The sequence below is a fragment of the Clarias gariepinus genome, chromosome 1 (assembly GCF_024256425.1).
Source record: "Clarias gariepinus isolate MV-2021 ecotype Netherlands chromosome 1, CGAR_prim_01v2, whole genome shotgun sequence".
In the NCBI taxonomy this organism is placed as follows: Eukaryota; Metazoa; Chordata; class Actinopteri; order Siluriformes; family Clariidae; genus Clarias; species Clarias gariepinus.
In genome coordinates this window covers 38,690,280-38,762,368 of record NC_071100.1, presented here as the reverse complement: position 1 = coordinate 38,762,368, position 72,089 = coordinate 38,690,280, and the positions used below count along the sequence as shown (strand labels likewise).

General features: G+C 38.3%; 2 protein-coding genes across 2 annotated transcripts; both read left to right on the top strand.

The window, feature by feature from the left end:
- Positions 1-112: 112 nt before the first annotated feature.
- Positions 113-20,688, top strand: LOC128522361 (macrophage mannose receptor 1-like). The gene is made up of 31 exons (XM_053495602.1): positions 113-359; positions 638-1,024; positions 1,776-1,955; positions 2,044-2,196; positions 2,291-2,404; positions 2,553-2,690; positions 2,789-2,968; positions 4,482-4,639; positions 4,779-4,895; positions 5,095-5,210; positions 5,337-5,485; positions 5,605-5,804; positions 6,400-6,524; positions 8,083-8,155; positions 8,260-8,413; positions 8,848-8,883; positions 8,986-9,152; positions 9,238-9,296; positions 9,390-9,490; positions 10,475-10,617; positions 11,706-11,808; positions 13,439-13,584; positions 16,384-16,401; positions 16,492-16,597; positions 16,690-16,919; positions 17,035-17,200; positions 17,331-17,489; positions 18,822-18,938; positions 19,229-19,399; positions 19,973-20,011; positions 20,204-20,688. The coding sequence occupies exons 1-31, from the start codon at positions 239-241 to the stop codon at positions 20,422-20,424; spliced, it is 4,347 nt and encodes a 1,448-aa protein (XP_053351577.1). The 5' UTR covers positions 113-238; the 3' UTR covers positions 20,425-20,688.
- Positions 20,689-30,945: 10,257 nt separating this feature from the next.
- Positions 30,946-69,203, top strand: LOC128526145 (macrophage mannose receptor 1-like). The gene is made up of 31 exons (XM_053497738.1): positions 30,946-31,101; positions 31,394-31,780; positions 37,081-37,260; positions 37,347-37,499; positions 37,684-37,797; positions 37,950-38,087; positions 38,193-38,372; positions 39,414-39,571; positions 39,715-39,831; positions 40,004-40,119; positions 40,249-40,397; positions 40,517-40,716; positions 45,545-45,669; positions 47,553-47,625; positions 47,738-47,891; positions 49,403-49,438; positions 49,551-49,717; positions 49,866-49,924; positions 50,020-50,120; positions 50,941-51,083; positions 62,308-62,410; positions 63,081-63,226; positions 64,829-64,846; positions 64,944-65,049; positions 65,142-65,371; positions 65,480-65,645; positions 65,759-65,917; positions 66,151-66,267; positions 66,543-66,719; positions 68,027-68,062; positions 68,251-69,203. Exons 1-31 carry the CDS (start codon positions 30,978-30,980, stop codon positions 68,469-68,471), a joined length of 4,353 nt encoding a protein of 1,450 aa, XP_053353713.1. The 5' UTR covers positions 30,946-30,977; the 3' UTR covers positions 68,472-69,203.
- The last annotated feature ends 2,886 nt before the right edge of the window (positions 69,204-72,089 follow it).

The following is a 72,089-nucleotide window of genomic DNA, read 5'->3' as shown; positions in this document are numbered from 1 at the left end:
GTAGAAAATGAATCACAAAAAAAAAAAAAACATTAAATAGGTGTGTCCAAACGTTTTACTGGTACTCTACATCATCAGCAAAATCACAAACCTTAAGCAACATCCAAGAATTCATCCTTATTTTTTCTTCATCTTCCCTGAATTGTAATGGTTTTTATGATGAAATCAGTCACGAGTTGATGTGTGTCTGCTAGATAAACAGTCACCAGTGCCAAAGTGACATAGTGAGAGTTAGACAATGGCAGCTTTGACACAGGAACTGGCTTGCGTAAAGCTGAAAAATATGGTGCACAGAAAGAGAATAAGATTATCTGTTTTTGTGCTCCTGCTTAATCTATCACACTGCTTTGCTCAACCAGGTAAGTTGCCTCGTTTACTTTGGTCTTAAAACAAGCATTTTAATCCTAGTTAGCAAGGTAATACCAAAAAGAGAAATTGCAAAAAAAAAAAAAAAAAAAAAAAAAACTATAATTTTTGAAGAGAATAAAAAGTAGCCTAACAATTCCCTATTTTAAATAAGGCATTCAATTCAATTTACAGTAATGACACAACAGCACAAAGATAATACATATGCAGTGGAAGATGTGATAAAATGTTGTGCTTCTGTTTGTAATTCAGTGCTAAATTATATTCATAGATGGATTTTTTTTGATCTACAATGCACAAAAGAACAAATGCTTGACGGACAACTTGCAGTCTTTAACAGCATGTGACCCTCTCAGCCTAAAACAGCAGTTTCGTTGGACTTCAGGGAATCGAATTTTTAATGTTGCCCAGAAGAAATGCCTTGGTGTAGGGAGCAAGAAAGAGGGCAATAAACTGCAGTGGTACATCTGTAATGCCCCAAACGACCTCCAAAAGTGGGAATGCACGAATGATACACAGTTTAGCCTGAAGAATGAGTCACTATACTTGTCCCTTCAGGGAGAATCTATTTCTCTAACACTGTCGAGAAAGCAAGAAGTCAAGAGCCAGTGGACAATACATGGAACAACAGACAACATTTGTTCTCAACCATATCAAGGTATTACACTAAAAACAAATTTCACAAAATTTCTTTAAAATAGTTTATTTTTACTATTCTGCTTTAAAAGTTTTGTACTAAATAATCTAAACCCAATGTGTATAATTCATTTACTTTACTGTCTAAAGCAAGCACTCACATACATTTGCTTTAACCTGTTTTGATTGTGTGCATTAAGAATAGGATGTTTTCATCATTCCTTGTTGTGTGTCAACTTTTAGGACCAAGGCCTAAGTGCCCATTAAACTGCTACCATGTTTAGATTATATATTTGTACTTTTGTATGTACATTTTAAAGCACTTGGATTTTTAAAAGCCATTTAACTCCAAATGCAATAAAATTGTATTACTTATAAAACAAAACCAGTTAGGTGTACTTATTTTAGGAGGAATTATCTTCGGTACCAGGTAGAACTTGCTTAAGGGTCCCATATTTTGTCTTGTATTTGCATTTTTGTTTGCCACTGCTCCAGCTGAAATAGCCGTCAGATTATGCATTATTAATATTGCAAGCTCCATTTCTTTTTTTTCTCCACCATTTCAATGCCCACAAAACTATTTATCAGAGGATTCATTTTTCAGTCTACTCTTCCTGGCTTAGGGCCTGTAAAATGTCTAAATATATCTCAACTGTGTTAAGATTGTATTGTCAATGATATATAAATGTCTCATTATAAAGTTGTTGGAAAACTTGCAAGAGTAAACATGGAGAAAAACTGAGTAACAGGTACTCTTTTTTCTATGTTTATAGAATTGTATACACTTGGACAAGATGGCTTTGGGCGTCCATGTCAATTTCCATTTAGGTATAAAAATAAATGGTATGCCGACTGCACAATTGATGACTCCCCTAACAAACGTCCGTGGTGTGCAATCGCAAGTATATATGAAGATAATGAGCTCTGGGGTTATTGCCCGACACGTCAAACAGGTACACAATTTTTTTATTTGTTTAAAAAAAGTGTGTGTGTTTGTTTGTGCATTAAAAGTCCCTATTCGCAGCTTTATTTTATTTACAGATGATTTCTGGACCAAGAACCCTCTTACAGGCATGTATTACCAAATAAACAAAGAGTCAGCACTTACCTGGTATCAGGCCAGAAAAAGCTGTCAGCAGCAGGGGGGAGACCTGGCGAGCATCACTGAACCCCACGAGCAAACACTCATATTAGGTATTATCTGTATAGATAAAATACTGTGTTGATAGATATATAGTGTTCAGATCCATGATAATGTAATAGAAACCTCCTGGTCTTATTCACACAGGTTTGACTCAGGGAAATGGTCCAGTGCTGTGGACAGGGCTAAACAGTTTAGATCCTTCAAGTGGATGGCACTGGATCAATGGGCAACCTTTACGCTATTTACACTGGCTAAGTGGTGAGTCACTTAACTGCACTATACAGTCTTTTCTGAGGTAAACTTCTGAGAAACTCAATATGCAGTGTCATGTTTGCCGTAATACAGGAACATTTATTTAATCTGTGGATCCATTCATTCATTTCTTCAATCTTTTGCTTTGGAAAAGGACAACCATCTTCTCAACCAGGCCGTAACTGTGGGGCAGTAAATCAACAATATGATTCCAAATGGTCCACTGATGATTGTTCTGCAAGACATGGATATATCTGCCAGAAAGTCCTCCAAACTCCTACCATTCCACCAAGTAATCAGTCTCTTCATTGTGAAGTTTTTTTTATTTATTTGAATTTACAAAAGCATGGCTCTGTCTTAATTGTTGTATTTTGTCACTTTCTTTTCCAGTGGTGCACACAGGTTCTTGCCCCAGACCATGGATACCTTACTTAGGTCACTGCTATTATCTTAATCGAGCCAAAAAAACATGGTCAGAGGCAAAAGATTCCTGTCGGCGTGATGGTGGGGATCTGCTGAGCATTCTCAGTGTAGAGGAACAAAGCTTTGCCATCTCACAACTTGGATACTGTGAGTTCCTATGAGCATCCTTCTAATTATTACATGAAATTAAACAGTTTATTTGGTGTGGTTTTTCAGTAAGATATAAAAACTAAGAACTAAAAAAAAAGAGAGCAAAAATATATATATATATTTCCTTTAGCTAATTGTGCTTTATCTCATTTATTGTCTTTAAAATTAACTATGCTAATTTTTAACTGAATAATAATTACAACATCCTTCAAAAAAAAAGGATTTTTTAAAAATAATTAAGTTAGCGCAGGTTGAATGCGAATTAAGATAATTTGCCTGAAAGAATTACTGACTAACAAGCAGTAAATAAATCTTGTTATGTTATGTTATGTAAATAAATGTGAGTATATCGTCTATCCACCCATTTATTATCAATACAGCTTATCCCTTTGAAGGGTTGCAATAATCATACAGAATATCACAGGGAACACTCTGAAGGGCCACTCTGAATTGACACTGGGACAGGCACTGATACATTTAATTTTGTGATATGTAACAGGTTTAACCCTTGTGCACAGGTGGCACCACAGACACACGGACACAAAGCGAGGTCTTAGTGGGAAAAGGGTAATTTTATTTAGGAAAATGGGGTAGGAAAGGGTTTAAAGTGGGAGAAAGGATAAAAGGGGGAGGAAAAGAGTTGAGGTGTGCATGTGCAGGTACAGGCAGGAGTCTCTCCTGAACGTCCCTTGGCTGGGCGGCTTTCCTGGCTGGCATCAGGGGCCTTAATGCAGTCCTCCTAGTGGCCTTTTCCTCTTCAGCGTGGAGGCGGGCTCTGCACGGGAGTGAAGGTGCCGCGGGAGCTCGAACAGCTCTTTCCCACGCTGTCCTCTCAAAGTGGTTTCTTCTTTAAAGTCTCTGGGGCGGGTAACATTACCCCGCTCGCAAGCCTCTCTCTGTAGCTCCACCTTGCGACTCTTTGCTATGTTTCTGGACACTGGACTAGACTCTGCACTTCACTTTTATAATGCAGAGAAAGCCCGAGCTCCATCAGTATGAAATAAAACCACTGTCAAAAATAATTTGGCGTAGAAAAAAGATTTCTATGTTTTGTCAGAGTTGGATTCCAAAATCTACGGCCACGACAGCTTAGAGATATGAGATTTTGTGTGTGTTTTGTACAACTCCAAATTATATATGACTCTGACCGTTTACAGACACCAAATTTAGCAAAAATTGCAAAATGATTGGAAAATGTTAGCAAAAATTGCAAAATTATGACCACGAACGTAGTGTGTTACACCACTGTCAAAAATACATCATCAAGACCACATGCACAGGCATTACCATCCGAGGGAAGAGGAATCGTTCCAGCGCATGCTCCTGTACCAAAAAAAAAAAAAAAAAACCTGTACCAAATCTTGTGAAACGAAAGATCCAATGTGGCGATCACAGGACAATATGCAGCTCAATATTATATAATTTGACTAACTAAAATAATGAATTTCAAACACAAATAGTGCTGATATGTCTGTAACTCTTTGTCATTTGTTTTAATCAAATTAAACAGTAAAGACAGACGAGTTGTGGATTGGTTTAAACGACCTCAAGACTGCGATGTATTTTGAGTGGAGTGATCATTCCAGTGTCCCATTTGTCTCATGGGAGATCAATGAACCAAGCCACAATGCTGACAATAAAGAGGACTGTGTTATAATGAGAGGAGAGGTACATTTTCTGCTTTACAAACTCATTTCATATTGTGAGCAGGACTTATCCAGAACCATCAGTAGCCCTGTGGAGATAATAGATTAGCATGTGTAACATTTGGAGGTACAATTGCTATTTCAAATGCATCTTTTTTTAGGAAGGCAAGTGGGCTGATGAAATCTGTAAAAACAAGTATGGATTCATCTGTAAGAAAGATGCAAATTCAGCACCATCTACTAATGATACAGTTATCACAAGTCCTGGCTGCAAGTCTGTAAGTGTTTTTTTTTTTTTTTTTTTTTTTTGCATTTTAACGTGTTAAATGGTTATGAGATATTGTTTTAATTTCTATTTATCTGTGCAGTATGACTTCAGTATATTCGTGCAGTAGGAAACAGTACTGTTAATTTCACAATATAAATTAATGTATCATTATAATTCTAATTTTAATAACAATAACTTTAATAATTAAGGGATGGACCAGATATGGATACTACTGCTACTTCATAGGAACAGAAACCAAAACCTTTGATGAGGCCAAACAGATGTGTGTGAAATCTGATTCTTATTTGGTTGACATCACAAACAGGTCAGAGCATTATTGTCATGAAAATGCCAATTTTGGCCATGGATTCTAAACAGAATGCAATTCATGTGATTTTAAAACATCAAGTTCAGCATGTTTTTCAAGTGGCTCTATGTCTATTCCTATCAGAGTTGAAAATGCTTTCCTGATCAGCTTGGTAGGAATGCGACCAGAGAAGCACTTCTGGATTGGGCTCTCTAATACCAAGGATCGACACACTTTTGAGTGGACGAACAGCCAAAAGGTTTTGTACACTCATTTCAATGCAGGAATGCCAGGTAAATGTTAATTCAAGGTATCTAGTCTATAACATTGTTCTAGTACACATTACAAACACATTAATGCTTGTGTAATCAAAAATACCATGCCGAACAGACTTGTAATCTTCAAACCACAGGGAGGAAACAGGGCTGTGTCGCCATAACCACAGGAACACTTGCTGGATTATGGGATGTGCTCAGTTGCACAAATAAAGAAAAATATATCTGTAAGCAGATGGCCGTGGATGTTATCACTACTCCAGCTCCCACCACCATCCCAGCTCCCAACTGCAGCAACGAATGGTTCCCACTTATGAACAGAGACTTCTGTGTAAAGGTATATTGGAGATAACCATGATTATGTAGCAGTTGTGTGGGTGATGGTTATGTGGCGTGTACACTACCAGTCAAAACACACATTCTTTTAAGGTTTTCTTTATTTTTATTATTTTCAACATTGTATATTAATAAAGCTAATTAAATTGTGACAAAACAAATATTAGTCAACAAAAGGTGTTAAATACTCCAGAATATGTTTTATATTTTAAATTCTTTAAAGTACATAGCCACCTTTTGGTGACCACCTTTTTCTTGGCCCAAGCAAGTCTCTTCTGCTTGTTGTTCTTCTGAAGTACTTTGTTACTTTGCCGCATTTTGACCATGAAGACCTGACTCATGTAGTGTCCTCTCAACAGTGGGTGTTGAAATATATGTGTGTGTGTGTGTGTGTGTGTGTGTGTGTGTGTGTGTGTGTGTGTGTGTGTGTGTGTGTGTGTGTGTGTGTGTGTGTGTGTGTGTAAGTAAAAAAAATCAGAGAAATGGAGATTGATAATAGTCTAGGTCTGTATGTTCTATTTTCTTGTATAGTAGGTTCACATTTTATTATTTTTATGCCCCTATTTAACCAATTGTTGGCAAATGTTTTCTTCAAGATATTTGACGTGGAAGATGAACAAAAGAAGACCTGGTCCGAAGCTCTCGATTTCTGCAGAAAACTTGGGGGTGATCTACTTAGCATCCATAGTCTTTCTGATTTTCATTTGGCAGGTGACCTCAGGTAAAATTGCAAATCTAAATAAATAAAATAAAGATTTTAGTCAGAACTCGCTCATTTAATGATGTCTTTGTTACATACATTGGAGGACGAAACCTCAGAAGAAAAGTTTTAGAAATAGAATTTCTTTTCTATATGTATGTCTGTATGTCTGTCTTTCCAACCAGATTTGCAAAACTGGCTTGGCTGAATTTATTTACCTAAATTTAAACCTGTGCCATAAATTAACTCAAAATGTTGTGTAGAAGGGGCATTAGGAGCAGTTTTGTGCCAGATTACCTCACAGCAGCCATTGCTTTTTGGGCAACACTTTTTGCCCTCAAAAGCTACGTTTACACTGTCAGTTAAATGTAACCCAATTCAGATTTTTTTGCTCATACAGTATTTCCATGTAAACAAGAAAAAAAAAAACGCATTAATTCCGATATTTCGAGATCGGTTTCAGGCCCCCTACATATGTTGATATAAATCAGATATGTGCTAATGTGATTGTCGTGTAAACAGACAGATCGGATTTCCTGAGTACCAGTGTTCTGTACGTCATTAAAAATGCGACTTTTTTGCAAGTTTAATGATGCGATGTTATTCTCTGGTGGAAGCGCGTGTGGAAGGATGACAAACTTTCTTTCTCTATATAACCCCATGCTACCCTAATGCACTTATCCCAGCATTATATCTTGGATACCAATGCAGAAAGTTTAGACAGTATGCCATTGGCGTGATCAGTCTGCTTCATGTCTGGTCTCCCAGGAACTCATTCCAAACCTGTAAAATTAGCTTGAGCAAGGTCAGGCTTGTACAGAGGATATACTCCCTGCTGAGCTCATGAAATGTGCAAGTGGTACGTATTAATGTTTGTGTGGACAGTGCCCACAGACAGATCTGTCTCTGCTGCAAGTTGGTGACCAGTTGTCTGTCGATTTTGACTGATCAAATGTTTGACTTGCTGACTGTTCAAAAAAGAATGACTGCAGCGAGATCTGAGCCACCTCAGCAAAGATCGACATTCAAAATGTTCCCCTTTAAAATGCACTATTAAAATGTTTTAATGCGGCTAGGTCACTGTACTGGGCTTATATTCTTCATTAAATGTCATTCAATTTTACACTATCATTCATGAGTCCCGGTTTGAGTTGAACACCCCTCATATACTGTATCTGGAATGGATTGGTACCCTATTCAAGCTATACACCGCCTAAGTCTCCTATGATAACCCATGAATTTGAGACCAACACTTTGATGCTGTAGCACCTATTTCTCTTGTAACCACATCTGAGTTAAAAAAAGAAACACATGAATTGATGCACACATCATGCATAGTGCCCACTGTACAAGCCACTGGAGACAATGTTCTTATCTGGGATTGCTTTAGTTGGTCAGGTCTAGGCTCAACATCAATATGGCAGCTTCATTTTAATATGTTAGCTTCAAATATGCTCCTAAAATGTAGTATGGGGCAAGTGTTAAAAAAAAACTATGGGCTAGCTCATTTGTTTCACCCTAATCCACTATAGTGTTGAGAAGGTGCAAGCATTATGGAAATATGTATTTATATCTGCAGGAACCAAGGGGCATGGATTGGTTACAGCATTCAGGATCCCTCTGTTGGTTGGGTATGGAGTGATGGATCCCCTGTAAATATTGCTTGCTTTTTTAATCTGCAACACATTCCTGATTTATTCGGTTATTCCAAAAATATACAGTACGTTTGTATAAACCAATCTTTTCTTTTATTCAGACATCTTTTGAAAACTGGCAAGATGATGAACCAAACAATTACAACAATGTGGAAAACTGTGCTGAAATTACTTTTTGGTGGTGGCGACAAAGAGCTGAATGGAATGACCTTCACTGTAAAGCCAAAAAGAACTGGTGTTGTGAAATTCGAAAAGGTAAGGAGACCCTTAAATGTCACAAAAGCATGTTTTTTGAAACCAAAGCATATTTTCAAATGATTTTGAGTCATAACTTAACAAGCTTCACCACGGTAATTTTTTTGCTTTTACAGCAAAACGCGTGGCGCAATCTTTGTGTTTTGTTATGCACTAACACGAACTAACTGTTACCAATTTATTGGAGTTATTGACATTAACTTGGAACTAGGAACTACACAGTATGTTCCTGTATATTTAGAAACTGAATGCACATTAAATGGCATTCAGATAATTTTTTTCTTTGATCGCCTGCGATTTTTTTTTAAGGTTTATAGTTTTACATTTCATACATGCATTATTTAATAAAAAAAATTGTGGTGCTTTAGGTTTTGTCAGCCATTCTATGTATGTATGTTCAGTAGAGACATGTGCTCTGTTTTGTGTTTTTATAGGAGTTACACCAGATGATGTGGAAATTGAAACAAAAAGTACATCTTCTATAAAATCTGCAATATACTTTTTATCTTTTATCATCACTGATTACTGAAAAGATCTTTATAAACAATTCTGTTTTCTCCCTACATTTGTAGCATATAATAAAACAGACGATGGCTGGATTATATTCAATGACAATCAGTATTATATCTCTAAACATAGTTATGTCTCTATGGAAGAAGCCAGAATGTTCTGTAAGCAAAAACATGGTGATCTTGTGACCATCAATGATGAGAACGAAAGAACATTTCTATGGCATCAGGTAATATGGCTTATATAGAGCTGTAATACTGTATGTCTTTGCCATTTTCATATTTATTAAATATTATTTAATTTCCTTTTTTTAGACCATATCACATATGGATTTTTATATTGGCATGATAGTTGATCTCGATAAGTCTTTTACGTGAGTATTAAATTTACTGACACAAAAGGACATTACTGTAAATATGTTCTTGAAACCAAAAATAAATTACTCACTATATGCATGAACTACAAGGTGGTTGGATGGATCTCCAGTGGTATTTGAGGCATGGCAAAAAAATCAGCCTGCTTTTTTGAATGAGGAGGAGCGTTGTGTAAAGATGGCTTCTAATCAAGGTAAGACAGTCATCAAAAATGATAAAATGTTAATATATGTGGACACCTGACCATCACATGGGATATAAAAATATACTTTTACTGAAACTAAAGTTATGTTATTTTCACCATGCAGGCAAAAATGGATTCAATATTTTTGTTAAAAAAAATAAAAAAATATATATATATATATATATATATATATATATATATATATATATATATATATATATATATATAGTCTAAAATTTAATTATGTCAAGCCATCTCAACATTCATAAGAATGAATGAGAATTTGAAAAGGAGGATTGTGAGGTAGTGGATTTCATATAAAAGCCAAAATTATAAAAAGACGAAAACAGAAACCAACATTACAGATAGCTTGAATTGGTCATATAAGCATGTGAGACCGTTAAGAAGTGTATATTAATCTGTTTAGATTCATGTCAAATGAAGGTTAGCCCAAAAACATGTGAACAATCTATAGATCACAAAACAGTTAAAACAGTCCTATTTACCGACCAAATATGATTTTTTGCTATAGCAAAAAATCATATTTGGTCGGTAAATAGGACTGTTTTAACTGTTTTGTGAACATAGCCTAAGGGTCCTACTGTAAATATGTTATTATTATACTCCAGTGTAATAAAATCTCTGTGCACAGTGAGGCTTATGGTATGGTTGTGAACTAAGATCTCGCACATAGTCTCGACCTCAACCCCACTTTTGAGATAAATTGGAATGATCACAACCCATGCCTTTTCGCATGCCCTCCATAATGCTCTTAGAGATGAATGAGCAAATCCCCAAAGCATTGCTCAAAAATCAAGTAGAAAGCCTACCCAGAAGAGTGGAGGATCTCATAAGCAAGGTGGACTAAATCTGGAAATGTCCATGTTTGGTCATATTTGTTGTATTGATCAGATTTGTGTTATATCTAGTGTTATATTATATTTTTCATTGGTAATTTGTACAACCAGCCTAACAGACAGGTGTCTTCTCAAGGGTTCTGGGAGAGTATAAACTGTGGTGAACGAATTAATTTTATCTGCAAACGAAGTGGCGATGTCGAAGTCAATTCCACTGCTGCCCCCATTGAGCCGCCCAAAGGAGGCTGCGCTCCTGACTGGGTGAAGTTTGAGTCAAAGGTAAATAAGCATTTACATTAAATTTAGTAAAATACACTATATTATGGTAATAATAACTGGACTACAAACATTGTGCAAACTCAGATCAGTAAAATGGCTATAAAGTCAGAGTAAAGTTATGTACCCACATTTATACTTCACACACAACTACTTACATACAACAACATATATATTTTCACTGTGCCCTTATATATTTAATATTATATGCAATGCTCTGGGGAAGAAAAAAAAAAGCTTTCAGACCCTATAGGCCACACTGAGCATGTTAAGTGTTATTGTCATGAAAGCTCAACTAAAAGTACACTTTTAGTTGAACTTTCATGGAAATTGGAAATTTGCTTTTGTATACTTGAGTATTCTTGAGGCAATTGTGAGGCCAACTGTCTGGAAGGTAAAGCTTGGTCAAAATTGGCTCATGCAATAGAATAATGTGCAATATGCAAATTTTACATCGGAATGCCTAAAAAATTAAGGAATCAAGGTTTTGGAATGGAATAGGTAAAGTCCATACCTCGACCTAATTGAAATGCTGTGGCAAAACCTTAAGAGAGCTGTGCATAAGCAAATTCCTAAAAACCTAGATAAACTGAAGCATATATACTGTATATATACTATAGGTAGGTATATGTATTCCACAGCACTGACATCGTATCACTATTGATGTGGAGTAATTGCTTATTTAAATATTGCTCCAACTTTTGAAAACTAGCTGTGAATAATGAAAATATAATTTTGTCATATACAGTATTGTGCAAAAATCAGAGAATCACCTTTTATTTTCTCAAATGGTCATTCACTATATATTAGTGTAGAGTAAATAGATTTTATCTTTGATGAAACAGACATACTGTACTTATATATGCAGGTCAGTATTAAACTTACAAATAAGATATTCCAAATATCTTACTGACAGTTGAAGATCTGTCTGTAATTTCTCCCCTATTGAAAGGTATTAAATCTGTATGCATATCGATAAAAACAAATAATAAACAATAATGGATACTGAATGTCCATTTGTTTAAAAAAAAAAAGTGTTGTCTCCACACTGTACAGTAGGTATGTGCATAACAATGCTTCTGTCCTTACAGTGTTATAAAATAGAACTGGAGCTGAAAACGTGGCTTGAAGCCAGATCACACTGTAGACGTCTTGGAGGAAATCTAGCTTCTATTACTAGCAGACTTCAGCAAGGTAAGGCCTAATTTATGTCATAAAACTATCAGCCACGCTGAGTTTGTTCTGCCTCAATTTATTTAAATAGTTTACAGTCAACTGGTAACAACTGATCAGACAAAGCAGGACACTGCACAGCTATCTGGAGAAATTAATCAACATTTGCTTTCCCTAAATGGCAGGTAGTTAAAAAAATTGATTTATAGATTTATATTTAATGCCATACCAGTAGATATACTATTATATAAATAAAGCATACCTTATTTGCTAATTAACTAGCAGGTGTCAGAGAAAGCATATGCTGAATTTTTCTCCTTCTTTAAGTATTTTTATGTACTTGTCAGTACTCATCCCTCAAACAAGAGTGAGTTCCTTAACATGTGTGACATTAAAGGACATTTTAGCAATTGGCATTCAAATGTAACTTAAAAGACAAACACACAATGTACAGTACTTTACATTGTCTCCCATTAATGGCAAACAGGTGAAAACACTCATGCATTCATGACCCATTTATTCTTTGACTCCCCTTTACACACATCACTTTAAGCAACTGTAAACTATTTTGGCTAAAAACAAACAAAATAAAAACTATTATGATCCATCCTTTGTAATGAGAACAATTGGCATTAAATACGAACACACCAGAGGTTTACATTTACATTATTGATCATTTAAAAATGATGGATGGCAGACCCCAAGCAGTAAAGAACTATAACTCAGTTCAGTGCTATAACTCTGAGAATTATTCCGAATATTTTTTCCAATGATAGTGAAGTCTTATACAGTAGGTAGGTACCCTCTCTACAGTGCTAACTGAAATGAAGATAAATGCAATACATATATAAAGTATTATACAACAATTGGTTATGGTCAAGCAATTGAAATGGGATGTGTAACTATGTATCACACTTATATCATGTTTCAGGCGTTGTTATAATTGTTTATTCCACAAACTGACGTTTGCAGTATGGGTGAAAGTAGGTTGGTACAATTTCGCCATACCGTGGAGAGAGCAACGGACTGCCAAACACCATATTAAAAATCAGGCACAGAAGCAGTTTCAGCAAGAAAACACACCTGATAACATTGTCATCTTAAAAAAAAAAAACACGTTGACTACATAATTAATCTATGCTGTTCTAAATCACATCTGAGCCATCCATGCACTTTTATTCATGGCTACAGATGTAACTAGCTTCTAACACAAGACTGAATTTCACATCATTTTCCAACACCTGATCAAGGGCCCTACTTAATGTGTGTGACAATGGACTTTAGACCCTACAGTACATAGTGCCCTAGCTTTTTTCATCTATTTGAAAACCAAGTTAACTGAGCTGATATTATAAAGCAGAATAAGTATTAGTAAAATTAGTTATTACCTCCAGTTGAGGAAGGATACAGTATGTGTTATCAGAACAAACTATCTGATTAGATAAACAAACTAATCAGAATTTGTCGATATTAAATTGTATTTATGAAACTGTTGTATATCACATAACATAGCATGTTTTCTTATCTTTCTGAGCTTTAAAAAATTGCAGAATCAGAACAACCTGCCAAAACTTATTCATAACAAAGTAAATCATAATTTAATTTCAACATTTGAATAGAGTGGTTTTTTTTTTTTTTTGTGCATGTAAAGTCTTTTTAACCTTACGGCTGAATGGAGATAACAATGAAGATTTATGGATTGGCTTCAGTAACTTGGCAAACAAAGGATTTAAATGGACAGATGGGTCTGGTGTCAGATATACAGGTTGGGCCAAAGGACAACCGTCAAGATCTGAGGTAAGATGAAAGTTTCCTTTTTTTAAAGAGTAAAATCCTTACACTTTGGTTCTGAACAAATTTGCATCTATGTATTTTTGTCATTGTATAGGTAACTAAAAAGTCATCAAAGTTGCAAAGTTGATGCAGGTTTACTTAAATATAATAACATTTTGCAGTACTGTACAAAAGAGTAATTTCTTCCTATATTGTTTCCAAAGAACATGTTCCCATTTTGTTAATTTAATCAACATAATTCAATTTAACTTAATATAGGGAAATGATACGCATCTTAAGACTTTGCATAGTACTGTATGTTGTACTGTGGACCAATAGGCCGTGCCATGTTTTGCTCCTTAAAGTAACCTTCCTGGGGGTTATTTTTAAACAGGACATTAGCCCAGATGTACACAGATAGCCCAGACATTAGCGCAAACCCTTGGAAAAAGCAGGCTGTTATTGTTTTTGTAGTTGCATAAAGGACAAAATTGTTCAACAATCAGACAAAGGAAATAAATTCTTCTTGCTACTGAAAAATCTTGACGCAGTTTGTTCTGAATTACACTGCCTGCTACACCAAATACAATGACTCATGATCTGGCTGATTAAAAGTACACCATTCTGTGTTAACATTTTGTATCAGTCCATCTGCTGCCTACTTTTGCAGGTCACTGGTGGTACTAAAACAATTAAATATACATTCGAACCTTGAATTACGAGCATAACTTGTTCCAAAATCGGGCTTGTATTTAAAAAAAACTCATAAACCAAAGTTAATTTTCCCATAAGAATTAATGGAAACTCAAATTATTCATTCCACAGCCCAAAAAAAATAAATACATAAAAATAATTAACACAAAGTATAAAGTAAAAATAAAACAGATTAACCTGCACTTTACCTTTTAAAAAAAAACTAAAAATAATTCCCAACAGAGGGAGAGAGTGCATGTGTGTTTGTATTTCTAAAAGGCAGGGGAGGAGAGAAGAAGGGGTGTGTGCGTGGAGGCAGGAGGAGGTGTGTGTTTGAAGGGGCACAGTGTCCAATGACAAAGTGTCCAGGCTGATACAGAGAGGAAATGGATCTTTAACCTCTCTAACAAAACTTATTTTGCTTTATATGCACGCACACACGTGTATTATAATAAACAGTACGTGCGCGCTGTACACACATGCATAGAGACAAAAAATAAAATATGTTTTTCTACGCGCACACAGTGTTATAGTAAACAGTAGACATGCACACAGATGTTGATTATACCAGAGAGATACGCACTAAGACCCAGCAGGGGAGATAATTGCCCACAATTCCGCAGCGCAAGTGAAAGAAAAACCATTGGCTCAGTTGTGATCACGTGACGCTCGGCGTAAAAACAGGAGTCACATGCGTGATACATGATACTTAGTACTCGTAAACCAAGACTTGTTCGTTTTCCAAGTCAAATTTATTAAAAATCTTCGCTCGTCTTGCGGAATGATTGCAAACTGCGTTACTCACAATCCGAGGATTCACTGTATTAAATTACAGCTCAAGCAACCAATCGTGATAGCATAATGTAATATTTTGTGTAGCAGTTTTGTCATATCTATTGGCATCAATGACATAACGCGGTTCACTTTACACCTCTCTGACCAAACTCAGTTTTTTAATTTAAAAAATGAGTTCTTCTGCAACATTCTCAAACTTAACAACAATAAAATGGATGATCTCCTCATTTAACAGTTTTTTACTGATGGTTCCACAGTTTCTCCCTCTCCTACATTTCCATTTCCATTTATGCATTTGGTAGATGCTTTTATCCAGACTGACTTACAAAAGTTCTTTGAAGTTTCCCACATTGGATTGATTTTTTTTTTTTGGGAGGTGAGGGGGACTATTCTAAATATTGAAGAACAGATAGGTCTTTAGTCATTGTTTAAATATCGAGCAGCACTAAAGTAGTGTCTCAGCTGTATGGGCATCTTCATTCCACCACCTAGGTGGAAGAACAGAAATGAGTCTAGATGCATGTGCAGATCTCTGAGAGGTCGTGCGAACATCATCACCTCAGGTCAAAAAGATGGGGGTCAAACTTTAACTTATCTGAAACGCTCCTGTCCGTATCATAACCAGAATACCTATAATCCATGACATCAAACCCACCCTTTAACAACTACACTGGTTCCTCATCAAATGCCACAAACAGTTTAAAATTCGATGTACAGAAACTCGCACAGTTCTACACCCCCTCTCTACACACATTCTTTGCTCTTGCTCATCAAGGCTTAAGACCCCCTGCCCACCTGAACACTATGGGCTCTACAGCGCCTAGCCGCACTGCTCCTCTGAAAATTAGAAATGCAGAATTGCTGTTTTCAGAAATGCTTGTTCCACATAATCTAGGGCTGCAATGAAATCTTGAAATGGATGGTGACCTTGGGTGACTAGAAAGCTATATTTACCTATATAAATAAAATGCATTATTATTATTATTATTATTATTATTATTATTATTATTATTATTTGTTCGTGTGTTTATTTACTAACTTTAAATAATTGGGCTAATTTAAATTAGGCTGCAAAATCTAAATAAATAAGAAGTAGTAGGATCTCAAATTTATGCGAGAAAAGTTCACCAAAAAAATTTATAAAATGAAGTTTGTCAAACTGTTTATTTATTATGTGACTGCATGAACACACCAATATAAAAATAAAATGTTACAAAATATACTGCATATTAGATTTTTATGCTTTATAAAACTACTCAAAACTTACTAATGCTTATTTATGCATTTTGTGAAGCCATTGACTTAACAGCAATGTTGTTTCTGTTTTTATTACAGTGGATTTGGGGAAGTGAGGTATTTACTTGCTTGCTTACTTTTGTATTTGTTTTTGACTAACTTATTAACTTACTTACTTATCTACACATTTTTTAAAATGTATTTTAGGAAAAATCTTGCATAGCAATGGGTAACACGCAGAGACCTGAGCAGGGCAAGTGGATAACAAAAGACTGTAATGATACAAGTGGATTTATTTGCAGTCGTGATGTTGGTAAATTGCAATATTGGCACATTTTACAATAAGGATTTTTTTAGTAGTGGACATACATTTTAAAATTCAACCTCCTTTTTGTTTCTATTCAGATCACTTTATTGAACCAATTTCAACAAAAATACCTACAACTTTCATCAAGCTTGGAAATGATTCCTACATGATCTTGCAAAAGAACTTGACCTGGAGTGAAGCAAAGCAGCAGTGTGAGTTAGAGGGTGCACATCTGGCAAGTATTCGGGATGTCCTTGCTCAATCTTACATTGAACTGCAGGCTGCAAAACTTGGACAACCTTTATGGATTGGCCTTAACAGTGCAGAGGTATGGCACAAAACATTTAAATACTAAAGAGAAGGATATATGACCTTTATAATGTGTTTTATCTCATAGTACAATTATCAAGAAGGAAAAATATATAATATTTCTCTGCATGCAGACAAATGAGTACTTTCTCTGGATTGATAACTGGCACCTGAATATGGAGAATTGGGGTGAAAATGAACCAAAGAGCAACCAACCCTGCGTATATGTGGATGTGGAGGGAAAATGGAAAACTGCCTACTGTAATGAAACTTCCTACAGTGTGTGTAAAAAATCAACAGGTGAGCTAAATTAAAGAGAAATCGAACGTAATATGAGTGAATGATATTAAGTTAGAAATACAGTCCATACAGTATTCTGTATTTGTCACTTTTCATGATTTAAATGCATTCTTTTTTATTATCTTGACAGAAATTGCTCCAACTCCACCAATCCAATACCCTGGTGTGTGTCCTGGCATAATTGATGTTGAACCAAAGATGATATGGATCCCTTATAGAGGACACTGCTATGCATTTGTGAAAGAATCTGTATCATGGAGCAGAGCCTCCCAGCTCTGTTTGTCAAGAGGTGAGAAAACATTTATTACATTGATGATTATTATGTTCATTGTTATTATTGTCATGATGATAATTATGATATTTGCTACTACAACTACTATTATTATTATTAGTAGTAGTAATAGTAGTTGTAGTACTCACATATATTTAGAAATATACATCAGTGACAGGTAAATTGTTTGTAGATATAGTTAAAAGCTGATCAGCTTTAATGTAATCAGTGATATCATTATTTCAGGTTGAAGAAAACATACATTTCTGCCTGTCTTTCTGTATGGTAGAACTCCCTGCCTAACTTATTAATACAAAGAAATAACATTTTGTAAGGTTGTGTATCTTGCCCCTTTTTTATGCTAAGTTGTACTTCTTTTTCCGTCAGCCAAAACCACTCGCTGTTCAGCAATTGTGTGAATCACAGATGAGCAATAGAAGTTCAAGTTTTATCTTTAAACAGCTAGCAACCCCAATGCATTAAAATTTACTTATACCGTTATTTCAGCAGTAAAAATATTAAGTATTCCCAGTAAAAATATTTTAGTGATGCAGTTATTTGTTTACTTTGAGCAAGTGGCTTATTAAAAGCATATATTAAAGTAAATTATTAAATCCGGCACATAAATGTTCATCGTTTTTACTCAACATTTTGATTTTACCCGGATTGAGAGCACATGCCAATACAGTATGTCACTTTAGACAGCTGCAGATATGTTTGCTCTAATGACCTGTGTTTTATCTCATAGTAGCGTTACTGTTTGTTATTAACACCACAGGTTCGAAGCATATGTGGCAAACTAGTTTTGAACTTCTTTTTTTTTTTTTATCAGCCATGCATGGGCATTTGTTTGTGTTTCATGAGGATTTGAGAGCTTTGTAGGGGCATTAGGGTTGTTTCTGTGTATTCCACATACTCTATGTACAGTATATATGGTAAACTGTTGCATTGATTGGCTGTGTTGAGTGATGCGTATTTATATATATTTTAAGAAATAAATAAATAAACACTATATTTTTTCCAAAAAAAAAAACAAAAAAAAAACTAGATGCTGTGACGTAATGTGGCACATAACTGCTCATGGCTTCAATTTTTTGATACTATAACTTAACATTTTAATTTTATTTATGGCAAAGTCTGGCCAGTTTTGCATGATTCTGTGTTGGCTGGGCAGACATACATACAGACAGATTTTTTTTGGTGTCTGGTTTCAAGTCCTCCAATGTATGAAATGTAAAGATATTATTGAAGGAGCAAGTTCTGCCCAATGTACAGACAAAATATTAATTTTATTTATATAGATTACAGTGCATACAGTTGTGTCCACACTAAGATTTTTTTTCTCATTAGGTGCCAATCTTGTCAGTATTGGAAACACAGAAGAGGCAAAGTTTATAGAAAATTACATCAGTTTTCTTGGAAATGATCGGGAAAAGTTTTCAATAGGCCTTTTTAAGACATATGCAGGTAATGCTACTTGGTTACTACTACCGCTGAACATACACGCACATATTCATATTTATTTATTATTTTTATTTATTATTTATTTATTTTAGTGTGTGAAAGATTTTTAGTGAATCATTCATATAACATGCATAGCTTTATATATTACAGAATTTTTACCATTATTTCTTCTACCATGATTATTCATTATGTGGCTAATTGTATTCTACTAACTGGATTATACATTTCATTCACACTGTTTGTTTAAGTTATTGACACTGTACTGGTTTTGTATTTGTGTTTGAATCACACAGAGCACTGGTTGTGGCTGGACAGAAGTGTAGTGGATTATACCAACTGGGAAGATTCTACAGAGCATGATGGCTATAGCCAAGACTGTGCATTTATCTCCACCAAAACTAAACAATGGGGAAAACAAAACTGTATATATGGTTACTCATCATTCATTTGCAAAACAGCCAAGGGTAATTTAAGTCAGTCAGAACTAACAACAACAACAACAACAATAATAATAATAATAATAATAATAATAATAATAGGCAGCACAATAGCTAAGTGTTTAACACAATTGCTTCACACTTCCAGAGTAGGGGGGTTAAATCTCACCTCGGGTCATGTTGAATGAAGTTTGCATGTTCTCCCCAGGTTCTTTCTTTGAATACTTCTGTATCCACCCACATCAAAGTCACTATGTCTTCCCCAAAGACAATGCTTTCTATGTCCTACACAAAATCATATGGTGTAGGTTGATTGGATTTTCCAAATTGTCTGTAGTGTATGAATGGGTGTGTGAGTACTTGTACTTAATTGTGTGTTCTGTAATTGGTTGGCACTCCATCCAGGTTGTACCCTGCCTTATTATTATTATTATTATTATTATTATTATTATTATTATTATTATTATTATACTTTTATACTTTTAGTACTGATCTTTATTAAACTTTGTTAATGACACAAACCCACAAAGAACATACAGTATAGGTAAACTTCTCTGTTAAACAGTCTAAATAAAAATATTTCCCTTTCTTTTATTGCAGTTGCAAAGCCAACCACTTCTGCAGAAATTGGTCCTACAGGTAATAACTGAGCTAATTAAATACCTCTCCTAAATACTTTCACTGTGTGATAGAAACAAATCATACACAGGAAAAGGAAATATGTTTTTAATGAAGAGACCTAATTTGTGCTGGTATAAAGTGTATGAATAATGTCAAATATTATGTCACAATCCAGCTATCTCAATGTTGCATTCTCTGATTTCTCATTAGACAAGCCTGCAACACATAGGAGTCTTGCTGGTGTGGCTGTGGTAGTGGTGATTGCAGTGTTGTTTGCGCTGGCTGCATTGGTTTATATCTACCAAAGAAGGACCCATGGCCGGCTTGCCCAAATGTCATATGAGAACCCAATGTGTTACACCACAGAAATCCCCTCACCAGAGGACAAAGATTCCAAAACATTAATTGACCACATGGAAAATAATGAATAAGTTTGGTAAATGTTTTGTATATTTTCTTATATTGATATATTTTTTAAGCATACATACAAAACTATTTACATTAAAATAACTTTTATTCAACTAATTTAGTTGACTATACGTTTAAGAGTTTGTGGTGTTAAGTGGTTTGGAAATTATATCAGGGGACACATGTTAATCAGAAACTGCAACCTGATATTTTACTCACTAACTAGGCTTGTTTTTACAACTCACATACTTGTTTGTCCTAAGTTAAATAAAAAAGAATATCTATGATTTTGGTCTGCTTGCGACTGTATTATTATATAAACCACCAAACTTGCAAACTTTTTTTTTTTTTTTATTGAAAATAATGCCTATAAGTTTAAAATTGTCTGATAAAATGATATTAATTCAGAAACCAGTCAATAGCCTACTCGGTTCGGTAGATCCCAGGTTCAAACCCCACAACCACCAAGTTGCCACTGTTGGGCCCTTGAGCAAGGCCCTTATCGCTCAAAATGTGTAATGAGATAAAAATATAAGTTGCTCTGGATAAGAGCGTCTGCCAAATGCCTAAATGTAAATGATACTAGCACACCAGCTTTAGGGCCTTCCTTTAGCTACCTGCATCAAATTTAAAACACTGTTTGCCTATAAAGCTAAAAACAGCCCAGGACCCACTTATCAACGTATCACACCTCGCACTGTCCCACCATCTCTCAAGGACAGAGGAAGACATGTTTCTAGGCTGTTTCCTGTTCTGGCTCCTAAGTGGTGAAATAAACTTCCTCTAGATGTCCCTACAGCTGTGTCACTGGAAATTTTTAGGTGACACCTAAAGACTTATCTGTTACACAAATATTTGGGTTAAACCCCTCCACTGGTCTGCTTCCCCATTAAAAGAAACATAAATGAAAAAAAATAAAATTACTACCTAAACGTATTTGACTAATGAGATTGCTATTTAGTAATCTTGAAGTTTTTAGGTTGCTCTGGATAAGTACATCAGCCAGGTGCCTAAATATAAATGTAATGCTTGTATTTTAAAAGTTAGTCTTGAAGGTCCTTCAGCATTTCCTACATAATTTTTTTGCAATAAATATATATTTTTTATAATAATAATAATAATAATAATAATAACATATGTAAAAAATAACTTTCCTTTGCATCACTCCACTAAACATATACAATGCTTTTACTTTACTGTGCATGCTTAAGGTAAGTGCATGTATTGGCATTACATCTACAGTATACTGTATAGGCCACAGCCTATAATCTTGCCCATGGTGGTGCTGTTTGGGTCTGTGCTAGTGCGGTGGTTATGGTGACTGTTGGGGATGACGGTGGTGGTGTCTATGTTGGTCTATGTTGGCGCACTCTTCAGGAGCCGCTCCTCTTCAGCTGCCTCTTCCTTTCTTTCCAGCTCTTTTTCATCCTCTTTTGCTCCTCATTCTGGTACTCCACAAATCTTTTCCTCTTAGCAGGCACCATCCTTTTGTTTTTTGCTTCATCCCAATGTCAAAGGTTAGAATAATGAAACTCAATTAATACTCTACCTCTACATCCTTTAAAACATTTTATGTTATATTTAGCTAGTTTATCTCTCTGTTATTTTTCAAGCTCGTTTTATCAAAGTTAGCATGGAAGAAAATAAACAACTTGATGGACAAGCAGGTTGTTGACCTTCTTTACTCATATCGACACACTTAGCACAATGTACACACTTTTCTATAATATAATACAGCATGAGCCATATCATTTCACTAGAGTTTTATCTATCTCATATCTTAACATAACTTAAGTAGTTTTAGTTGATGGAAATAAAACAAGTTACATATAACAGCACACACACTAGTAACATTGTTCTTTTCAACCACTGTATTTAAATAAATAATAAAAAAAATGGAACAGAAAATATGAAAGGACTGTGGGCTCCACTGCAGGCTTGGCTGTCTCCATCTCTGGTGGGTGAGTGGCTCTCCATTAAGACTCACGCATTCACTTTATACATTGACACAGTGACCATACCTAACTGCCATCTCTCCTTCTCTTCTGCTCTCTTCCCTTTTTTTTTCCCTTGCTGTCTCTCTGTTGGGCTATTCATGTCGCTCTTGAGCTGCCAGCAATCCAGACCCCCTCTGCTCTATGGACCTGTCTGGCTCATCCTGGTGTCCCGCTTCTGGCTGGAGATCTTGTTACATGGATGCCCCGTGTGGTCTGCCTGGTATGCGTTTGGTGACTGGGGACGGTTTCACTTTTCCACAAAGACAGTCCTGGCCTCGGCCGATGCAGACCTGCCGGTTGCAGAGCAGTTCAGTCGGCCAAGGGTAATATTATAATACATCAATTATGTGGAAATGTGAAATAATTCGAGGCACTGCAAAATACAAGCTTTCCTTTAGACCACTGATTGTATCTCATTAGGTCACAAGAGCTGAGCATGGACTTTTCACCTTGTACACCTTGTTATGGCAATAGGGAACATGGATCTGACATCAAAAACTGCTTTTATTAAATGAACAAATTAAAAAAGAAATGGTCCGATATAAAGGTGCAGGTTAAAAGGAGAACAGCGGCGCACCGTCAAAGTGTGGACCGAACAGGCGGAAACACGGGGAATCTGAATTAACACCCTTTGAGGAGAGAGTTGCCTCAATTGTGGGCAACACTTTACTGTCTGGAGTAGTATCCGTGTCTTTGGGAGACACGGATGTATTAGAGGAACCCTACGAAGGTAACTTCTCATTTTAATGCCTTAACTTTGGTAAACATACCAGTTTGCATTTAAGTTTCCAATACATGCAATGTAGCGGTACATAGGAGACTTTAATTGATGTATCCATTGCATTTATAAATATGCGTGTACCCAAAAGAAATGGACTCAAATATCAGTTAACGTGCTTGTTTTTATTTAGACTTATATGGTGCAAGAACATCCACTGGCACGCACTCGGAGACCGTCCCCTCTGAGCAGCCAGGACCCAGTGTCTCCGGCATTTCCAGCGCTCCCCCCAGTGCTTAACCCCCCAGTTTTAAGGGGGGTTAACAGCCACGTCTTTAATGGATAACCGCGGTCTCCTGATATGCAGTTAAATAATTACGCTCAATAAAATAAAAAAATAAAAAAACTTAGCTGGAAAAATATCTTTAAATACATCACTCACCAAGAAGCCACCCATCGCGCACCCTGCCACCTTGGAGCCTCATCCCAACCATGCTGTTTGTGAGGATGAATGAATCATGGGTTACTTTGTAGTGTGCAATTTAACATAATTGTCTCTAGGAGTCGCCAACGGAAATAAAACAAACACACACAAGAAATACACGTACGCCAGACATGAAGTTGGCATGAAAGAACGCATATTCTCACGTTTATTTCACTGTTAGAAAATCCGACCGTGAGCGTGAAAACTGCCGCAAGCAAAGTTTTTGTGCATATGCAGCATTGATACATGAGGCCCCAGGTGAGAAATAAATATGAGATATTTCTAATGGATTTATTACATACTTGGATTTATTATGGTATTTTCAGATTTAGTTTTAATATGATAGCTTTAGCCACTGCCAAGAGTCACTGCAGTTGTTCGCATGAACATTTAACAAGTGAAACACCTGATCCTTGAAATTCAATGTGTAACTTGTCGCTAATTTGGAAGAAGAACTTGGAGGTGATGCATATGTGCATCTGACTGTATGGGGGATGTAGCAATAACTTCCAAGTGCGAGTTGCACATTAAAGGAACTAGGTTGGGAGTTATTGTCACATCCTCTATATGGTCCTGACCTCACTCTAAGCCATTTTCACATGTTTGGGCCATTAAAGGAGTTTCTGTCAAAGCATTACAGTTGTGAAGCAAGCAACGCGACACTGAGACAACTTTTTACCCTGATGTTATCAAGTGATTATCAAGTGATATCAAGAGAATGCTGGAATGAGTGCATTTGTGTAGCTGGGGATTATATAAAGAATTAAAAATAGTTTTTATACTCGCTTAATTGTGTTGAGTTGACATTTTGACTTGAGGACCCATTATTGATCTTAAAAACAGATTGTTTATTTATAGATTAACTGTTTATAAAAAAAAAAAAAAAAACGGCACGGGGGTCCAGTGGTTAGCACTGTTACCTTGCACATCCAGGGTCTGGGTTCGATTCCTGGCCAGGCTTGATTCCTGCCTTTGTGTGCATGGAGTTTGCATGTTCTCCCCGTGCTTGGTGGGTTTCCTCACATAGTCCAAAGTTATGGAGGTTAGACTAATTGCCATTCCCAAATTGCCCGTAGTGTGTGAATGGGTGTGTTAGTATGTGAGTATGTGTGTGTGCCCCGTGATAGATTGGCACCCTGTCCAGGGTGTACCCTGCCTCATGCCCTAAGCCTCCTAGGATAGGCTTCAGGTCCCAGCAACCCTGAATACAGGATAAAGCAGTATAGAAGATGAGTGAGTAAATGTTCATAAAAACAATTCATAATTAGATCACTATTAATTATGCAAACAAGCATGCCATACGAATTTGTAATATTAAAGCAGAAAATGACCTTTAATACACACAATACTGTATATAACATTTTTAGAATTTTACTAAAATATTTGAAGCTATCATATTAAAACTAAAATCTAAAAATACCAGAATAAATCCAATTATGTAATAAATCCATTAGAAATATCTCATATTTATTTCTGCTATAGAAATGAGAAATTCACTGCCTTCCTCAAATCATTTACTTCACTCAGCTACATATGTATTGTTCTCTAAAAATTCTTTTACTACTAGTGATCATGCTAAAACCAATCGGGAATAAGCTTAGCAGCAATACATACAGTACCAGCTGCATCTGTTGCAATATGTGAAACAGATTTCCTAATAATGTTGTTACTTCACAATTGTCCACACTGCACAGAAAAGTAAATGTGTTTTCACTACTGTTTAGCACACAATTGTTTCTATGTAGTTTTAAAGCACAAACTGTAAACCCTTGTAAATTTTAATTACTTTTCTTGAAAAGAAAACTACTGAATCTTTCCTGACATTTCTGATATGCTAATATCTGGTTTAATCAGTACACTGGGAATTGACCGGTATCTTACCGAGGCTTAACCATGTGTTGGAGCGATCCATTATAGCATGTTTACTGGTTGTTTAGGATTGAACGCTTAACAATAGCAACGTCAGCCATCACTCGGGTGATAGTTATTTCGTCAGTAGACAAAAGAGAGACATTTCTCACCTTATAGATTTAGTACCCTAAAAAATACATTCTAAAGCTCCATTAAATCACCAGATAATAATAAAATTCATTTTTAAAAATTTGCATCATGTCTGTAACCTGGAAAAGACATACTGTAGAAGATTTGTTTGTTTTTGATTAATCACCATATAATCTGTTCATGTTACAGTGAATTCTGTGAAATCAAATTGCAATAGTAGTTTATACAGCAGACAATGTAGTAACCTCTGTTAATAAAACAACATTTACGGTATAGCGCACTTAAAGTACACGTTTATGGTTTGCATGGGTTTAAAGAAAGTAATTTCAGCTGATATATCCAGAGGCAGTGTGACTAGATTTAAGGAGCTCTATCAGTTGTGAATGCAACATAATTTCGAAATAAAGATTTACTTTTGACAGCCTTGGTGTCTTCGCAGTTAGTGGGGTATTACACTGTTTAGCGCATCCAAGCTATTTTTTATAAGTGGTGTTTTAAGTGTGTATTTTTCATAAACATTTTGCATACTGATTCTATTTCTCTACCCTCCATGGTAAAAAAAACTTGGGTGCCTAAGTCGATTCAGTATTTAGTTCCCCTTATTGTAAAGGGGTGGCGTAATCAGCATTAACATGTTTGTTAACACTCTGGGTATTCATAGTGAATTTAGACTCATGCCTCGCCACAATCGGAATAAGTTTTAACAAGGAAAAAATACATTAATTCATTTATTTGAATTGAATATAAATTTATTAAAAATCATAATCAGAAATACAGTACATGAATGATTGGATTACAGTTGATCCATTTTAGAAAAGAAATATGCAACAGCACAAATAAATTATATAAATTATAGTGTTAAAATTGCAATAGGAAAATTATTTGTTTTGCTTGCTTCTTGTTAACTCCCCAAATGCATCCAAAATGTGCTTATTTTTTAAATGTAACTAATTTATTTGACTAAGGAAACACCAGCCACAGAAAACTCTTAAGAATGAAGAACCTCTTTTTTGCCTCTTTTTTTTTTTTTTTGCTCAACTTGGACATGGGAAATACACTCGCACTTCAAATGTTACTCGTGACACTAGGTGATGTTGCGTTGTGCTTTATAAGGCTGTCAACATGTGTAATCATTGTTTGGTAGAACTACGCAGACATAGATCTATAAAATATTATTATCTATGAAAGATTATAATCTGTGACCAATCAATCAGAGCACCCCTATTAAACACCTCCACAAATTTACTCTTACTAACCTCTTTTGATCTCAGAAGTATTGATAAGATAAGGAAGATATTGTCGTTATATGATGCAAAACAGTTAAAGCCATTATAATGAATTGCCAACCTTTCATAATATTTTCACTTAATTAGATTAAGGATCTGGGTAAATGGAAATGTTTCATTTTTCCCATGACTCATTGGTCAATATCTTTTCTATACTGACTCCATTAATAGCTATAACCTGGAGTTAAATTGTAATTTGCCTTTACATGAACTTTTGTTTCTGTCTCTTTTTCCAGTGTTAATACCTGTTCTATCCTCGGTCATTTCCTTACTGTGTGCTCCTGTTCTCACTGCAGCCCTAAAGGTATTTATACCCTCAATAGTGGGTGTTTCTAATTCTTATTTCCTGTCACTGTAGTTTGCTTTTCGAAGTTGCCTGCCACTGTTTTTTCAACAGTCCTTTGAGCTTTTTTTTTTTTTAAATATCATAAATTAACTTAATATTTAATATCCTTGTATCATTGTATCCTTAATAAAACTTGTATCACTGCTGTTCATTTATTGTTATGCCCGAACAAAACGCTGTAATGCTTTCAGCATGCTAAAAAGATTTAGACAAAATCTCTCTTTGAGAGAATCTCTCTTTGATTGTAAACACAATTTACAACAAAAAGGGCTCTTGTTTTTTATAGATACTAATTCTATATATGTTTTATGTTCAGGTCAGTCATACTTGGCATAAAATGCAAAGTTAAGTTTCAGCAATTAGCAAATGGTGTATTTTCTACCAATATCTGGTCTTTGACTTTTACTTAGTGCTTCTTTTGGTTCCCTTCCAATTACCATGTCACAGGTTATATCATAGATTCATCTGGGATCTTTTTTTTTTTTTTTACTGTATAAAGTAAATATAGATTTAAAAAAATTATAAAATGTCTGGCGCATATATACAGTGGGGGAAATAAGTGTTTGATCCCCTACAGATTAAATTCATAACATTTGTAGCATGTGCTTTTTCTGGATTTTTGGTTGATATTCTGTCTTAATCCTTTACTTAAAAAATCTGTAGGGGATCAAATACTTATTTTCCCCCACAGTACATTATAATATTAATAACAGATAAAGCAGAAATGTTTTAAAATATCTATGAGTCGAGTTCAGCTAAGGTATTGGTGCCATATATGACTGCCCATTTGAAGGGTCATAACGGTTTGGTGGCACAAGGGAGATTTATTATACAGTATGGATGGTTTAATGTTATGGCTAATTGGTAAATGTACTTCAGATTTCCACTGCAGCTAGTTTGACTTTGGTCTGAAATGCCATCCAAGTGAGCAATGAACTGGATCCCCCTAAATTTGCTGATAATTTGACTACTGACAAAGCAGTAGGATAAATTTTAAAGTGTATAGGGCTATATTACCCCTTACATTTAACCAAATGTAACAAAACTCATTAGACAGCACTTTCCATTGCAGATGATCAATGACCTAAGGAAGACTGTCTGTGGAAGAAGGGGTGCTGCCTTGAGTGGTTTAAAAACTGCTGATTTCTTAGGAATATCACACATAACAATCTAACGTTTTATAACATTATGTCTAATTTTAGGCATATGTGTTTTTATTGTTAAATATGTATTTTGTCATGTTTGTCTACTGTACACTGTTGCCTCCTCACCTTTGATCCAAAACCCTTATAAAAATGCAAGGGGACAGCGAAGGCTGGAAGTTATACAGGAAGGAAATAAAAAGAGAACTAAGACCGTATGTCTTAGAAAATTGCAAAACTAATTCCACATAGGCATTGCGACAACAATTTTTGTGAAAAACGTTTGGGACCAAAAGTGTGACGACAGTCTAGAAAATGAAAAAGGGCCCTGCCCCTGCATGTTGAAATTTATTATTATTATAAAGTGTACTTTCTTTGCATACTTTAGTGCAAGAAAAAGAGAAGAAACACTGGCAGAGCTGGAATTCCCGGATGCAAAAAATGCAAAAAATATCTCGAAACCAATTGCATTGTAAAAGAAATTTTACTGAGGCAGCACTGATAAATTTTTTTTTTCCTGACATGAGAATTCATTGATATGGCTTCATTGCAAGTCGTTTCACTACTGAAACACTACTGGGGCGCATTTAGCTGCACAGAGGATAAAAGAACAATACACTGCACACCCGATGTTATCAACTATACTCACTTGAGCTTTTTTTTTTTTTTTTGATCAGCCATAACATAAAACATACTGACAAGGGATGTAAATAACACAGAGTTTCTTGTTATAATAGCGCCTATAAAAGGTTGGAATGTTTTAGACAGCACTTGAAGAGTCAGTTTTTTAATTAATGGTTTTGAAAGCAGGATCTAAATTTACAAGGACATTGTGATGACTACAGTACAGATGTGTAGATGGATGAGTCAGATCATCTCCAAACTGAACAGTCTGGTGTTGTGTTCCCAGTATTCAGTGGTTAGTTATAGTCCAAGAAACAGTGTCATGTGTTGGCCAAGGCTCATTGGTGGTTTTCCATGTAAAATATTGTTTTATAATTTGTAACTGTTTAACAGGGGAAAAAAATCCTTAACATGACACTTCTCAGAACAAAATGAATCATGGGTTGATTCTGGTTGTCTGGGTGAATAGTTACTGTATAACACTTTTTTTTTTGCTTGGTGTATGCCAATAATTGTATACTGTCCCACTTTTCCATGACCAAGGGACACATCTTCCCCCTTCTTCTTGATTGGGAAATTAGAATCTACTCACAGCATTAGAATTTGTGCCATGTAAAACATATTAATCACTGCAGTAATTGTCCAATTAAAGGCTGTTATGCATAGAGTTTTTTTTCCTGCGAATAATCCACTAATGCCATGGTTGATGTCACCTCAAATATTTACTGTACTAAATAAATAATCAGAAAATAGACCTCAAGCATACTGCATATGCCCCTACTCTTGTTTTGAAATAGTCCACTTACCTGAAGAAATTAATCACTTTTGCAAATTCACTGTAATTTTAATCTTGCATTTGAGTCCTTTGAAAGGTGTTCATGTGTTTTTCCATGGCAAGCAAACTAAACAGCTAATTTAGCACTTTCTACATTATGCAAGTCTTGTAAATAGGGAAGTAAAAGTCATAGGGATGTAAAAAAAAAAAAAAAAAAAACTATTTTAAATCAGGTTTGAAAATCGTCTAAAATATTTTCCAGTTCTAAAGGCTTCCTTTGTGGATGTAAAATATCTGTAAGAAATGTTAAATTGTATTTACAGTATGATATCTATAAAATGTCAGAGAGATTGCTATGATTACATATTAATCTCACCTAAATGTCAAATAAAAGTGCATTTTTAGATGTTCGGTCATTTTTAATTGACCAGATTCTATGGTGAGAACATAAGTTATGCTTTCTCCTGAAATAAAATAATAAGAGAGAAATTCTTCTAGCCTCCAGCAAACATAAATATCATTGTTCATGGCATGGATAAATGTAATATTGATAATGTAGCAATGGACAATGCAATATGCTCATGACAAATATCTGCAAAGTCCATAACCATATATAACATAACCAATATCTTAACAATTTTGCATTTTTAATAATACACTTTTTCAAATTTTTTTCTTTTCATGTGAAATCTAAATTGGCCAAGTTTTATCTGAATGACAAGTAAGATCATTAAAAGTTCTGAATCCAAAAAAGTTACTGACACTACAGTACATGATAGGGCATGAAATTGTATTTAGCAAACATGTTTATTTTCCTTCCGATACAAATGTAAATGTATATGCATATTTAAAACAAATAAGGCATGGATTGAGATATAAGAAGCATTTAATATTATAAAAATGGTTTTATAGGATCTTATCTGAAAATTTACTTTTTCACCTACAGTAGGTAAGACCCTTTTTAGCACAGATTACATGTTTTGTCTGATTGAAATAAGTAGCCTTCTAATACAGAAACTGCTGAAAATGCAGAATTTGCCAGTAAGAAATTGTGGCTTAAGCAATATCCAAGAAATAATTATGTTTCTTCATCTGCTCTAAAATGTAATGTTCTTATGATGAAATCAGTCACGAGTTGGTGTTTTGTCTGCTAGAAAAAGAGTCACCAGTGTTAAAGTGACATACTGTAGTGAGAATTGAACAATGGCAGGTGTGACACAGAAACTGGCTTGTGTAAGGCTGCAAAACATGATTCACAGAAAGTGGATGAAATTATCTGCTTTTCTCGTGCTCCTGCTTAATCTATCACACTGCTTTGCTTATCCAGGTAAGTTGCCTTGTTTATGACATTATAATCATTTTGGTTTAAAAAAAAAAAAATTAAAAATCTAGTCAGCAAAGTAATACCAAATAGAGAAATTGCAAAGAAACTATAGTTGATAAAATTGATAAAATAAATAGTTGTTTAATAATGTTATACGTAAAATAACATGATCCTAATCTAATTTACAGTAATGACACAACAGCACATAAATACTGTAGAACACATGCAGTTGAAGATGTGATCAAATGTTGTGAAACTGTTTTTTAATTCAGTGCTTGCTAAATTCTTTTCATAGATGAAAATTTTTTGATCTACAATGCACAGAAGAACAAATGCTTGACGGACAACTTGAGGTTTATAGCAGTGTGTGACCCTCTCAGCCTAAAACAGCAGTTTCGTTGGACTTCTGAGAATCGAATTTTTAATGTTGCCCAGAAGAAATGCCTTGGTGTAGGGAGCAAGAAAGAGGGCAATAAACTGCAGTGGTACATCTGTAATGCCCCAAACGACCTCCAAAAGTGGGAATGCACGAATGATACACAGTTTAGCCTGAAGAATGAGTCTCTATATTTGTCTCTTCTGGGAGAATCTATTTCTCTAACAATGTCAAGAAAGCAGGAAGACAAGAGCCAGTGGACAATACATGGAACAACAGACAACATTTGCTCTCAGCCATATCAAGGTATTACACTAAAAACATATTTGTGACTTTCCACAAAATTTCTTTTAAATTATTTATTAGAACTATTTTAATGCTGTACGTTTTTTTTCTAAATTATCTAAACCCAATGTGTATGATTTATGTATTTTACTGTGTTAACTTTACTATCATTTAGCAACTACTCACAAAACTAGGAAATAATGTTGACTTCCTACTTGCATGCTTTTTTAAAACTCCATTTGCATATTCATTTAGAGAACTTTAATCTGATTTGATTTTGTGCATTAAAATGGGATGTTTTCAGTATTTCTTGTTTTGTGTCAACTTTTAGGACTAAGGCCTAGATGTCCATTAAGTGGCAATGATAATGCTTAGATCATATATAGTTTTTACGGTAACAGGACTTTAGCAGGTCATTTACTGTAACTCAAATAGTAAAAAACATACTCAAAAACAGGACAATGGTTAGTTCCCTTTCAGGGGAACTTCGAGCCGCGTCACGAAGTGACAGCTATGGGGAGATTGCTTCCAGAAATCGCGTTTTGAAGACATATCTAATCAACTTCAGATTTATGCGGCACGCGGAAGAGTATAAATAGGTGTCAGACAAACCTATTACAGCTTCCTTCGCTTCACAAGCAGAGACAGAACACTGATCCCTCACAAAAAAAAGAGAGAATAAAACACGTAAACTCATGTTTACTAAAACAGGCACTATGTGTGCGGCTAAGCGCTGTATTCATCCATGCTCCAGGGTCATCGAGCCAGGTGTTACACAAGCTTTGTGTGTGATGTGCCTAGGCGCAGAGCACGCTGAAGCGGCTCTGACCGAAGAGGAATGCGAAAGTTGTGCTACCCTCTGCGGCGGAGCCCTTCATGCTCGCCTGCGTTTGTTTACCTTGAAAGCCGGCGACGCTGCGCCTCTCAGACGGAGCGTGCGTTCGTGGGGCTCCCGCGTCGAGCTGGAGAAGGCGGCTAACGATAGCTTAGATTCCACCTTCTCTGGTTTGGACAGCAGGTCCTCAGAGGTTTTAGATCCCGTGGGGGTTATTCCTCGCACCGCTAGCGTGCTGCTAGCGCTAGCCGCTAGCTCGCCTCAGCATCTCCAAGTGTCTGACTCAGACATAGGGGAGGGAGAGGGGCCAGCGCTGCATGTAGTGCACAAGCCAGTGAAACATGATCCCCCTATAGGTGATACAGAGCTGCTTGAGTGTTTAGTTCAGGCTACAGAGAAATTTGATATTTCCTGGCCACAAGTTCAACAGGAAGCACGATTTCGAGGAAAATGGGGCGAACGCATCCCAGAACCTAGGATTAAACCCTCAAGGAAGGGTCTGTTGTCCAGGAAGTGCATCATCAACTAACACGTTCCTGGAAAAAGCCATATTCCTCTCGCATTCTTGGCCCTTTCACATATGACTATTCTAACCTGATTCAGGGCCATGAGAGAGGTTATGGGGCGATAATCGAGGGTGATCTCGCGAGACATCTGCCTCCGACTTCAGCGTCGTCACTCAGGCCCCCAGTGCTCCCGTCCAGACCATGCCGTACATCTGCTAAGATCATTGGTACAGCTTATACGGCAGGGGGTCAGTCTGCAGCCTGCATGCACACTATGAGTCCGCTGCAAACATACCAGGCTCACCTTCTGCAGGAGCTGGACGAAGGAGAGGGTGTAGGCCCTGATGCAATTAAGCAGCTGCGTCGCGCCACCGATCTCTCCATTAGGGCGGCTAAGGAGGCAGCACGGTGCCTGGGTAGATCTATGGCGGCCAATGTGGTTGTCTACAGGCATCTGTGGCTCAACCTGGCGTCCTTTGGGAAAAAGGATTGGAAGCTTTTGCTGGACGTGCCGATCTCACCTTCCGGGCTTTTTAGCGGTGCCGTCCACGACGTCCCCGCCACTATCCGGAAGTCACAGAAGAATGAGGCAGCGTTCTCCAGCATATTCCCTTTCCGAGCTGATTATGTGCATGCCGCCACTGATCAGCCCAGCACCAGCTTAAGGTCCTCCCATCATCTGACTTAGAGACAGAGTGTCGCTGCTCGTCAGCCCCCGCAGAAGCAGAAAGGCTCAGGCAGGTGCAGTATAAGGCCCAATACCCTGATGGGTCCAGGTTGCGGCGGCTCCCCCAAGGGGTTCAGCGTTCATCGGCCCATGTGGCCATTACTGCTTCTTCTTGGCGACCACAACCAGGAGCCAAGAGTTCGGCTCCACTCAGCTCTTCGGGGCCCCCATCACCAGGAAACAGTCTTGTCAGGCTGGTTCCTCTAGTAGAACACATGAACAAGTGGAAAGCTCTTCCAGATGTGTCTCCGTGGGTTCTGCCTACAGTGGGAGAGGGCTACAGGGTTCAGTTCAGAAGCTCCCCACCACGGTTTAATGGCGTATAGGTACACTGGTGAAACCGGAGCAGTCCCAGGTAATAGAAGAGGAGGTAAGGCTCTCCTGGCAAGGGGGGCTATCGAAAGGATTCCTCAGTCCCAAAGAGAGTGCGGCTTTTACAGCCGCTACTTCATCGCCCCCAAGAAAGGTGGGGGACTGCGACAATTCTGGACCTCCGAGTTCTGAACCGCAGTTTGAGGAAGTACAAGTTCAAAATGTTAACGCTCAAGCATGTTGTGACCCAGATCCATCCAGCGACTGGTTCGTCAGGATAGACTTAAAGGACGCGTACTTCCACGTCTCCATCTTTCCTCAACATCAGAAGTTCCTGAGGTTCGCCTTGGGGAGCGAGGCGTACCAGTATCGGGTGCTTTCATTCGGCCTAGCTCTGTCACCCCACATCGACGACAGGCAGATTCTTGCCCACTCTGCAAAAATGGTGGCCCGTCATCGGGACTTAGTTCTTGATCACATCAGAGTGCTGGGGTTACAGCTAAATGTCAAGAAGAGTGTGCTTACGCCGTCATGCGTCACCTCTTATCTGGGCATCATATGGGACTCCACTTGGATGTCAGCCCGCCTCACATTCAGTCACTCCTTTCTAGCTGCGCTGTCACTGTGAGGAGCTTCCAGTGGCTGCTGGGCCTTATGGCAGCAGCATCAAGCATAATACCGCTCGGCCTGCTGCACATGAGGCCGCTCCAGTGGTGGCTCAAAACCAAGGGTTTCTCCTCCAGAGGAAGTCCATTCCGCGTAATTCGGGCTTCATCCCGTTGTATTCGGGCGCTAAGGGTATGGAAGCAGCCTGGGTTCCTGTCCCAAGGCCCTGTTCTGGGCGCCACGTGCCACCATGTGACACTGACAACAGACGCCTCACGAACAGGATGGGGAGTGATCTACAGGGGCCGCTCCGCACAGGACCTATGGAAGGAACATCAGCGCGACTGGCACATAAATGCTCTCGAAATGATGGCAGTCTGGTTAGCAATGAAGTACTTCCTTCCAGATGTCAGGGGCCAGCATGTGTTGGTTTGCACTGACAACACAGCGCTGGTCGCCTACATCAATCATCAGGGGGGTCTGCGTTCACGCTCACTGTGCAAATTGGCATCCCAGGGGGACCAGGGCAAGCTCCTCTCGTTACGGGCAATGTTCGTCCCAGGGTGCCTCAATCAGGGGGCAGACCTTCTGTCCAGACAGAGGTTGTCAGCAACGGAGTGGCGTCTGCACCCAGAGGTGGTCGAGATGATCTGGAGGGAGTTCAGGCGAGCAGAGGTCGATCTGTTTGCGTCTTGCGACACGACCCATTGTCCACTCTGGTTCTCCCTTTAACACCCAGCACCTATAGGCCTGGATGCCCTAGTACATCAGTGGCCACGCAGACTCCTGTATGCTCTTTCCCCTGTCGCACTGCTCCCTGCGATTCTAGAGCGGGTCCGCGAGCGGAAAGTTCGGCTCCTTCTAGTGGCCCCGCTTGCTGGCCCACCCAGATATGGTTCTCGGACATAGTGTCTCTCTTGGACGGGCAGCCTCTCCAGCTGCCGATCAGGAGGGATCTATTGTCCCAAGCTCACGGATCGATTCTCCATCCAAGACCCGAGCTGTGGAATATATGGGCGTGGCCTCTGAATGGGGCGCACCTCATAGACGCTGGCTTTTCCCAGGAAGTAGTCAGCACCATACTAAGCTCTAGAGCCACGTCCACGAGAAAATTGTACACTGCCAAATGGGGGGTTTACACCTTTTGATGCAGGAACCAGCTGTTGGATCCAGCTCAGTGCCCTGTGGGGACCGTACTGGACTTCCTGCAGGAGCGGTTCTCTGCTGGGTCAGCCCTGTCCACTTTAAAGGTTTATGTGGCCGCCATTTCCGCATTCCGCTCTCCTGCGGGTGAAAGATTCCTGTGCCATGACCCACTAGTGTACCGTTTTCTCTGTGGTGCGTGGAGGTTAAGACTTTTCAAGGTACCCTCGTGGGACCTCACCATGGTGTTGGAGGGTCTGTCTCAGGCTCCGTTTGAACCACTCACGGACAGTAACGAGAAGTGTGCAACACTGAAGACCCTCCTCCTCCTGGCCATTCCATCTCTCCGAAGGGTAAGTGATCTGGAGGCGCTCTCAGTAACACCGTCCTGTCTTGACTTTGCCCCTGGGCTAATCAAGGCATTTCTACATCCAAGACCTGGATATATTCCCAAGGTCCCTACTAGAGTGACCAGGCCATTGGTGCTCAAGGCCTTTAGTCCTCCACCCTTCCTGACGCCGGAACAGGAGAGGCTTAACCTTATCTGCCCGGTTAGAGCTCTCCGTCACTATGTCCTTGTCTCATCGGCGTGGAGACGGTCTGACCAGCTATTTGTGTGCTTTGGTTCCCCAAAGAGGGGCTTACCAGTGACCAAGCATACGCTCAGTAGATGGATTGTGGAGGCCATCTCCATGGCTTATGGGGCAGTTGGCGAAGCCTCTCCGCTCTCAGTCCGGGCGCACTCCACCAGAGGTATGGCGGCCTCCAAGCCTCTGGCTGCGGGGGCGACACATCAAAAGGTCTGCGGCGCCGCCGAGTGGTCCACCCACGTTACCCTAGAGACGTTTTCTTATCTTAACTTTTTTTATCTATGAATTATTTATGGTGCCATGTAAACGTGGCGTAAATGTCCCATATTTAAATTTTCTAATATATTTTAAAATATGGTTCTTTAAATAAATTTAAAGAAAAAAATCATAAATTTACCATTTTTGGTAGGGAAGCCTTTATTTTATTTTATTTTCAGCGTACTCTTCTGCATTAGGGACTGTAAAATGTGTAAATGCATTTCAGTATAGTTTAGATAACGTTGCAGATAAGATATAAGTGTTTTTCAGTAAAGTGTTTCAATTTGCAAAAGTAAACATGGAGAGAAACTAAGTAACAGGTACTCCATTTTGTATTTTTACAGAATCGTATACACTTAGAGGAAATGGCTTTGGGCGTCCGTGTCATTTTCCATTTAGGTATAAAAATAAATGGTATGCCGACTGCACAATTGATGGCTCCTCCAACAAACGCCTGTGGTGTGCAATTGAAAGTATATATGAAGATAATGAGCTCTGGGGTTATTGCCCGACACGTGAAACAGGTACAGTTTAATCAGTTATGTAATTACTGTATTATTTATATATATATATATATTAAAAGTTCCTATTCACATTATTTTCCTTACAGATGATTTCTGGACCAAGAACCCTCTAACAGGAATGCATTACCAAATAAACAAAGAGTCAGCACTTACCTGGTATCAGGCCAGAAAAAGCTGTCAGCAGCAGGGGGGAGACCTGGCGAGCATCACTGAGCCCCACGAGCAAACACTCATATCAGGTATTATCAGAATATATAAAATACATACATTTTGAGGCAGTGAAAATGTACACACTATCTATCTATATATCCATCTATCCATCTATCTATCTATCTGTCTATGGATATTATACATATTAATATTTATATTCCTTATTCAAATCCATGATAATGTAATAGAAACCTCCTGGTCTTATTCACACAGGTTTGACTCAGGGAAAAGGCCCAGTGCTGTGGACAGGGCTAAACAGTTTAGATCCTTCAAGTGGATGGCACTGGATCAATGGGCAACCTTTACGCTATTTAAACTGGCTAAGTGGTGAGTCACTTAACTGCACTGTACAGTCCCTTCCGAGGTAAACTTCTGAGAAACTCCATCAATATGCAGTGTCATGTTTACTGTAATACAGGAACATTTATTTAATCTGTGGATCTATTCATTCATTTCTTCAATCTTTTGCTTTGGAATAGGACAACCATCTTCTCAACCAGGCCGAAGCTGTGGGGCAGTAAATCAACAATATGATTCCAAATGGTCCACTGATGATTGTTCTGCAAGACATGGATATATCTGCCAGAAAGTCCTCCAAACTCCTACCATTCCACCAAGTAATCAGTCTCTTCATTATGAAGTTTTTTTTATTATTATTATTTGCTAGAACATAGCTTGTCTTTGACATTTTTAAATGTTGTATTTTGTCACTTTCTGTCCAGTGGTGCACACAGGTTCTTGCCCCAGACCATGGATACCTTACTTAGGTCACTGCTATTATCTTAATCGAGCCAAAAAAACATGGTCAGAGGCAAAAGATTCCTGTCGTCGTGATGGTGGGGATCTGCTGAGCATTCTCAGTGTAGAGGAACAAAGCTTTGCCATCTCACAACTTGGATACTGTGAGTTCCCTATGCAGATGCTTTCTAGTGTTACATAAATTTAAATTATTTATTCAGTATGGTTAGTAAGGTATAAAATTCAGTAAGGCATGAAAAACTGAGGTCTACACATTTAGCAAATTATATTTAATCAAATTTTGTCTATTTAATTTTAATATGTTTTTGTTTAAATGACTGAAATTGCAACATACTTTAAAAATAAGACTATTTAAAATTAATTTTAATTATATGAAATAATACAAGTTTTCATCTGTTGATGCCATGACTTAAGCAAATGAAGCTAATTAGGATAATATTCAAAATAAACTACAGATTAACAAACAGATTAACAAAAGAGTGCTAGTAAGAATTAATGTATACGTGCAGTTAAAGGAAATTTCAATTCATGAAACCACTTGATTTCAAGTGATTGCATTTCTATTCTGCAAATAAATGTGACTGATATAATATTTGTATAGCACTTTTAGCAATTGTCATTGTATCAAAGAAGCTTTACAGAATTAAAAGAAAATTATGGAAATGTGTATAAATTAGCTATACTGCTTATCCCTGTGTTGGGTTGCAGGGAGATTGAAAAATATCCCAGGGAGTGTCGGGTACACTAAAAGGCACACTCTGAATGGACACTCTGACTAGCACTGATGCATTTAATTTTGAGATGTTGGACGTGTTTGTGTCCAGTTAGGATAAGACATAATGTAATGTAATGGTAAATAAAATAAAAATAAATAAACAGATAATTTAGGTTTGCTTATCCATGCAAAACCAACCTGTCCACAAATAGTTTTTATCTTTGCTCCTATTAAACCATAGGATAATCTGCAATGCAATATTATGTCGTTAGACCAACTAAAATATAAAAATTTACCAAGATTATGAATAACATTTTTACAGTTAAAACAGAAACATTACATTGCGTTTTTGTTATGAACTTTTAAATAAGGTTTAACTTTTCATGTAGTCTTAAAACAATTCTCTCTGTTAGAAATAGTGCTAATATTCATGTGATTCTTTACTATTTGTTTTGATCAAATTAAACAGTAAAGACAGACGAGTTGTGGATCGGTTTAAACGACCTCAAGACTGCGATGTATTTTGAGTGGAGTGATCATTCCAGTGTCCCATTTGTCTCATGGGAGATCAATGAACCAAGCCACAATGCTGACAATAAAGAGGACTGTGTTATAATGAGAGGAGAGGTACATTTTCTGCTTTACAAACTCATTATAATTATACTCTGAGCAGGGCTTACTTAAAAGCATTAATAATTTTGTGAAGATTATAGTTTAACATGTGTAACATTAGAAGGTACAATTGTTAATTAAATTTTTTTTTTTTCTAGGAAGGCAAGTGGGCTGATGAAATCTGTAAACACAAGTATGGATTCATCTGTAAGAAAGATGCAAATTCAACACCATCTATTAATGATACAGTTATCACAAGTCCTGGCTGCAAGTCTGTAAGTGTTTGGTTTGCATTTTGAAGTGTCAATTTGTTATTGTTGATATTTTCTTTTCCTCTGTATGTTTTAAGTACGTTCTTGCAGAAGGAAACAACATTGTTAATATCTCGGTACAAAAGAATTTATCATTATAATTCTAATTTTAATAACAATAACTTTAATAATTAAGGGATGGACCAGATATGGATACTACTGCTACTTCATAGGAACAGAAATTAAAACCTTTGATGAGGCCAAACAGATGTGTGTGAAATCTGATTCTTATTTGGTTGACATCACAAACAGGTCAGAGCATTATTGTCATGAAAATGCCAATTTTGGCCATGGATTCTAAACAGAATGCAATTCATGTGATGTTTTTTAACATTTAGGTCAGGCATGTTTTTCAAGTGTCTCTATGTCTGTTTCTATCAGAGTTGAAAATGCCTTCCTGATCAGCTTGGTAGGGATGCGACCAGAGAAGCACTTCTGGATTGGGCTCTCTAATACCAAGGATCGACACACTTTTGAGTGGACTAACAGCCGAAAGGTTTTGTACACTCATTTTAATGCAGGAATGCCAGGTAAATGTTGATTCGAGGTATCCAGTCTATAATATTGTTTCAGTACACATTACAAACCCTAAAATGCTTGTGTAATCAATAATACAAAGCTGAACAGACTTGTAATCTTCAAACCACAGGGAGGAAACAGGGCTGTGTCGCCATAACCACAGGAACACTTGCTGGACTATGGGATGTGATAAGTTGCACAAATAAAGAAAAATATATCTGTAAGCAGATGGCCGTGGATGTTATCACTACACCAGCTCCCACAACCATCCCAGCTCCCAACTGCAGCAACGAATGGTTCCCACTTATGAACAGAGACTTCTGTGTAAAGGTATATTGACGATGATCATGATTGCAGTCATGTGGGTGTGTGTATACAGTACCAGTCAAAATTTGGACACACTTTCTTATTCAATGGTTTTTCTTTATTTTATTGTTTTCAAGATTGTATATTAATACTGAAGACAATGAAATGATGATAGAACAAATATGTCTTAGGCTCAGTGTTTCAGTCCTTCAAAGTAGCCACCATTTTCTTTGATGATAGCTTTGCATACTTTTTGCATTCTGTCAGTCATGAGTTAGTCACCTGGAATAGTTTTTCAACAATCTTGAAAGAGTTCCCAGATGTATTGAGTACTTGTTGCCTGATTTAACTTCACTCTCCAGGCAAACCCATCCCATACCATCTCACATGGATTTAGATCAGGTGCTTGTGGAGTCCAGGTCACCTGATGCATCACTTCATTATCATTTCCTGAACAAATAGGAAAAGTTTTTTTATAACCTTGAAGTGTGGTTGGGGTAATTGTCCTTTTGAAAAATAAATCATAGTTCCAATACAGTAAGTGCAGTCCAGAGAAGATGACATGTCACTGCAAAATGTTGTGGTAACCATGCTGGTTAAATATGGCCCCAATTGTGTCACCAGCAAAGCATCCCCACACCATCACACATCCTCCAATATCCTTCATATTGGGAACCACATGTTCAGGAACCATTGGTTCAATCTCTCTTCGTCTAACAGACACGGTTTACTAGTTTTCCATAATGTCCATTTGTTATGATTCTCGGTCCATCAAGTCTCTTCTGTCTTTTCTCTTTACTTACCTGAGTGTTTCTTACAGTACCATGGATTTGTACAGTACGTCTAGTAAATACTAAATAAGGGCTATTGGCGCTGTACCCACCATTTCTGTGCACAAGACAACTGATGATCTAAAACACATTAATATGGCAAGAAATGCCACGAACAAACTTTTGGACACAACTGTGAATTGAAAAAAGGTGACCTTGTGAATCTGCTGCGAGAATGCCACGCATGTGCAAAGCTGGAATCAAATCTAACTACTTTGCTACTTTGGACAATCTACTTACTTGGGACTAAATCTAAAATATAAAACATTCTGGGTAGGTTTAACATATTTTTGTTTACTATAAGATGATATCAAAAAGTTTCAAGAATAGTTTCGTAACACGCCAATATATAGCAGCACAAAGCTGGATGTGCAGTCACAGGGAGCATCAACCTTCATACAGTGCCTTGGCAAAGCATTTATCCCCGTGAACTTTTCCATGTTTTGTCACATTACAACCACAAATGTAAATGTATTTTATTGTGATTTCAAGTCCTAGACCAACACAAGGTGGCATATAATTGTGAAATGAAAGGATAATGATAAATGGTTTTCAGTTTCTTTTTTTAAATAGATGTTTAAAAAGTGTGGCATGCAATTGTACTCAGCCCCCGTGAGGCAATACATTGTAGAACCAACTTTTTGGGCATGTCTCAGGTCTGCCCATTCTTTTTTCTAAAATAGGTCAAGCTCAGTCAGATTAGATGAAGAGCATCTGTGAACAGATTCTCAATCGGACTTCCGTCTGGACTTTGACTGGGCCATTCTAACACATAAATATGCTTTGATCTAAACCATTAAATTTTAGCTCTGGCTGAGTGTTTAGGGTGTTAGGCTCCATCCACCAGCTTTCCTGTTCCTGCTGAAGAAAAGCATCTCTCACACAGCTAATGCATTAGCTAATATGCACAGCTAATAGTTGTCCTGTGGACAGATTCTCTCATTGAGCTGGGGATTCTCTGCAGCTCCCCCAGAGTTACCAGGGATCTCCTGGCTATTTTTCTGATTAATGCTCACCTTTCCCTGTATCTTGGGCATGTCTTGGTGGGTTTGCAGACGTGCCATGCTTTTTACGTTTTTGGATAATGAATTTAACACTGCTCTGTGAGCTTGGGATATTTTTTTATGACCTAACCCTGCTTGAAACGTCTTCTCAACTTTATTCCTGATCTGCCTGGTGTGTTCTCTAACAAACCTCTGTGGGCTTCAGAGAACAGTATTCATACTCAGATTAAAGGGGTTGTCCGGGTAGGGGATTAAAACAAATCCACACCACATTTTTCAGATATTTATTTTAACTATTTATAATTTTTCATCTATTTCACAATTACAGTATGTGCCACACATGCTGGTCTATCACATAAAATACCAATAAAATACATTTATGTTTATGGTGGTAACGTTAAAAAAAGAAGGTATTTCACAGTAATTGTAAAGTAAATAAGTTAAAAATATACAGTGGTGTGAAAAACTATTTGCCCCCTTCCTGATTTCTTATTCTTTTGCATGTTTGTCACACTTAAATGTTTCTGCTCATCAAAAACCGTTAACTATTAGTCAAAGATAACATAATTGAACACAAAATGCAGTTTTTAAATGATGTTTTTTTTTTTATTTAGGGAGAAAAAAAATCCAAACCTACATGGCCCTGTGTGAAAAAGTGATTGCCCCCCTTGTTAAAAAATAACTTAACTGTGGTTTATCACACCTGAGTTCAATTTCTATAGTCACCCCCAGGCCTGATTACTGCCACACCTGTTTCAATTAAGAAATCACTTAAATAGGAGCTACCTGACACAGAGAAGTAGACCAAAAGCATCTCAAAAGCTAGACATCATGCCAAGATCCAAAGAAATTCAGGAACAAATGAGAACAAAAGTAATTGAGATCTATCAGTCTGGTAAAGGTTATAAAGCCATTTCTAAAGCTTTGGGACTCCAGCGAACCACAGTGAGAGCCATTATCCACAAATGGCAAAAACATGGAACAGTGGTGAACCTTCCCAGGAGTGGCCGGCCAACCAAAATTACCCCAAGAGCGCAGAGACAACTCATTCGAGAGGCCACAAAAGACCCCAGGACAACAACTAAAGAACTGCAGGCCTCACTTGCCTCAATTAAGGTCAGTGTTCACGACTCCACCATAAGAAAGAGACTGGGCAAAAACGGCCTGCATGGCAGATTTCCAAGGCGCAAACCACTTTTAAGCAAAAAGAACATCAAGGCTCGTCTCAATTTTGCTAAAAAACATCTCAATGATTGCCAAGACTTTTGGGAAAATACCTTGTGGACCGACGAGACAAAAGTTTTTTTGGAAGATGCGTGTCCCGTTATATCTGGCGTAAAAGTAACACAGCATTTCAGAAAAAGAACATCATACCAACAGTAAAATATGGTGATGGTAGTGTGATGGTCTGGGGTTGTTTTGCTGCTTCAGGACCTGGAAGGCTTGCTGTGATAGATGGAACCATGAATTCTACTGTCTACCAAAAAATCCTGAAGGAGAATGTCCGGCCATCTGTTCGTCAACTCAAGCTGAAGCGATCTTGGGTGCTGCAGCAGGACAATGACCCAAAACACAAATCCACCTCTGAATGGCTGAAGAAAAACAAAATGAAGACTTTGGAGTGGCCTAGTCAAAGTCCTGACCTAAATCCTATTGAGATGTTGTGGCATGACCTTAAAAAGGCAGTTCATGCTAGAAAACCCTCAAATAAAGCTGAATTACAACAATTCTGCAAAGATGAGTGGGCCAAAATTCCTCCAGAGTGCTGTAAAAGACTCGTTGCAAGTCATCGCAAACACTTGATTGCAGTTATTGCTGCTAAGGGTGGCCCAACCAGTTATTAGGTTCAGGGGGCAATTACTTTTTCACACAGGGCCATGTAGGTTTGGATTTTTTTTCTCCCTAAATAATAAAAACCATCATTTAAAAACTGCATTTTGTGTTCAATTATGTTATCTTTGACTAATAGTTAAATGTGTTTGATGATCAGAAACATTTTGTGTGACAAACATGCAAAAGAATAAGAAATCAGGAAGGGGGCAAATAGTTTTTCACACCACTGTAAGTAAATAAATAGATTACAGGCTAAATGATAAATATATTGTACAGCTGTTGTGGAATGATCAATAAGCAAAGAAATGTTCTATTTTATCATGGAAATTGTGTGAAACTGGGCAAATCTGCCACAAAGATGCTTGACATGATTCATCAAGTTTACTGTGATGCTGCAATGAGTTGTTTAAGGTGTTTTGAGTGACATGTGCGCTTCAAGTGTGGAAGAACATCACTGATGATAATAGATCGGGAAGCCCTTCAATGAGCTCAATCCCAAACAATCCACAACACTGCTACCATTCTCAATCCTCACCTGTGATTTGAACATGCACCATGTTGCTGCAAAGTTCCACCGCACACAGCTGACCCAAAGTCTGCCAAGGACTTTGTCAGTGTGCCGTGGATAACCTGTCCTTCAAGTCGATGATTATTACTGGTGAAACTAGGGTGTATAAGTTCGACCCTGAGACGAAGCAAAATTCCTCACAGTGGAACACCCCATCATCTACAAGGCTGAAACCAAGTCAACCAAAAGCATACTTATCGTCTTCTTTGACATTCCCTGCATTGTGCATTTAAAATTCATTCCTTGGGGCCAGACTGTCAATAGCGAATTCTACTGCGAGGTTTTAAGGCATCTGAGGGAGGACATACGATGTAAGTGACCTGATCTATGGAGCGTGAATCTCTACATTTTTTGATACCCCTTGTACAGTTTCATACGTTCTTTCATAGTTTGGATGTTTTCATTATTAATGTGTGTGTGTGTGTGTGTGTGTGTGTGTGTGTGTGTGTGTGTGTGTGTGTGTGTGCATATGTATTTATAAATTCTCTAAATCCATTCTCTAAATGTATTTATAAATTCTCTAAGTCCAATTCCAATAGTCTAGGTCTGTGAACTCAGTATGCTTTCTAGTTCACATTTTCTGAATTGTTGCCTAATGAAACCCTGTTTTGTTCAAGTTATTTGACATGGAACGTGAACAAAAGAAGACCTGGTTTGAAGCTCTCGACTTCTGCAGAAAACTTGGGGGTGATCTACTAAGTATCCATGGGCCTTATGATTTGTACTCGATTAAACATATCAGGTAAGATTGCAATAATTTTATATATTTATGTGCAAATTCATTTCCATATAAATTTTGAACATATTAGAGCCATTTTATATCCAGGCCATTCGATTTAAACCAGAAAGTATTGTGCAGAATAGGAGAACATTGTTATGAGACTGAAAATCACCTTTATCTTAACCTCGGCCACTCAGCAGGGATCATTATTCACAGACCTTCAGCCTTCTTTAAAACATTTGCACCTTTTGGCTGTAAGTCTCACCACCAAACTGTGCTTAAATTTTTCTGTAAATGAATTAATGTGAACTAAACAGAACAAGGTAGCAAAAAGTAGCAGTGAGAACAGATCCAAGACAAACTAAAATGTGAATACACAGAACCTTCATAACCTAACTAATTAAAGACTAAATGGAAAAACCTGTGAAACAAAAATGTGAATCACCATAAAAGACAAAAATCTAACTCCAACATACAAGTCATAAAAAAAAAAAAAATCAGTTCAGTACTGTAGGTGCATGCTCAAGGGCCCAAGAGTAATAGCTTGGTGGAGGGGATGGGGTTGGACCCATGACCTTCAGATCAACAATTCAACATTAAACATTGTTACACTCCTGCACCCTGGAACATGTGTCCACCTTTTGATCAAAATGTGAACTTGGGATAGTTAACGTCTGTATGAAATCCCTGCTCAGAAAGAGAGGAAAATCTTTACATATTCTATCATTAAAACACAAAATGCAAGCAGCTTTACAGTTTTAAAAATTGACAGTAGAAACCACAGCTATGTTTAATACTGTAGTTACTGTAACAGCATTTACACATGCACAATGTGATGGGAGTTTACAGGATTTGGACTAAACAGCTCTGTGGCAAATAAGAAAACCACTTGTTACTGTGGTGGAGCCCTGAGGAATTGGAAGATTTGCAAAGAGTTGAAAATCTGATTACGCCACACTGGGTAAGGCCCAGGCACCTTAACTAATTAAATCTCATTGTAGGCCACACAGGTCAGTTCACAAGGAACAAGGCAGGAGACATAGATATCATAAAATCAAAGTTTTGTTACAAAATATATTCCAAAAAATAACTATTACATTAGGAAAATAAGCGATCATTGGGAGCTACAATGCACATATGATGCTTTAGTATTAGAACCGAGGCCTAACAGCGTGGCATAAGGGGACAATCGGCCTACACAGCAAAGCACCCTTCACTTCAACCAGTGGCACGCACAGAACACTGACACGAGGACTTCACCCCTGCCTTAGGCACTCGGCTCCTGTACCAACAGAAATCAAATTCTGCACTTGAACATAACATAAAATACCATAAACACAACTAAGGAAAAGACAACAAACATGGACCCACACGCAAGCATGCCATTATCCCAGCATGCACACATTCACAACTCCCAATGTACACACACACGACAGTTAGAAAACAAAACAAAAAAATACACAAAGCAAAACAAAGCTTTGATGCAACCAGTGCAACACTTAGCATCGAAGCTAAACAGGAAATTAAAAAAAATTAATACAAAACAGCAAATTGAAATGAAAAGTAAAACCAGACATTAAAGCACAATTTTAAGGCAAAACTTAAAAGTAAAACAGCAGCGTCTTGCAGTAATTGCCCTGCAGCACAGTCACACGGAAGCTAATTGCATGTAGCAATGCCGCTAAATTTATCTGTAATAAAATTTCTTTTAACATAAAATGGCAACCCACACTGAATGCCCACTAAAAAAAAAAAGCAACTTCTAGACAGAATTTAACAAACATACCCTATGGGTCGGTGGGGCAGACATCAGCAACATCATGTGGCAATAAAATGAAGACTGTTTGGCCCTAATCCACTACTGTGTTTATTAATATTTTTTTGTTTATTACTTATATTTGCAGGACCGAGTCAGCCTGGATTGGTTACAGCATCCAGGATCCATCTGTGGGTTATGTATGGAGTGATGGATCCTCTGTAAATATTGCTTGCTTTTTAATCTGCAACACATTCCTGACTTTTTTAATTGATTTTAGTATTTTTGTATACACTGTATGTTTAGCTTAGATTTTTTTTTTCTTTCATTCAGACATCTTATGAAATCTGGGAAGATGGTGAACCAAACAATTACAACAATGTGGAAAATTGTGCTGAAATCATGTTTTGGTGGGGGCCCAAACGAGGAGAATGGAATGACCTGCAATGTGAGGACAAACGGAGCTGGTTTTGTGAAATTCAAAAAGGTAAGGAGACTCTTAAATGTCACTCTGCTGTGACTGTAATGAAAGACTGTAATGTTGCTGCTATATACCAATGTTTACATACCTCACAATATTATTCCCACTTTAAGTTTAATTTATTAATAAATGCACATTTTTTAACACCATCTAATTTACCATCTTCTTTATTCTTCTTCTTTTGTTTTTGCTATTAAGCATTAGATATTAATACAGTTTAAACAGTTTATACTTAATATACGTAATTACAGATATTTTAAGCAGATGTCTACTTGCAGCTGTTTCGCACTAACAGACCAATTCCATTTTTTATCATTCTTTTATGGTATTTAATTTTTTATTTGTACTTATGTTGGAATATCTCACTTCTTGATGTACAAATGTTTGTAGTTTATTGTCTTTATGTACTACTCTGCATGCTTTAAATTGCACTGGGGATAAAAGTAAAAAATAAATAAAACAGTATAAGGATTTTAGTATTTAAATTTCGACATTTCTTTTGGACTTCTTGCTGTCTTAGTAATCCATTTGAATTGATCCATTGAAGTTTGCTGTGTGGCAATTTTATGTAGATGTTGGATTTAGCTAAAAGTGTGGCATTATGTCTCTTTTACTGGAGTGAACTCAATGTTATATTTTGATATTTATGTATTTTTGGTAATCATAAACAAACATGGCAAACAGTGTCGGCTTGTGCATTTTAAGATAGTACAGCTATTTGCTTGCAGCGAAGGCCCATATGCTTACTCACATCATTATCTGAGAAGAACCTTTTTTTCCCCTAAATTTCTAGGTTTCTGAATTACATCATATATGTATTATTAAAAAGAAAATAATAATAGCAACAACCTTTGCAGTGTCTTCCATGTCCTGCTAAAATGCAGTTAAGCTAGTACTGTAACTAAGATTTCTTAGCTAACTTTCTAAGCTATTTAACTGAGCTAACTTTCCCTGAAAAAAGTATTGTCAACCCACTAGCTACAGTAAATATACAAATAACATAATTAATAATAATTTCAGATATGAGTGCAAATATTTATAAACCTTTTTCAACTATAAGCACACTGCTAGTCTGTGGTTGACTGATTGGTGCTGATACAGTATGTTGAAGATGCCATTCAGTCATGTTTATTATCCTTTCTTAACATTAATAACGTTAACTTTGTGTGTTACAACAAAAGTGTGGCAGAACTTTTGCATTTTGTTATCCCTTTTCATGCACTAACACAAACTAATGGTATAAATTAATTGTTACCAATTTATTATAACCAATACTAATGTTACTTCCCAGTATATTACTGTGGATTTAGTGTATATTTAAATGCCATTGAATTTTAGGTTTACGGTACGTGTACTATAATGGGTATAATAAATTAGGTCATTTTTGTGAATTTAGTATGTTGTATTTTTTTTTTATTGATATAGTGCTTTAGTTTTTGCCAACCATAAAAAATCCAACTATATGTTTAGTAAAGAAATATGTGCCCTGTTTTTCATTTTTATCCCTTTTTTCCTAGGAATTACACCAAATGAAGTGGAAATTACAACCCAAAGTAAATCTTCTACAAAATCTACCTTATACTTACACTATATCTTTTTTCCCTTCTGATTACTTAAAAGATTTTCCTGAACAATTCTAAACAAATTTTCTTCCTACATTTGTAGCATATAATAAAACAGACGATGACTGGATTATATTCAATGACAATCAGTATTTTATCTCTGAATATCCATCTGGCTCTATGAAAGAAGCCAGAATGTTCTGTAAGCAAAAACATGGTGATCTTGTGACCATCAGTGATGAGAAAGAAAGATTATTTCTGTGGCATCAGGTAATATGGCTAATATAGAGCTGCAATATGTCACAGTCATTTCCATACTTAAATGTTATTAATTGTGTAACCTTCGTTATTTTATATACTGTATATCCTAAAGGAAATATATCTTCATTAAATATAATTTAATATTTATTTTCTTTAGGTCAAATTATATCGGGATTATTATATAGGCATGATAGTTGATCTGGATAAGTCTTTTACGTAAGTAGAAAATTTACTGACAGTAAAGCACATACAATATTTTCCTAAACACCTAAACCAAAAATTAATAATTCATTATATGTATGACCTTCAAGGTGGATGGATGGATTCCCAGTTGTATATGAGGCATGGCAAAAAAATCAGCCTGCTTGTCTGAACGATGAGGAGCGTTGTGTAAAGATGACTTTTAATCAAGGTAAGGTCATTGAAAATTATGAATAAAATGTAAAAATTTTGTGGACAACTGACCATCACATGGGCTAGAAAAAAATATCCATGCACAGAAAATAAGGTTGTTATGTTTACCATTCAGGCAAAATTAGATGTAAATTTGTTCCATTCAGGTGTTTTTTTTTTTTCTTTCTTACATCGAATCTCATCTTTTCACTTCTGACTTGGCCTGCTTCCACATGTTTTCCTAAATTTAAATATAGGTCAGATTTTCTTTTTGCAATTTCCTCTTTACAATCTAGCAAAAGAAATCATATTTGGTCAGTAAGTGGCCCTGTTTTAACTGTTGATCACATCCCATGTCTTTTTGCATGATATGAGTGCCTGACCTTCTTAATGCTTCTGGAGATGAATGAGCAAATCTCCATAGCCTTGCTCATATTTGTGCTAAGTCTGATATAATGCTGATAATGCTGATACAGTATGTTGAAGATGCCATTCTGTCATGTTTATTATCGTTTCTTAACGTTAATAACGTTAAGTTATTTTTTAACTGTTTTAACTGTAGCGTGAATCTACAGTATAGTGTGTGGCCTATGGTATGTATGGTTGTGAACTAAGAACTCACACATAGTACTAGCATCAACCCAACTGATGAGATGAATTGTATTGATCACATCCCATGTCTTTTTGCATGATATGAGTGCCTGACCTTTCTAATGCTTCTGGAGATGAATGAGCAAATCCCCATAGCCTTGCTCATATTTGTGCTAAGTCTGGTGTTATACTAATGTTGCTTATTGGTAACTAGTACAACCAGCCTAACAGACAGGTGTCTTCTCAAGGGCTGTGGGAGAGTGTTAATTGTGGTGAAGGATTAAATTTTATCTGCAAACGAAGTGGCGATGTCAAAGTCAATTCCACTGCTGCTCCTATTGAGCCCCCCATAGGAGGCTGCGCTCCTGACTGGATGAAGTTTGAGTCAAAGGTAAATGAGAAATTACATTAAACACACTCTTAGTAAATTCTATCAAATTATGGTAATAATAACTGGTCTTAACATTGGGCAAGCTTAGACAATTTGAATTATTTTGTCTTTCTATATTCAGTCTAGTTAGGTACCCATATTGAGACACAACTACAAACAATCATGTGTAAAAGTTAATAACCCCCGGCCCCCCTTAATTATATGTATCTTTGCATAAAAACCTAATAAAATATAATATAAATATCTGATCATAGCGGACCTTAGTTTTATTGTATTAGTTAATTCTATTAGGCAAATACAACCTCTGGTGAACAACAATATATTGTAGCGTTTTTCACCGCTAAGCAGGCACTTGGAGAGACGGGTGAGCTTCCTTGCTGCCCAATGCAAATGGCTGGGAGTAATTTATTTAACACAGCACATAAACCACACATTGACATTACTAAAGACACACTTCTGACTCACACACACACACCCTGGCCGAAGCCACTAACCCAAACACCTTTCCTCGACAGGGTGAACACCTAACAACCCCTCCCGCAAAGCATGATGGTTACTAGTGCCAAACCCCGCCCACGCCACACTGCCCTCACCCGAGCTGTGACCGTCCCCGGTCAAGATGGCGCACTCAGTCCTGGAAGCGTGACGGTGGTCGGCGCTGGCGTTGTGAACGCCTGAGTCTTGTTGCGGGGGAAGGAGGGCCGCTACCCTCTCCCTGAGGCGGACCGGCCTCCACAGAGTTCGAGGTCTCGCTGGCGTTGGGCTGGTAGGGCGCAAGACGGTCCCGGTGGAGCACGACCACTCGCGACCGCCCCGTCAACCTCACCCGGTAGACTACCTCAGAGAGCTGGGCGATTACCGTACAGGGGCCCACCCAGTGAGACATGAGCTTAGGCGAGAGCCCCCGTTTCCTTCCGGGGGAATACACCCAAACCCGCTCCCCAGTAGCAAAGTCTCGCCCTCGGCTGTGAGTGTCATACACGCGGCGCTGTTTAACACCGGCGTCCGCCAAGTGTCTACGCGCCAATTCGTGAACACGGAACAATTTGTCTTTCAAATAACAAAAATAATCCAACCCAGGCTTCGTGGGTAAATCAGACTGTGGAGGTGGCCCGAACACAAGGTCCACAGGCGTGCGCAACTCGCGCCCGAACATTAACGCAGCCGGCGTCAGCTGTGAGGACTCCTGCACTGCTGTGCGATATGCCCACAGCACGAGAGGCAAATGTTCGTCCCAATCCTTCTGCCGGTCGCTGGTCAGCACGGCGAGTTGGGTGGTGAGCGTCCGATTGAACCGCTCCACGAGGCCGTCACTTTGTGGATGAAGGGGCGTGGTGCAAGTATTTTTCACCCCGAGGCGCTCACACACCGCCGCAAACACCTCCGCCTCGAAGTTACGCCCTTGATCGCTGTGTAACTGCTCCGGGGCGCCAAACCGGCTGAACACCTCATCCACCAGCACTCGGGCGGTGGTGGAAGCACTCTGGTCAGGCACAGCAAACGCCTCCGGCCACTTGGTGAAGTAGTCCATGGCCACTAGCACATACCGGTTCCCGCGATCGGAAATGGGAAACGGCTCGAGAATGCGCGCAACCGCCGCAGCGTTTTAGTGACTCCAAAGTGTCCCGCGCCCGCGTGCCCATGGACCATCCCCAACACACGTGCCCGCAGAGTCCGTGGCTCCAGCAGCTGAAAAGATTCGCTAGCGCCGCACGGCCGTTCCCAGTGGCGGTAGAGTAAGCCGCCCCGCAACACGAGTCGATTAAACTGCGAGTGGAGGGCCTTTTCCTCTTGTCCCAGGTGAGCCACCGCGGCGTAATCCGGTCTCTGGCCCGCGTTAACCCAACCTAGTACCCGCTGCAGTGCCGGATCCTTTTCCTGCTCAGCAATGAGCTGATCACAGTCCATCTGCGGCACCGGCGGAACGACTACAGGTGATGATGTAGGCGACGCAGTAACTCGGCTGCACGCCGGCTCGGTCGGCTGATTATTAACTGGGGCTCCGGAGGACTGCGCAGGGAGAATGTTCTGATTCACGGGGGTCGGAGAGTGTTCGATGTCGCGACTACCCACGCGCTCTTCAACCCGCTCGCAGTGCCGACAACGCTCTTTGCTACACGGCCGGCGGGATAAAGCATCGGCGTTAGCATGCAGTTTTACCGCTCGGTGCTGAATGGTAAAATTATAATCCTGCAACCGCTCGAGCCAGCGCGCTAACTGCCCCTCGGGCCTCTTTAAAGCTAAGCAGCCACACCAGCGAAGCGTGATCGGTCCGCAGCGAGAAGGATTGCCCATATAAATACGGCCTAAAATGTTTAAGGGCCGCGACGACCGCTAGCAGCTCGCGCCGCGTGACGCAGTAATTTTTCTCTGGTCCAGACAACGCGCGGCTGAAGTAGGCGATAGCACGCTCTTTACCCTCGGAAACCTGAGACAGGACAGCCCCTAGCCCTACATCGCTCGCGTCCGTGCCGAGGATAAACGTACGAGACGCGTCAGGATATCCGAGAACGGGCGACGTGACCAGAGCTTCCCGTAACCGAGTGAAAGCCCGCGCGTGCACCCCGTCCCAGCGAAACGGCTGATTCTTTTTCGTGAGCCCGTGCAGTGGACTAGCGATCGTGGCAAAATCCTTCACGAACCGACGATAGTACGAGGCTAACCCGAGGAAGGTGCGTAGCTGCGACACGGTTAACGGTTCAGGCCAATTCTGTACCGCAGCAATTTTGGCTGGATCGGTGGCAATCCCTTGAGCGCTAATCACGTGTCCCAGAAACACGGTCTCTTGCCGCAACAGCTGGCACTTTTTCGGGTTAAGCCGCAAATTCGCCCGCCGGATAGCCAAAAATACCTCCCGTAGGTTAGCTAGCGCGACCTCAAACTCCTTGCCGTGCACCATTAAATCGTCCAGGTAGATGACACAACGATTGCGAGGAATGTCGGCCAACACTTTCTCCATCAACCGTTCGAACGTAGCTGGAGCGTTACATAGGCCGAACGGCATGCGCCGGAATTGCCATAGCCCTTGCCCGATCGAGAACGCGGTTTTAGGTCGCGCTTCCGGGGCGAGCTCTACTTGCCAGTACCCGCTACGCAGATCTAACGAGCTAAACCACGCCAAGCCCGCAACGTGTTCCAGCGCATCATCTATTCGCGGCAACGGATAAGAATCTTTGCGCGTTACCTCGTTCAACCGCCGGTAATCGACACAAAACCGCCACGATTCGTCCTTTTTACGCACCAAAACAACCGTTGAAGACCACGGTCCAGACGCTGGCTCTATGACGCCCGAGTCGGCCATCTCACGCAGCTTCTGCTCGGCTATAGCTCGTTTAGCTAAAGGAAGGCGTCTCGGATGTAACCGAACAGGAGCTGCGTTACCCGTATCAATCGTGTGCTGCACCAAATTAGTATGTGTGCACTCGCACTCATCTACCGCGAAAATGTCCGCGAACTCATGTAACAGGGACTTCACTGTGTCGGTCTGTGTCTGACTTAGCCCCACACTGCTACGCTGCATAAGCTCGGCCATTATTCTCGCTCGGTCTGCTACCGGATGTTTACACGGCGCGTCTACCGGAAGTTCCGCCCCCCGGGTGCGCGCTACTAACACGTCCGGCTGCGCTTTGGGAACTAGCAACCTGGCTAACCCGAAGTTACCATGTAACGTTCCGTCAGCGAGATTCAGTACCGCACCCCACCTTTCCAAAATGTCCAACCCCAAGATACAATCATCCTCAATGTCTGCCACAAAGAATGGATGAGAAAGACTGATTGCACCTACTTGTATTCGCACAGTGCGACAGGCCCGTATTTCCAAATAGCTCCCCGATACGGTGCGAATGGTCAAGGCTGGGGCCGGCAGCATACAACCGCGCTCGCCCTGTTCCAATACTCCCCAGCGCAGCAGCGAAACTGTAGAGCGCCCGTAGCGAAACGTTGTCCAGGCCACAGTTCACGTAGACGCCCGCGCGATTTCCTACACGTCCTGACCGAAAGTTAGGCCCGGCAGTTGGGGAAACAGAGACGGCTGTGGGAGGCGGCTTCCCCCCAGCTGGTTGTAACGACTGCTGGGGTACGCTGTCCTCAGGACGGGGAACGTTGCAGCGGTAGTCCGGCTGTCCTTGGCCTCGGCGTCGTCCCGGAATCTCGGATGCTGAGTCGAGGCCTAGCCGCGACGGGTAGCCCTGTCCCCGGCTAGGTTCACCCCCGAGAATGGGAAAGCCATGGGAAAACGCTCGGCTCTTTCGCCGCGATAATGAGTTACTTTTGTTTTTAACAGCGGGGGTGGGATAGGGGATGAAACACCCTTGCATAATAAATCTGTTCCCTTTGTTGTGCTTGAAATCAAACTGGTCGCTTAAATATGACCAGGGGTTTGCTTCATAAGAATTTGTGGGCATTTCACTTTCAGCTGTGTCTGTTTTGTCCGTCTCCATCATTTTTGTGAATTAAGCTTGTTTGTTCTCCACACCCATCACTCAATCCATTAGTGCAGTGGTTTCCAAACATAATAAAGTAAAATTACAGATTAAAATTACTACTTTAAAAAGTAAAAGTACAAAAAAAATCTTCTCAATTACAGTAATGCGAGTGAATGTAATTCATTACTTTCCACCTCTGGCAATACAAAGTACCTCCTTACTGTTTTCACAGGATTTAAGAAGGTAAGTTGCAGCCAGGTGCTGTTTATTATTAGCCCTTAATTGACTAATCATCAGCAGGTATGGAAACTTTTATAAAAGCAGAAGTTTTGCAATTCGTTGGACTGGAGAATTCAGGTGTGTGTTAACACAATGCCAAGAGGAAAGGATTAAGCAATTGTCAATGCACATTAATCTGGAAAGTTATAAATCCGCTTGCAAATAATTTGGAGTTCAACATTTTACAGTGAAAGAGATTATTCACAAGCATTAAAGATACTTTCCAGTCTTCCCAGGATTGGAAATCCCAACACATTCACCCCAAGATCAGACCATGCAATGTACAAAGAAATACAAAATTAAGACCATACAGGCCACACTGAGCATGTTAAGTGTTAAAGTTCATGACAGGACAATTAAAAAAAAACTCTGCATCTGAATGAACCACATGACTTGTGGATAGATGAGACCAAAGTGAAGATGATTGGTCTTAATGCCCACACCATGTATGGTGGAGCCCAAACACAGCATTTTAGCAGAAACACCTCATACCCACCATGAAGCATGGTGGTGGATGGATGATGACTTGGGTGTGTTTTAAAATCCCAGGAACTGGTCCCCTTGCAGTCATTGAATCAACCATGACCTCTTCTGTATTCAATTCAATTCAATTCAATTTTATTTATATAGCGCTTTTAACAATGGTCATTGTCCCAAAGCAGCTTCACAAGAAAAAATGAAAGATTTTTTTTTTTTTTAAGAAAGAAAAGAAAAGAAAATATTTGGAAGTGTGTATGTGTGAGAAAAATGTGTCTAGATAATAATTAAATGAATGAATGATGAATGAAATGTCTCTGATGAGCAAGCCAAGGGTGACGGCGACAGTGGCAAGGAAAAACTCCCTGAGATGGCAATAGGAAGAAACCTTGAGAGGAACCAGACTCAACAGGGAACCCATCCTCATCTGGGTGATAACAGATAGAAATAACATCAAGTGTGTTGTGCAGGTGAAAGTTCAATATATCAGAAGTTGTGTAGATTCAGTTCAGCAGTAGGTGCAGAGGGTCAGATCACTGGAAGCACAGGAGCAGGATGTGTAGCTCCAGCCATCATAAAGCAGAATCTAGCTGGAGCAGGTCCTTCTCAAGATGACTTAGAAACCTCGCAGGGTTGGCCTTTGTCTACTGAAGCTGGCACAATCTCCAGATGTCTCAGGATGGGTAGAAAAATACAGAAAAGATGGAGAGAATTAGCGTAGTTGCCATTCAGGATAAGTGTAATGGAGTATGAGGTTATGGGTTGAGTTACGCGTATGCCAGATTAAAGAGATGCGTCTTGAGCCTACTTTTGAATTGGGAAACCGTGTCTGCTCCCCGAACAGTGTCTGGAAGGCTATTCCAAAGCTATATGAAAATGCCCTGCCCCCTTTTGTAGATTTTAAAATTCTGGGAATTACCAGAAGTCCGGAGTTTTGTGATCTTAAGGGACGTGGTGGATTATAGCGTATCAAAAGACTGGTTAGGTATGAGGGAGCTAAACCATTTAAAGCCTTGTATGTAAGTAGTACTATTTTGTAATTAATTCTAAATTGAACAGGTAGCCAGTGCAGGGATGATAATATAGGTGTTATATGATCATATTTTCTGGATCTAGTGAGAACCCTGGCGGCTGCATTTTGGACTAACTGTAGCTTGTTTATTGAGGATGCAGGACAACCACCTAGTAATGCATTACAATAGTCCAGTCTGGAGGTCATGAATGCATGAACTAGCTTTTCTGCATCAGATACGGATAGGATACTCCTAAGTTTGGCAATATTTCTAAGATGGAAAAAGGCTGTTTTTGTGATATTGGAAATATGATTTTCAAAAGACAAGTTGCTGTCTAATATCACGCCCAGGTCTTTTACTGTTGAGCTAGTAGTAACAGTACATCCTTCTAAACGCAGGCTGAATTGTGAAAGCTGTTGTGTGCTGGTTTTTGGGCCGATGAGCAATATCTCTGTCTTATCTGAATTTAGTAAAAGAAAGTTATTGGTCATCCAATCTTTTATGTCCTGGACACACTCTGTTAATCTAGACAACTTGGGTATTTCATCTGGTTTTGTTGAGATGTATAATTGGGTATCATCAGCATAACAATGGAAACTAATCCCATGCCTTCTAATGATGTTTCCCAGGGGAAGCATGTAAATTGAGAACAGGAGAGGTCCTAAAACTGACCCTTGTGGGACACCATATTTCACTGGCATTACATCAGACGGTACTCCATTTAGATCTACAAAATGGTATCGATCAGACAGGTATGATCTAAACCATTTTAATGCCTGCCCCTGAATACCTATATGATTTTGTAGGCGGTCTATGAGAATATTATGATCTATGGTGTCGAATGCAGCACTTAGATCAAGTAAGACTAATATTGAGATGCAGCCTTGGTCTGAAGCTAAAAACAAGCAATCTTAACTAGTGCAGTTTCTGTACTATGATGTGGCCTGAAACCTGACTGAAATTCTTCTAGGATGGTGTTTTCCTGCAAGAATGTGCATATTTGAGCTTTTACTACTTTTTCTAATATTTTTGATATGAACGGAAGGTTTGAAATCGGTCTATAATTTGTTATTTCATTCGCGTCCAAATTAGATTTTTTAAGAAGCGGCTTAATAACTGCCAGCTTCAAAGGTTTAGGGACGTGACCTAGATATAATGAAGAATTAATAATGTTTAGAATTGGCTCTCCAACTGTAAGCATCACTTCTTTTAAAAATCTGGTTGGTATTGGGTCTAACAGGCACGTTGTTGATTTAGCTGAGGTGATAAGTTTATACAGCTCTTCCTGTCCTATACCTGTAAAGCACTGAAAATCTAAATGTGAAGCTCTTGGCTGAACTAGATCATGAGATGCTATTAGAGGTTGAACCTCTGTTATTTTCTTCCTTATGCTATCGATTTTTTCATTAAAGAAGTCCATAAAATCTTCACTACTAAAATGTTGTGGAGTACTCTCTGCAGGCATCTTAGGTTTTGTTAGGCAGGCTACTGTACTAAATAAGAAGTTGGGATTGTTTTGGTTTCTTGCTATCAGTTGGCTAAGATGCTCGGTCCTAGCGGTTTTTAGAGCCCGTCTATAGCTGCACATACTGTCTTTAAACGCAATTCGAAAAACTTCTAATTTAGTTTTTCTCCATTTTCGCTCAAGGTTACTGGTTGCTCTCTTTAGGGCGCGAGTATGACTATTGTACCAAGGAGCAAGTGTTTTATCTCTGACTTTTTTTAATCTGATGGGAGCAACAGTGTCTAATGTACTGGTAAAAATAGTACCCATGCTGCTGGTCACTTCGTCTAGATCGTCTGCATTTAGGGGTCTAATAAGAATTTGGGACAGATCCGGTAGATTACTTGTAAATCTGTCTTTAGTAGTCGGATTCATATTTCTAACAAATCGATAACGTGGAGAGACACAGCTAATCTGTTCTACGGGTAGAGTATATCATACCAGAGTATATATACCAGAGTATTCTAGAGACAATTGAGAGGCCATCTGTCTAACAGCAAAAGCTTGGTTAAAATTGGGTCATGAAACCGGTCGATTATCTATGCAAAAGTATACATCAGAATGTCTGAAAAAAAGAATCAAGGTTTTGGATAAATTTTATTGATGATTATTTTATGACACTATTTTGTTATTACAGTGAAACCTAGGATTGCGAGTAACACGGTTCACGAGTGTTCCGCAAGACGAGCAAAGATTTTTAATACATTTTTACTCGTGTGGCGAGCCGCTACAGCATGAAAAGATTTACTAAGCCTTATTGTACCGATTGCGCCTGAATGTCGCGAGGCGGCGCAAGGGCGGCTAGCAGGAGCTAGCAAGTACATAAGAAAGGGTCATAAAACATTAAATGTACTGAGTAGTCTCTAGCAGGTCAGCCGTCAGGAAATACATTCATTCCAATTAAAAAGAGAAAAAGAAACAATTAATGACACCAAAATACCAATAAACCAAATACACTTAAACAGGCCAAGAGAACTTAAAGTACTTAGCCAAAAAGAAAACGAAAAAGAGAAAAAGAAAACAACAAATATATAAACCATACGTTCGACACAGGGCGACAAAGCAGCACGACACCAGATGGATAAACAGTCCCCTTTCAACGCTATTCACGACAGCACTGGCGTGAGATTAACGGCAGCACCTTCACTATCAGCAATTAGCAGCATTAGCTTCTCACACTGTAAGCAGCTGTATCTTCACAGCCCTACAACCAAACAGCGCTAGCGGCACCACTCGATTAGCAACAGCCAACACAACATTAGCAACGAGAGGGAGTTTCCTATGACAAACATGAGAGAGGAAACATTAATAATATGTACACTTCTAACTCTCAGTAAAAGGCAAGTTAAACCACTTATCATTCAGGTCTTCGTAGCGAAAGCACACACAGGCACCGGTTTAGTCAGAGCTGTATCCCATCATAACAATAGGGCACAAGGAAACCTAATCAATATGCAAGAATTAATATTGTTAATTCCTTTGGAAGCTAAAGAACCAACCGGGTTAAACAAACATACCTTCAAGGCAAATGCTCACAGCTACATCAACTGCAGCGCCGGAAAACAAGCTATAAAAAAGTAACAATGAACCTTTTAGGTTACACAAACACATGAAACCAGTTTCCAACAGCCATGTTTAAACAACGCGCTTACCTGCCGCCCCTACAAACACGGACAACAAAGGGGAAACCGGGCGTGACGCAACCCAGGTAACATCCAATCAGGCTTTAAATAGGGAGGTGCCCTACTCTGATAGGCTGATACTGCTGTCACTTACCTGAACCCACTACACTAAAAACGAACAAGTCTTGGTTTACGAGTACCGAGTATCATGTATCACGCAGGCACTTCTTGTTTTGACACAGAGCATCATGTGATCACAACTGAGCCAACGGCTTTTCTCTCTCTTTTGCTGCGAAATTCTATGTAATCGTCTCTTCTGCATCCGTGCAATCAACATTCGTGCACGTGTGTACTGTTTGCTATAACACTGTGACCACATGTGCGTGCGTAAAACGGATCTTTAATGTCTCTAGTGAGACTTGCTTTTGCTTTACACACACGCTGTACACACACGCATACAGACACAAAATAAAATTTATAAAATATAAAGTTTTACGCACGCACATGTGGTCACAGTGTTATAGCTCAGCCTGCTTTTACTGTCTGTGTGCGCGCGCGTCATTGGACACATTGCCACACACACACACACACAGGCCCCTCCTACTTTCGCCTTCGCAGACACACACAGACACACACACACACACTCTTTCTCTCTGCTCTACACAGAAACACGATTCTTTTCAAAGATAAAGTGCAGGTTAATTTGTTTTATTTTGACTTAACAGCAGTAATTCCGTTAGTGTGTCCCTTAATCAAGTGTCATTAGAGAGATTTCTTGTTTATTTTTCAGATAAAACAGTGTTTCGGTTGTTTGCACACGTGCGTGTGTGTGAAAAGAGTGAAGGCAGAGTAAATGTGTAAGACGAGAAGGGGTAGGGGGAGCTTACTTTAGATTCACACACACACACACACACACACACACAGAGTAAATGTGTGGGACGAGAAGGGGTAGAGGGGAGCTTACTTTAGATTCACACACACACACACACAGCACCTGCGTGCACAAACGGAAACACTTATCTGTCGGGATTTATTTTTACTTTTATTTTTAAGTAAAGTGCAGGTTAATTTGTTTTATTTTTACTTTATATTTTGTAATTATTTTTATGTATTAAATTTTTTGGGCTGTGGAATAAATAATTTGAGTTTCCAATATTTCTTATCGATTTGGTTTACGAGGGTTTTGGAATACGAGCCCGCTTCCGAAATGAATTATGCTTGTAATCCAAGGTTCCACTGTATTTACTGTGTTAATTTAATGCAATTATGTATCGATTTAAGTGTTATTAACACACTTAAATTGATATCTGAGTGCACTGAATTAACAAACTAAATAATAATAAAATTGTTAAAAAATAAAAAAGGTGGCAATTAGTCATTTACAAGTAACTATAGGAGGATGATATCAGAAACATGTTTAATTGACCTCTGAATGTAAAGGAAAAACTTCACCTTACCTTCTTATTTAAATCTTGCTCCAACTTTTGCTTCAGTTGTGAATAAGGATTTCAGAAAAATTTTGTCATGTACAGTATTGTACAGAAAAATCAGAGACCACCCTTTTTTACTCAAATGGTCATTCACTACATATATTAGTGTAATTTCTAAATTAATTTTATCTTCCATGAAACAGTCATATTGTACTTATTTATGTAGATCAGTATTACAGTTTAACATTACAAATAAGATATTTCAGATTTTTTACTTATTTACTGTTAAAGATTTGGATTCTAAAACCATACAAAAGTCTTAAATATTGAAAAGTATTTAATCTGAATGAGTCTGGTTTTAAAATAAAAAAATAAACAATAATGTGTACTTTTTTTCTATTTTGCTTGAAATAAATGTTGGTGTCAACACCGCATAACTATTATGTACATAACAACTCTGCTTGTGTCCTTACAGTGTTATAAAATAGAACTGGAGCTGAAAACATGGCGTGAAGCCAGATCATACTGTAGACTTCTTGGAGGAGATCTAACTTCTATTACTAGCAGACTTCAGCAAGGTAAGGCCTAATTTCTGAAATAAGACAGTCAGGCTTAGTTTGGTCTACTTTAATTAATTTGAATTATTGGAAGTCAACGGGTTACAAGCGATCAGATAAAGCAGGACACTGCACAATTGTTGATGGTTTAAAAATTTTAGTATCTGTGTTACTTCACAACTACTTGTGAGATTAACATTTATTGTCACATCAGTAGATAAGTGTACTTTCAAATATGAGCTTATTTTATTATTGTTTTTATTATAAATACAGTGTACCTAATTTACTAATTAACTACAAGATTCAGAGAGAGCAGTGTGTTTTTTTCCCATTCTTCATATTTAAGTCTTTAAATATGCATTACATTCCGATCTTTGTATTTATTTTCATTTAAATGTATTCAAATGTATATCACTTAATTAATCTATCTTGTCTGTGTTGTTCTGAATCACATCTGAACAATCCAAATTTTTTTATTTTACGCCTGCACAGCTAACTAGCTCTTAACAGAAGGCTTAATCCCAAATTGCTCGCTAACCCCTGTCAAGGCTGCTACTTGTTGTATGTGTGACAATGCATTGTACTTTTTGCATTCTTTGCCTTTTTTATTTTAGCGCACAGTAAATCTTCATTTCATTTTCATAATTTTACAGTGCTTGTTTTTTCATCTTTTTTTTTTTTTTACGTAAAGCCTATTTAACCTTACTGCTGGATGGACGTAAGAATGATGATGTATGGATTGGCTTCAGTAACTTGGCAAACAGTGGATATAAATGGACAGATGGGTCTGTTGTCAGTTATACAGACTGGGCCAAAGGACAACCATTAAGATCAGAGGTTAGATGAGAATTTCTTTTTTTAACAAGCAAAATATTTACACTGGCCAGCTGGGGTTTAGAATTCATGTGTAGAATTTTTTTTTTTTTTTAAGGATTTTTTATCATTTACCTGCATGAACTCGTAACAATATACAGGGTGGGCCATTTATATGGATACACCTTAATAAAATGGGAATGGTTGGTGATATTAACTTCCTGTTTGTAGCACATTAGTATATGTGAGGGGGAAAACTTTTCAAGATGGGTGGTGACCATGGTGGCCATTTTGAAGTCGGCCATTTTGGATCCAACTTTTGTTTTTTTTCAATAGGAAGAGGGTCATGTGACACATCAAACTTATTGGGGATTTCACAAGAAAAACAATGGTGTGCTTGGTTTTAACAGACCTTTATTCTTCCATGAGTTATTTACAAGTTTCTGACCACTTATAAAGCAGTTATTAGCAGTTTGCTAACTGTAGCATGGGAGATGGGTGGTCTCGTGGTCTCGTCTTGCATTGAAATCTGCTGCTATAACCCGGTTACTGCGCTTACCAGACATCAACACAATTTCTATCCGCTTCTCACATGTCATTAGTATGTAAACTGCTAATAACTGCTTTATAACCAAGCACACCATGGCCACCATGCCACCAAAGTTTTTTCCCCTCACATATACTAATGTGCCACAATCAGGAAGTTAATATCACCAACATTCCCATTTTATTAAGGTGTTTCCATATAACTGGCCCACCCTGTACACTAGGTAGTATGTCTGTGGTATGTAACAATTCAATTCAATTCAATTTTATTTGTATAGCACTTTTAACAATTAGCATTGTCCCAAAGCAGCTTTACACAATCAAAAAAATTATTTAAGTTTGTATGGAATTTGTGTGGAATAAATGTGTTTGAATCAAAATGGTCAGATACTGTAGTCCCTGGTGAGCAAGCCGAGGGCAAGGAAAAACTCCCTGAGATGGTAATAGGAAGAAACCTTGAATGGAACCAGAGAGCAGAAAATTGATCTGCATTCATAATGTGTGTTAGTTGGCAGGCAGTTCAGGAGAACAGTTGATGTTAATTGATGTTAATATGGAGTCCAGGTAGTTATTGAAAACTCAGGTAGACTTATATGAAATTCCAGGCCTGAACTATCGAACGGTCAAGTCCTCAGAAAAACAGCTGCCAACACCAGTCGAGGCCAGAACCGTCTTCTAGGTAGAGAGAATCATCCCCAGACACGAGACGCATCCCAAAGAGACATACGGGGCATCCATGTAACGAGATCACCAAACAAAAGTGGGGCACCAGGATGAGTCAGACAGGTCCAGAGGGCAGAGGTTGTAACAGTATTGTAGTGCAATGTATAATCCTGTGCAAAAGTCATGTTTTTTTTACTTATATGTTATGTTATAGAAAAGTTTTCTGTATCATGTATTCTACTCAAGAGCGTGAGATGTTACACAGTATACTGCTTTTTTGAGGAAAAAAAGCATAAAGCTGCATTTCTTTATAAAACTACTCAAAACATACTTGGGAGATTTTTTAAAAGCCATATTTGCTTTACCACATTCCTTTGTATGTACCTAACAACAGTCCTGTTTCTGTTTTTATTACAGTGGGAATGGGAAAGTGAGGTATTTACTTACATGCTTACTTTATTTATTTCTAACTTACTCACTTACTTACCTACTGTACCTACTTACAGTACATATTTTTTTTTTATTATTTTAGGAAAAATCTTGCATAGCAATGGGTAACATGCAGAGACCTGAGCAGGGCAAGTGGATAACAAAAGACTGTAATGATACAAGTGGATTTATTTGCAGTCGTGATGTTGGTAAATTGCAATATTGGCACATTTTACAATAAGGATTTTTTAGTAGTGGACATACAATTTTAATTTAAACCTCATTTTTTGTTCCTATTCAGATCATTTTATTAAACCAATTTCAACAAAAATACCTACAACTTTCATCAAGCTTGGAAATGATTCCTACATGATCTTGCAAAAAAACTTGACCTGGAGTGAAGCAAAGCAGCAGTGTGAGTTAGAGGGTGCACATCTGGCAAGTATTCGGGACGTCCTTGCTCAATCTTACATTGAACTGCAGACTTCAAAACTTGGACAACCTTTATGGATTGGCCTTAACAGTGCAGAGGTATGGCACAAGAAAAAAAATACTGAAGAGAAGGATGAAAGATATTTCTGTCAATGTTCTTTACAATTATCAAGAAGGAGAAAAAATATTATAATTCTCTGTGTGCAGACAGATGAGTACTTTCTCTGGATTGATAACTGGCACCTGAATATGGAGAATTGGGGTGAAAATGAACCAAAGAGCAACCAACCCTGTGTTTATGTGGATGTGGAGGGAAAATGGAAAACTGCCTACTGTAATGAAACTTCCTACAGCGTGTGTAAAAAATCAACAGGTGATTGAACAACATGACATGAGTGAATAAAATATACATATTTTCTATTTGTCTCCAAATCAAAACAGTACACTGTTGATGATTTAAACACATTCTCTTTATTATCTTGACAGAAATTGCTCCAACTCCACCAATGCAGTACCCTGGTGTGTGTCCTGGCATAATTGATGTTCAACCAAGGATGATATGGATCCCTTATAGAGGACACTGCTATGCATTTGTGAAAGAATCTGTATCATGGAGCAGAGCCTCCCAGCTCTGTTTGTCAAGAGGTGAGAAAATATTTGTTACGATGATGATTGTTATGATTATAGTTATTATTGTCATGATGATGATGATGATTTTTTTTCCTATTATTATTATTATTATTATTATTATTAAGTAGTAGTAGTAATATCTAATTAAGAGTTAGTAGTATTTTACATATTTTTTTTACATTTTATGTATTTATTTATGATTACAATGCATACAATTGTGTCCACACTAAGATTTTTTGTCCCATCAGGTGCCAATCTTGTCAGTATTGAAGACACAAAAGAGGCAAAATTTATAGAAAATTACATCAGTTTTCTTGGGAATGATCGGGAAAAGTTTTCAATAGGCCTTTTTAAGACACATGCAGGTAATGCTACGTGTTCACTACTACCGCTTAATAGTGTAGATTTAGTGGCGAGAACTTACACGCACATATTCATATTTATTATTTTAGTGTGTGAAGGATTTTTAGTGAAACGTCCTTATAACATGTGTAGCTCTATATATTAGAAAGTTAAATTTTTTTCTTTTACCATGATTATTCATTATGTGGCTAATTGTATTCTACTAACACATTTCATTCGCTCTGTATGTTTAAGCCATTGACACTGTACTGGGTTTGTGTTTGTTTGAATCACACAGAACATTGGCTGTGGCTGGACAGAAGTGTAGTGGATTATACCAATTGGGAAGAACCTACAGAGTATGATGATGATTATGAGCAAGACTGTGCATTTATCTCCACCAAAACTAAACAATGGGGAAAACAACACTGCCTATATAATGATGACGCATTATTTATCTGCAAAATAGTCAAGGGTAATTTTAATCAGAACTATAATAATAATAATAATAATAATTGCCTTAGGAAATCAGATTTTACGACAATCACATTAGCACATATCTGATTTATATCTGATTTATTTCTACATATGAAGGAGGCCTGAAAACGATCTCGAAATATCGCAATGCATGCATTTTTTTCCTGTTTACACGGACATAGAACATATCCGATATGTGTCACATATGAGCAAAAAATCGGAATTGGGTCACATTAACCTGACAGTGTAAACGTAGGCAAAGTCCAGGTCCCGCTGCGAGGTCATAAGACCGGCAATAGATGAGCTCACACTACAGTTGCAAAGAAAAAGTAGGGTTGTTAGGTGAAAAATTAGGAAGGTGAGAGTAGGAAAAATAGTCATTAGAGAGAAGTGAGGTGTTAAGAAGAACTATAAATAAAAAAATATTTAGAAGAGTTGTTAGGATATAACGACCAGAGGGAGTGGGAGAGGGGGTGGCTTTCCTGGTGGACCTGTGAAGAGGTCTTGATCTTCCTGGGGATGGACTCTTACAAACCTCTCTTGAACCATCGATCTTCTCTGTCCCAGATTTGTATATGATCATTCTCATTGGGTGTCTTTTGTCCTTCAAGTAAAGGTACACTGCTGTTTCTGTTCTGATGTTGCTTCTTCAGTGTTGGTACATCCTACTACAGTATGTATAAGTAGTTTTGTCTTTACAATGATCTGAACACTCTTCACTGCACTGGGCCACATATATTATATTGCACTTTTTATGTTTCGGTGTTTGGTATTTGGGGTGGATAAGTCTCTGTCTTAGTATGTTGGTGCGTTTTAAGTGAACTTTATTATGTGATGTTTCCCAAAAACTCAAAATGTTACATTTTACACTTCTCTCCACACTGAGGAGATCCAACAACCTTAACATACAGTAGGAGGATGTACCTGCACAGATAGAGCAACATCTCATCCTCTTCAGGAATACCTTGACCCTGGAGGATCCAAATATGTGGAAACCTACTGAGTTCCTTCAGACTGAAAAAGCTGCTTAAATGAGAAGTGACATTTTTTAACCTGACAAGAAGAAAGTCCGGTTGACATGACTCAACTCTCATAATGGGGGAGAAAGAATATTCTTTATTGATACATATGAATGAACTTATAGCCCGTAGATGTAAACTGACAAGGCGATGACTTGCCAATTTGTACTCAGTAAGGAAACCACTTGTTTAGAATTACTTCTGTTATACAGAAGATTTCAGAGGCATTGAAAAGTGTATTTGTTAGGACTAAATATTTTTTTATTGTTTTTTATTTTTATTGCAGTTGCAAAGCCAACCTCTGCAACAATTGGTCCTACAGGTACAGTAATAACTAATACCTCTTATAAATACTGTAATTGTTTTATAGAAACAAATTGTGCACCGAATAAGGAAATATGTTTTTATGGAATATATTTAATGTCTGCTGGTCTTTATGGTGTACAAATAATGTATATTATGTCACACCCATCTCATATCTCAATGTTGCATACTCTTATTTCTCAGTAGACAAGCCTGTAACACATAGGAGTCTTGCTGTTGTGGCTGTGGTCATAGTGATTGCAGTGATATCTATGGTGGCTGCATTGGCTTACGTCTACCGGAGAAGGACTCGCAACTGGGCGACTGCATCGTTTTTTGAGAACCCAATGTGTTACACCACAGAAACCTCCTCACCAGAGGATAAAGATAATAAAACATTAGTTGACCAAATGGAAAATAATTACTAAGTTACATGAATGTGATTTGTAACACAATATTTCTTATAATATTTTTCCTTTAAATATTCAGCTAAATCCAAGGCAGACATTTTGGAAAATATTTAGCATTATTTTCCATTTTATGAAGTTAAAAACTGCCAAAAAGGTTAGATGGAAAGGTATCAGAACACCCAGCAGAGTGGGCATGGGGCCAAGCAGGCAAAGAGTTTAAGATTCAACATTGCATTTAAGGTTGTTGCCTCCAAATTCCCCGATCCCAATTCTGTTACAGATAAACGTAGTTTGTTGGACAAACAAGCACATTCCACAGGCCCCCACCCTGCAACCCACAGCACGCAAAGTATCTGCTGCTAACATCTTAGTGACACAGAAACACCAACTGAAGTCTTGTAAAATCATTAGAGCTGCCATGGTGGCAAATGGAGAACCTAAAACATACAGTATGGCACTGGGTTTACATGTATGCCTGTTTGGTATTCATATATACTTTAAAAATCTTTTTGTACACATTGGTCAGACCAGTAACCAATTTAAGAAAAACATCTGTCAGTATGTCTACATGTCTGTCCAGGCAATTTTGTCACAGCAGCATGCAAAACTGACTGGACAGAATTTTTTAAAACTTAGCCGTTCCTTTGGTATTTGGCTGAAGTTAAATCTGTGCCATAAATAAAATCAAAATGTTGAGTGGAAGAGATGTTATAAGCTTCAAGGTGGGCGTGGCTATATGCGTCACTCAACAGAGCCAATCAACACGATAGTTTACCGTGTATACAGAGAGTACTGTATGTGGAAGACACAGAAACGACCATAATGCACCTACAAAGTGCTCTAATCCTCACAAAACACAAACAAACCTGCAACACAGCATGTCTTTCTGTAAGGTTTTATAATATCGTAAGACATTGTACAGTAATCTAATAAGAAGATTCTTGTGCCTTGAGAACAGTCCCCTCACTGTGCTTCCTTATGCCTTATGTGGTAACACCTTCTATATCCAGTATCCAGACTAATATACATCCAAATGGCTCTTGTCTGCTAGAACCCTTTTGTTTAATTTGTCTGACTGACATGTTCTGATGTGACTGGTTCTTTTGATGTTCGGGACGTAGCATCGTTTAAATGTGCTTACTTTGCTGTGAATAAACAAAGATCTTAAGACATCATGTCTGCATGTGTGTGTGTGTGTGTGTGTTTGTCTCTCCTGGTCGATCGGGCCCGGACCGGTAAGTGCGGTGGTCACAACAAGAAATAACTTCTTCTCTTAGCTTGGAGACACTTCTTCATGTAAACCTTACACTTTCTCAAAATAAAAACCATGGTGCTAATAACAAGCAATTATGTGAAACCCCACTATAAGATAAAACACAGGTCATTAATACATTCACCTTCCAAGGTGAGGGCGTGTAAAATGACTGAACTGAGAACAAACCATCTTATTAGCACCATGGTTACTCAAACTGTTGAGTAAAAAATATGTTATGAACAATTTTATGCTTAATTTAATAATTACCTTCAAAATAATCTATTAATAAGCTACTTAATCAATGTAAACAAACACCTGCTCCAATAGTTATTAATTAGAAGCTAAGCTGAATATTTTTGCTGGTATTACTTAATATTTTCAATGCTGAAATAACAGTGCTGAACTGATATAGGTGAATTTTAACAGGCTGGAGTTGTTTTAAGATAAGAACATTATCTTTATCTTATCTACTTTTTCGATTAATCATCTGTGATTCACTCTCTGATTACCAAACAGGGAGTGAACATGTTGCAATATCTTAACAATAGATGTGAAATCTAAATTAGCCAAGTTTCTTTGCTGTATAGTTGAAAGTTAAATTAAAAATATATATATTTGTCAGGCATAGTGAAGCTAATAGTTAATACAAAAGTAAATGAAATACAACACAAAACTTTGTTTTAAAGTGTTAAAGCATCCTGATTTTGCTCTGTTTGACTTTCATCTGTTTGGTCTCCTGAAAGCTGCTTTAAGAAGTGAACAAATTGCATTTGTGGCTCGCAGCTCAGCCTAAAACATTTTTTTAATGAGGGAATACCAAAGCTTGTGGACAGATGGACAAAGTGTACTGAAAAGCAAGGAGTTATATTAAATAATATTAGGATTCTGAGATAATTATGCATTTCTCTTTTTTAAAAGTTAAATAAACAGCCAGAGTGTGGATAATTATTAAATGCAACCACGGGGGGGCGCAATCCAGTGTCTTCTTGTGCCAGTCCCAAGTCTGGATAAATGCAGAGGGTTGTGTCAGGAAGGGCATCCGACGTAAAACATTTGCCAAATCAATGATGCGAATCAAGAATATAATTCCCATACCGGATCGGTCATGGCCCGGGTTAACAACGACCGCCACTGGTGCTGTTGACCAACAGGGTTCTGGTGAAAATTGGGCTACTGTTGGTCGAAGAAGGAGAGGAGGAAGGCGTGTTCGTAAGCAGAGAGAGAAGAGGAAAGGCAAGAGTTTAGGAGTGATAGTAGGGACTTTGAATGTTGGGACCATGACAGGGAAGGGAAGAGAGTTAGTTGATATGATGCAGAGAAGAAAGGTGGATATACTGTGTGTACAGGAGACCAGGTGGAAAGGTAGCAAGGCTAGAAGCTTAGGATCAGGGTTCAAATTGTTTTACCATGGTGTGGATAGGAAAAGAAATGGAGTAGGAGTTATTCTAAAAGAGGAGTTTGTAAGGAATGTTCTAGAGGTGAAGAGAGTATCAGATAGGGTGATGAGTCTGAAGCTGGAAATTGAAGGGATAATGTTCAATGTTGTTAGTGGTTATGCCCCACAGGTAGGATGTGAGTTAAAGGAGAAGGAGAAATTCTGGAGTGAGTTAGATGAAGTGATGCAGAGCATCCCCAGAGGTGAAAGAGTGGTGATTGGTGCAGACTTCAATGGACATGTTGGGGAAGGGAACAGAGGTGATAAAAATGTGATGGGCAGGTTTGGCCTTCAGGACAGGAATGTAGAAGGACAGATGGTGGTGGACTTTGCAAAAAGGATGAAAATGGCAGTGGTAAATACTTTCTTCCAGAAGAGGCAGGAACATAGGGTGACATATAAGAGTGGAGGCAGAAGCACTCAGGTCGACTACATCTTGTGTCGACGTTGTAACCTGAAAGAGATCAGTGACTGCAAAGTGTTGGTAGGGGAGAGTGTAGCCAGACAACACAGAATGGTCGTGTGTAAAACAACCCTGGTGGTGAGGAAGGCGAAGAGGACAAAGGCAGAGCAGAGGACAAAGTGGTGGAAGCTGAGAAAGGAAGAATGTTGTGAAGTCTTTAGGGAGGAGTTGAGACAGGCTATGGGTGGTCAGGAGGTGCTTTTAGTTGACTGGACAACTACAGCCAATGTGATCAGGGAGACAGGTAGGAGGGTACTTGGTGTATCATCAGGTAAGGGGAAAGTGGACAAGAAGACTTGGTGGTGGAATGAGGAAGTCCAGGAGTGTATACAGGGAAAGAGGCTAGCTAAGAAAAAGTGGGACACTGAGAGGACTGAAGAGAGTAGACAGGAGTATAGGGAGATGCAGAGTAAGGTGAAGGTAGAGGTGGCAAAGGCCAAACAAAGAGCATATGAGGACTTGTATGCTAGGCTAGACAGTAAG

Bases quoted from the DNA above. Each gene is read 5' to 3' on its own strand.
- LOC128522361 (XM_053495602.1), top strand. From the start codon at position 239: ATGGCAGCTTTGACACAGGAACTGGCTTGCGTAAAGCTGAAAAATATG. The intron at 4,640-4,778 runs GTACATTTTCTG...ATCTTTTTTTAG, and splicing joins GTGTTATAATGAGAGGAGAG to GAAGGCAAGTGGGCTGATGA. The intron at 16,598-16,689 runs GTAAATTGCAAT...GTTTCTATTCAG, and splicing joins TATTTGCAGTCGTGATGTTG to ATCACTTTATTGAACCAATT.
- LOC128526145 (XM_053497738.1), top strand. From the start codon at position 30,978: ATGGCAGGTGTGACACAGAAACTGGCTTGTGTAAGGCTGCAAAACATG. The intron at 31,781-37,080 runs GTATTACACTAA...GTATTTTTACAG, and splicing joins TTGCTCTCAGCCATATCAAG to AATCGTATACACTTAGAGGA. The intron at 65,646-65,758 runs GTGATTGAACAA...TTATCTTGACAG, and splicing joins CGTGTGTAAAAAATCAACAG to AAATTGCTCCAACTCCACCA.